We start from the raw sequence: 69,486 nt of genomic DNA on the forward strand, positions 1-69,486 counted from the left end.
TGTTGGCAGTCTTTTGAATTATCTTTAGGATGTTGGCAGTTTTTCGAATTGTCTTTAGAATGTTGGCAGTCTTTTGAACTGTCTATAGAATGTTGGCAGTCTTTTGAACTGTCTTTAGAATGTTGGCAGTCTTTAGAAAGTTGGCAGTCTTAAACTGTCTTTAGAATGTTGGCAGTCTTTTAAATTGTCTTTAGAATGTTGGCAGTCATTTGTATTGTCTTTAGAATGTTGGCAGCCTTTTGAATTGTCTTTAGAATGTTGGCAGTCTTTTGAATTGTCTTTAGAATGTTGGCAGTCTTTTTAACTGTCTTTAGAATGTTGGCAGTCTTTAGAATGTTGGCAGTCTTTTAAACTGTCTTTAGAATGTTGGCAGTCTTTTGAATTGTCTTTAGAATGTTGGCAGTCTTTTGAATTCTCTTTAGAATGTTGGTAGTCTTTTGAATTGTCTTTAGAATGTTGGCAGTCTTTTGAACTGTCTATAGAATGTTGGCAGTCTTTTAAACTGTCTAAAGAATGTTGGCAGTCTTTAGAATGTTGGCAGTCTTTTAAACTGTCTTTAGAATGTTGGCAGCCTTTTGAATTGTCTTTAGAATGTTGGCAGTCATTTGAATTGTCTTTATAATGTTGGCAGTCTTTTAAACTGTCTTTAGAATGTTGGCAGTCTTTTGAATTGTCTTTAGAATGTTGGCAGTCTTATGAACTGTCTTTAGAATGTTGGCAGTCTTTAGAATGTTGGCAGTCTTTTAAACTGTCTTTAGAATGTTGGCAGTCTTTTAAACTGTCTTTAGAATGTTGGCAGTCTTTAGAATGTTGGCAGTCTTTTGAACTGTCTTTAGAATGTTGGCAGCCTTTTGAATTGTCTTTAGAATGTTGGCAGTCTTTTGAATTGTCTTTAGAATGTTGGCAGACTTTTGAACTGTCTTTAGAATGTTGGCAGTCTTTAGAATGTTGGCAGTCTTTTAAACTGTCTTTAGAATGTTGGCAGTCTTTTGAATTGTCTATAGAATGTTGGCAGTCTTTAGAATGTTGGCAGTCTTTTAAACTGTCTATAGAATGTTGGCAGTCTTTTGAACTGTCTATAGAATGTTGGCAGTCTTTAGAATGTTGGCAGACTTTTAAACTGTCTTTAGAATGTTGGCAGCCTTTTGAAATGTCTTTAGAATGTTGGCAGTCTTTTAAACTGTCTTTAGAATGTTGGCAGTCTTTTGAACTGTCTTTAGAATGTTGGCAGTCTTTTAAACTGTCTTTAGAATTGTCTTTAGAATGTTGGCAGTCTTATGAATTGTCTTTAGAATGTTGGAAGTCTTTTGAATTGTCTTTAGAATGTTGGCAGTCTTTTGAACTGTCTATAGAATGTTGGCAGTCTTTAGAATGTTGGCAGACTTTTAAACTGTCTTTAGAATGTTGGCAGTCTTTTGAACTGTCTTTAGAATGTTGGCAGTCTTTTAAACTGTCTTTAGAATTGTCTTTAGAATGTTGGCAGCCTTTTGAATTGTCTTTAGAATGTTGGCAGTCATTTGAATTGTCTTTAGAATGTTGGCAGTCTTTTAAACTGTCTTTAGAATGTTGGCAGTCTTTTGAATTGTCTTTAGAATGTTGGCAGTCTTATGAACTGTCTTTAGAATGTTGGCAGTCTTTAGAATGTTGGCAGTCTTTTAAACTGTCTTTAGAATGTTGGCAGTCTTTTAAACTGTCTTTAGAATGTTGGCAGTCTTTAGAATGTTGGCAGTCTTTTGAACTGTCTTTAGAATGTTGGCAGCCTTTTGAATTGTCTTTAGAATGTTGGCAGTCTTTTGAATTGTCTTTAGAATGTTGGCAGTCTTTTGAACTGTCTTTAGAATGTTGGCAGTCTTTAGAATGTTGGCAGTCTTTTAAACTGTCTTTAGAATGTTGGCAGTCTTTTGAATTGTCTATAGAATGTTGGCAGTCTTTAGAATGTTGGCAGTCTTTTAAACTGTCTATAGAATGTTGGCAGTCTTTTGAACTGTCTATAGAATGTTGGCAGTCTTTTAAACTGTCTTTAGAATGTTGGCAGTCTTTTGAACTGTCTTTAGAATGTTGGCAGTCTTTTAAACTGTCTTTAGAATTGTCTTTAGAATGTTGGCAGTCTTATGAATTGTCTTTAGAATGTTGGAAGTCTTTTGAATTGTCTTTAGAATGTTGGCAGTCTTTTGAACTGTCTATAGAATGTTGGCAGTCTTTAGAATGTTGGCAGACTTTTAAACTGTCTTTAGAATGTTGGCAGCCTTTTGAAATGTCTTTAGAATGTTGGCAGTCTTTTAAACTGTCTTTAGAATGTTGGCAGTCTTTTGAACTGTCTTTAAAATGTTGGCAGTCTTTTAAACTGTCTTTAGAATTGTCTTTAGAATGTTGGCAGTCTTATGAATTGTCTTTAGAATGTTGGAAGTCTTTTGAATTGTCTTTAGAATGTTGGCAGTCTTTTGAACTGTCTATAGAATGTTGGCAGTCTTTTGAACTGTCTATAGAATGTTGGCAGTCTTTAGAATGTTGGCAGTCTTTTAAACTGTCTTTAGAATGTTAGCAGTCTTTTGAACTGACTTTAGAATGTTGGCAGTCTTTTAAACTGTCTTTAGAATGTTGTCAGTCTTTTGAATTGTCTTTAGAATGTCGGCAGTCTTTTAAATTGTCTTTAGAATGTTGGCAGTCTTTTGTATTGTCTTTAGAATGTTTGCAGTCTATTTAGAATGTTGGCAGTCTTTTAAACTATCTTTAGAATGTTGGCAGTCTTTTAAACTGTCTTTAGAATTGTCTTTAGAATGTTGGCAGTCTTATGAATTGTCTTTAGAATGTTGGAAGTCTTTTGAATTGTCTTTAGAATGTTGGCAGTCTTTTGAACTGTCTATAGAATGTTGGCAGTCTTTTGAACTGTCTATAGAATGTTGGCAGTCTTTAGAATGTTGGCAGTCTTTTAAACTGTCTTTAGAATGTTAGCAGTCTTTTGAACTGACTTTAGAATGTTGGCAGTCTTTTAAACTGTCTTTAGAATGTTGGCAGTCTTTTGAATTGTCTTTAGAATGTTGGCAGTCTTTTAAATTGTCTTTAGAATGTTGGCAGTCTTTTGTATTGTCTTTAGAATGTTGGCAGTCTATTTAGAATGTTGGCAGTCTTTTAAACTGTCTTTAGAATGTTGGCAGTCTTTTGAATTGTCTTTAGAATGTTGGCAGTCTTTTGAATTGTCTTTAGAATGTTGGCAATCTTTTGAATTGTCTTTAGAATGTTGGCAGTCTTTTGAACTGTCTATAGAATGTTGGCAGTCTTTTGAGCTGTCTATAGAATGTTGGCAGTCTTTAGAATGTTGGCAGTCTTTTAAACTGTCTTTAGAATGTTGGCAGTCTTTTGAACTGTCTTTAGAATGTTGGCAGTCTTTTAAACTGTCTTTAGAATGTTGGCAGTTTTTTGAATTGTCTTTAGAATGTTGGCAGTCATTTGAATTGTCTTTAGAATGTTGGCAGTCTTTTGAATTGTCTTTAGAATGTTGGCAGTCTTTTAAACTGTCTTTAGAATGTTGGCAGTTTTTTGAATTGTCTTTAGAATGTTGGCAGTCATTTGAATTGTCTTTAGAATGTTGGCAGCCTTTTGAATTGTCTTTAGAATGTTGGCAATCTTTTGAATTGTCTTTAGAATGTTGGCTGTCTTTTGAATTGTCTTTAGAATGTTGGCAGTCTTTTGAATTGTCTTTAGAATGTTGGCAGTCTTTTAAACTGTCTTTAGAATGTTGGCAGTTTTTTGAATTGTCTTTAGAATGTTGGCAGTCATTTGAATTGTCTTTAGAATGTTGGCAGCCTTTTGAATTGTCTTTAGAATGTTGGCAGTCTTTTGAATTGTCTTTAGAATGTTGGCAGTCTTTTGAATTGTCTTTAGAATGTTGGCAGTCTTTTGAATTGTCTTTAGAATGTTGGCAGTCTTTTAAACTGTCTTTAGAATGTTGGCAGTCTTTTGAATTGTCTTTAGAATGTTGGCAGTCTTTTGAATTGTCTTTAGAATGTTGGCAGTCTTTTGAACTGTCCATAGAATGTTGGCAGACTTTTGAACTGTCTATAGAATGTTGGCAGTCTTTTGAATTGTCTTTAGAATGTTGGCAGTCTTTTGAATTGTCTTTAGAATGTTGGCAGTCTTTTAAACTGTCTTTAGAATGTTGGCAGTCTTTAGAATGTTGGCAGTCTTTTGAACTGTCTTTAGAATGTTGGCAGCCTTTTGAATTGTCTTTAGAATGTTGGCAGTCTTTTGAATTGTCTTTAGAATGTTGGCAGTCTTTTGAACTGTATTTAGAATGTTGGCAGTCTTTAGAATGTTGGCAGTCTTTTAAACTGTCTTTAGAATGTTGGCAGTCTTTTGAATTGTCTATAGAATGTTGGCAGTCTTTAGAATATTGGCAGTCTTTTAAACTGTCTATAGAATGTTGGCAGTCTTTTGAACTGTCTATAGAATGTTGGCAGTCTTTAGAATGTTGGCAGACTTTTAAACTGTCTTTAGAATGTTGGCAGCCTTTTGAAATGTCTTTAGAATGTTGGCAGTCTTTTAAACTGTCTTTAGAATGTTGGCAGTCTTTTGAACTGTCTTTAGAATGTTGGCAGTCTTTTAAACTGTCTTTAGAATTGTCTTTAGAATGTTGGCAGTCTTATGAATTGTCTTTAGAATGTTGGAAGTCTTTTGAATTGTCTTTAGAATGTTGGCAGTCTTTTGAACTGTCTATAGAATGTTGGCAGTCTTTTGAACTGTCTATAGAATGTTGGCAGTCTTTAGAATGTTGGCAGTCTTTTAAACTGTCTTTAGAATGTTAGCAGTCTTTTGAACTGACTTTAGAATGTTGGCAGTCTTTTAAACTGTCTTTAGAATGTTGGCAGTCTTTTGAATTGTCTTTAGAATGTTGGCAGTCTTTTAAATTGTCTTTAGAATGTTGGCAGTCTTTTGTATTGTCTTTAGAATGTTGGCAGTCTATTTAGAATGTTGGCAGTCTTTTAAACTATCTTTAGAATGTTGGCAGTCTTTTAAACTGTCTTTAGAATTGTCTTTAGAATGTTGGCAGTCTTATGAATTGTCTTTAGAATGTTGGAAGTCTTTTGAATTGTCTTTAGAATGTTGGCAGTCTAGAATGTTAGCAGTCTTTTGAACTGACTTTAGAATGTTGGCAGTCTTTTAAACTGTCTTTAGAATGTTGGCAGTCTTTTGAATTGTCTTTAGAATGTTGGCAGTATATTTAGAATGTTGGCAGTCTTTTAAACTGTCTTTAGAATGTTGGCAGTCTTTTGAATTGTCTTTAGAATGTTGGCAGTCTTTTGAATTGTCTTTAGAATGTTGGCAATCTTTTGAATTGTCTTTAGAATGTTGGCAGTCTTTTGAACTGTCTATAGAATGTTGGCAGTCTTTAGAATGTTGGCAGTCTTTTAAACTGTCTTTAGAATGTTGGCAGTCTTTTGAATTGTCTTTAGAATGTTGGCAGTCTTTTGATTTGTCTTTAGAATGTTGGCAGTCTTTTGAATTGTCTTTAGAATGTTGGCAATCTTTTGAATTGTCTTTAGAATGTTGGCAGTCTTTTGAACTGTCTATAGAATGTTGGCAGTCTTTTGAGCTGTCTATAGAATGTTGGCAGTCTTTAGAATGTTGGCAGTCTTTTAAACTGTCTTTAGAATGTTGGCAGTCTTTTGAACTGTCTTTAGAATGTTGGCAGTCTTTTAAACTGTCTTTAGAATGTTGGCAGTTTTTTGAATTGTCTTTAGAATGTTGGCAGTCATTTGAATTGTCTTTAGAATGTTGGCAGTCTTTTGAATTGTCTTTAGAATGTTGGCAGTCTTTTAAACTGTCTTTAGAATGTTGGCAGTTTTTTGAATTGTCTTTAGAATGTTGGCAGTCATTTGAATTGTCTTTAGAATGTTGGCAGCCTTTTGAATTGTCTTTAGAATGTTGGCAATCTTTTGAATTGTCTTTAGAATGTTGGCTGTCTTTTGAATTGTCTTTAGAATGTTGGCAGTCTTTTGAATTGTCTTTAGAATGTTGGCAGTCTTTTAAACTGTCTTTAGAATGTTGGCAGTTTTTTGAATTGTCTTTAGAATGTTGGCAGTCATTTGAATTGTCTTTAGAATGTTGGCAGCCTTTTGAATTGTCTTTAGAATGTTGGCAGTCTTTTGAATTGTCTTTAGAATGTTGGCAGTCTTTTGAATTGTCTTTAGAATGTTGGCAGTCTTTTGAATTGTCTTTAGAATGTTGGCAGTCTTTTAAACTGTCTTTAGAATGTTGGCAGTCTTTTGAATTGTCTTTAGAATGTTGGCAGTCTTTTGAATTGTCTTTAGAATGTTGGCAGTCTTTTGAACTGTCCATAGAATGTTGGCAGACTTTTGAACTGTCTATAGAATGTTGGCAGTCTTTTGAATTGTCTTTAGAATGTTGGCAGTCTTTTGAATTGTCTTTAGAATGTTGGCAGTCTTTTAAACTGTCTTTAGAATGTTGGCAGTCTTTTGAACTGTCTTTAGAATGTTGGCAGCCTTTTGAATTGTCTTTAGAATGTTGGCAGTCTTTTGAACTGTATTTAGAATGTTGGCAGTCTTTAGAATGTTGGCAGTCTTTTAAACTGTCTTTAGAATGTTGGCAGTCTTTTGAATTGTCTATAGAATGTTGGCAGTCTTTAGAATATTGGCAGTCTTTTAAACTGTCTATAGAATGTTGGCAGTCTTTTGAACTGTCTATAGAATGTTGGCAGTCTTTAGAATGTTGGCAGACTTTTAAACTGTCTTTAGAATGTTGGCAGCCTTTTGAAATGTCTTTAGAATGTTGGCAGTCTTTTAAACTGTCTTTAGAATGTTGGCAGTCTTTTGAACTGTCTTTAGAATGTTGGCAGTCTTTTAAACTGTCTTTAGAATTGTCTTTAGAATGTTGGCAGTCTTATGAATTGTCTTTAGAATGTTGGAAGTCTTTTGAATTGTCTTTAGAATGTTGGCAGTCTTTTGAACTGTCCATAGAATGTTGGCAGTCTTTTGAACTGTCTATAGAATGTTGGCAGTCTTTAGAATGTTGGCAGTCTTTTAAACTGTCTTTAGAATGTTAGCAGTCTTTTGAACTGACTTTAGAATGTTGGCAGTCTTTTAAACTGTCTTTAGAATGTTGGCAGTCTTTTGAATTGTCTTTAGAATGTTGGCAGTCTTTTAAATTGTCTTTAGAATGTTGGCAGTCTTTTGTATTGTCTTTAGAATGTTGGCAGTCTATTTAGAATGTTGGCAGTCTTTTAAACTATCTTTAGAATGTTGGCAGTCTTTTAAACTGTCTTTAGAATTGTCTTTAGAATGTTGGCAGTCTTATGAATTGTCTTTAGAATGTTGGAAGTCTTTTGAATTGTCTTTAGAATGTTGGCAGTCTAGAATGTTAGCAGTCTTTTGAACTGACTTTAGAATGTTGGCAGTCTTTTAAACTGTCTTTAGAATGTTGGCAGTCTTTTGAATTGTCTTTAGAATGTTGGCAGTCTATTTAGAATGTTGGCAGTCTTTTAAACTGTCTTTAGAATGTTGGCAGTCTTTTGAATTGTCTTTAGAATGTTGGCAGTCTTTTGAACTGTCTATAGAATGTTGGCAGTCTTTAGAATGTTGGCAGTTTTTTAAACTGTCTTTAGAATGTTGGCAGTCTTTTGAACTGTCTTTAGAATGTTGGCAGTCTTTTGAATTGTCTTTAGAATGTTGGCAGTCTTTTGAATTGTCTTTAGAATATTGGCAGTCTTTTAAACTGTCTTTAGAATGTTGGCAGTCTTTTTGAATTGTCTTTAGAATGTTGGCAGTCTTTTGAATTGTCTTTAGAATGTTGGCAGTCTTTTGAATTGTCTTTAGAATGTTGGCAGTTTTTGAATTGTCTTTAGAATATTGGCAGTCTTTTAAACTGTATTTAGAATGTTGGCAGCCTTTTGAATTGTCTTTAGAATGTTGGCAGTCTTTTGAATTGTCTTTAGAATGTTGGCAGTCTTTTGAACTGTCTTTAGAAAGTTGGCAGTCTTTAGAATGTTGGCTGTCTTTTAAACTGTCTTTAGAATGTTGGCAGCCTTTTGAATTGTCTTCAGAATGTTGGCAGCCTTTTGAGTTGTCTTTAGAATGTTGGCAGTCTTTTGAATTGTCTTTAGAATGTTGGCAGTCTTTTGAATTGTCTTTAGAATGTTGGCAATCTTTTGAATTGTCTTTAGAATGTTGGCAGTCTTTTGAACTGTCTATAGAATGTTGGCAGTCTTTTGAACTGTCTTTAGAATGTTGGCAGTCTTTTGAATTGTCTTTAGAATGTTGGCAGTCTTTTGAATTGTCTTTAGAATGTTGGCAGTCTTTTAAACTGTCTTTAGAATGTTGGCAGTCTTTTTGAATTGTCTTTAGAATGTTGGCAGTCTTTTGAATTGTCTTTAGAATGTTGGCAGTCTTTTGAATTGTCTTTAGAATGTTGGCAGTTTTTGAATTGTCTTTAGAATATTGGCAGTCTTTTAAACTGTCTTTAGAATGTTGGCAGTCTTTTAAACTGTATTTAGAATGTTGGCAGCCTTTTGAATTGTCTTTAGAATGTTGGCAGTCTTTTGAATTGTCTTTAGAATGTTGGCAGTCTTTTGAACTGTCTTTAGAAAGTTGGCAGTCTTTAGAATGTTGGCTGTCTTTTAAACTGTCTTTAGAATGTTGGCAGCCTTTTGAATTGTCTTCAGAATGTTGGCAGCCTTTTGAGTTGTCTTTAGAATGTTGGCAGTCTTTTGAATTGTCTTTAGAATGTTGGCAGTCTTTTGAATTGTCTTTAGAATGTTGGCAATCTTTTGAATTGTCTTTAGAATGTTGGCAGTCTTTTGAACTGTCTATAGAATGTTGGCAGTCTTTAGAATGTTGGCAGTCTTTTAAACTGTCTTTAGAATGTTGGCAGTCTTTTGAATTGTCTTTAGAATGTTGGCAGTCTTTTGATTTGTCTTTAGAATGTTGGCAGTCTTTTGAATTGTCTTTAGAATGTTGGCAGTCTTTTGAATTGTCTTTAGAATGTTGGCAGTCTTTTAAACTGTCTTTAGAATGTTGGCAGTTTTTTGAATTGTCTTTAGAATGTTGGCAGTCTTTTGAATTGTCTTTAGAATGTTGGCAGTCTTTTAAACTGTCTTTAGAATGTTGGCAGTTTTTTGAATTGTCTTTAGAATGTTGGCAGTCATTTGAATTGTCTTTAGAATGTTGGCAGCCTTTTGAGTTGTCTTTAGAATGTTGGCAGTCTTTTGAATTGTCTTTAGAATGTTGGCAGTCTTTTGAACTGTCTTTAGAATGTTGGCAGTCTTTTGAATTGTCTTTAGAATGTTGGCAGTCTTTTGAATTGTCTTTAGAATGTTGGCAGTCTTTTAAACTGTCTTTAGAATGTTGGCAGTCTTTTTGAATTGTCTTTAGAATGTTGGCAGTCTTTTGAATTGTCTTTAGAATGTTGGCAGTCTTTTGAATTGTCTTTAGAATGTTGGCAGTTTTTGAATTGTCTTTAGAATATTGGCAGTCTTTTAAACTGTCTTTAGAATGTTGGCAGTCTTTTAAACTGTATTTAGAATGTTGGCAGCCTTTTGAATTGTCTTTAGAATGTTGGCAGTCTTTTGAATTGTCTTTAGAATGTTGGCAGTCTTTTGAACTGTCTTTAGAAAGTTGGCAGTCTTTAGAATGTTGGCTGTCTTTTAAACTGTCTTTAGAATGTTGGCAGCCTTTTGAATTGTCTTCAGAATGTTGGCAGCCTTTTGAGTTGTCTTTAGAATGTTGGCAGTCTTTTGAATTGTCTTTAGAATGTTGGCAGTCTTTTGAATTGTCTTTAGAATGTTGGCAATCTTTTGAATTGTCTTTAGAATGTTGGCAGTCTTTTGAACTGTCTATAGAATGTTGGCAGTCTTTAGAATGTTGGCAGTCTTTTAAACTGTCTTTAGAATGTTGGCAGTCTTTTGAATTGTCTTTAGAATGTTGGCAGTCTTTTGATTTGTCTTTAGAATGTTGGCAGTCTTTTGAATTGTCTTTAGAATGTTGGCAGTCTTTTGAATTGTCTTTAGAATGTTGGCAGTCTTTTAAACTGTCTTTAGAATGTTGGCAGTTTTTTGAATTGTCTTTAGAATGTTGGCAGTCTTTTGAATTGTCTTTAGAATGTTGGCAGTCTTTTAAACTGTCTTTAGAATGTTGGCAGTTTTTTGAATTGTCTTTAGAATGTTGGCAGTCATTTGAATTGTCTTTAGAATGTTGGCAGCCTTTTGAGTTGTCTTTAGAATGTTGGCAGTCTTTTGAATTGTCTTTAGAATGTTGGCAGTCTTTTGAACTGTCTTTAGAATGTTGGCAGTCTTTTAAACTGTCTTTAGAATGTTGGCAGTCTTTTGAATTGTCTTTAGAATGTTGGCAGTCTTTTGAACTGTCTATAGAATGTTGGCAGTCTTTAGAATGTTGGCAGTCTTTTAAACTGTCTTTAGAATGTTGGCAGTCTTTAGAATGTTGGCAGTCTTTTAAACTGTCTTTAGAATGTTGGCAGTCTTTTGAATTGTCTTTAGAATGTTGGCAGTCTTTTGAATTGTCTTTAGAATGTTGGCAGTCTTTTAAACTGTCTTTAGAATGTTGGCAGTCTTTTGAATTGTCTTTAGAATGTTGGCAGTCTTTTGAATTGTCTTTAGAATGTTGGCAGTCTTTTGAACTGTCCATAGAATGTTGGCAGACTTTTGAACTGTCTATAGAATGTTGGCAGTCTTTTGAATTGTCTTTAGAATGTTGGCAGTCTTTTGAATTGTCTTTAGAATGTTGGCAGTCTTTTAAACTGTCTTTAGAATGTTGGCAGTCTTTAGAATGTTGGCAGTCTTTTGAACTGTCTTTAGAATGTTGGCAGCCTTTTGAATTGTCTTTAGAATGTTGGCAGTCTTTTGAATTGTCTTTAGAATGTTGGCAGTCTTTTGAACTGTATTTAGAATGTTGGCAGTCTTTAGAATGTTGGCAGTCTTTTAAACTGTCTTTAGAATGTTGGCAGTCTTTTGAATTGTCTATAGAATGTTGGCAGTCTTTAGAATATTGGCAGTCTTTTAAACTGTCTATAGAATGTTGGCAGTCTTTTGAACTGTCTATAGAATGTTGGCAGTCTTTAGAATGTTGGCAGACTTTTAAACTGTCTTTAGAATGTTGGCAGCCTTTTGAAATGTCTTTAGAATGTTGGCAGTCTTTTAAACTGTCTTTAGAATGTTGGCAGTCTTTTGAACTGTCTTTAGAATGTTGGCAGTCTTTTAAACTGTCTTTAGAATTGTCTTTAGAATGTTGGCAGTCTTATGAATTGTCTTTAGAATGTTGGAAGTCTTTTGAATTGTCTTTAGAATGTTGGCAGTCTTTTGAACTGTCTATAGAATGTTGGCAGTCTTTTGAACTGTCTATAGAATGTTGGCAGTCTTTAGAATGTTGGCAGTCTTTTAAACTGTCTTTAGAATGTTAGCAGTCTTTTGAACTGACTTTAGAATGTTGGCAGTCTTTTAAACTGTCTTTAGAATGTTGGCAGTCTTTTGAATTGTCTTTAGAATGTTGGCAGTCTTTTAAATTGTCTTTAGAATGTTGGCAGTCTTTTGTATTGTCTTTAGAATGTTGGCAGTCTATTTAGAATGTTGGCAGTCTTTTAAACTATCTTTAGAATGTTGGCAGTCTTTTAAACTGTCTTTAGAATTGTCTTTAGAATGTTGGCAGTCTTATGAATTGTCTTTAGAATGTTGGAAGTCTTTTGAATTGTCTTTAGAATGTTGGCAGTCTAGAATGTTAGCAGTCTTTTGAACTGACTTTAGAATGTTGGCAGTCTTTTAAACTGTCTTTAGAATGTTGGCAGTCTTTTGAATTGTCTTTAGAATGTTGGCAGTATATTTAGAATGTTGGCAGTCTTTTAAACTGTCTTTAGAATGTTGGCAGTCTTTTGAATTGTCTTTAGAATGTTGGCAGTCTTTTGAATTGTCTTTAGAATGTTGGCAATCTTTTGAATTGTCTTTAGAATGTTGGCAGTCTTTTGAACTGTCTATAGAATGTTGGCAGTCTTTAGAATGTTGGCAGTCTTTTAAACTGTCTTTAGAATGTTGGCAGTCTTTTGAATTGTCTTTAGAATGTTGGCAGTCTTTTGATTTGTCTTTAGAATGTTGGCAGTCTTTTGAATTGTCTTTAGAATGTTGGCAATCTTTTGAATTGTCTTTAGAATGTTGGCAGTCTTTTGAACTGTCTATAGAATGTTGGCAGTCTTTTGAGCTGTCTATAGAATGTTGGCAGTCTTTAGAATGTTGGCAGTCTTTTAAACTGTCTTTAGAATGTTGGCAGTCTTTTGAACTGTCTTTAGAATGTTGGCAGTCTTTTAAACTGTCTTTAGAATGTTGGCAGTTTTTTGAATTGTCTTTAGAATGTTGGCAGTCATTTGAATTGTCTTTAGAATGTTGGCAGTCTTTTGAATTGTCTTTAGAATGTTGGCAGTCTTTTAAACTGTCTTTAGAATGTTGGCAGTTTTTTGAATTGTCTTTAGAATGTTGGCAGTCATTTGAATTGTCTTTAGAATGTTGGCAGCCTTTTGAATTGTCTTTAGAATGTTGGCAATCTTTTGAATTGTCTTTAGAATGTTGGCTGTCTTTTGAATTGTCTTTAGAATGTTGGCAGTCTTTTGAATTGTCTTTAGAATGTTGGCAGTCTTTTAAACTGTCTTTAGAATGTTGGCAGTTTTTTGAATTGTCTTTAGAATGTTGGCAGTCATTTGAATTGTCTTTAGAATGTTGGCAGCCTTTTGAATTGTCTTTAGAATGTTGGCAGTCTTTTGAATTGTCTTTAGAATGTTGGCAGTCTTTTGAATTGTCTTTAGAATGTTGGCAGTCTTTTGAATTGTCTTTAGAATGTTGGCAGTCTTTTAAACTGTCTTTAGAATGTTGGCAGTCTTTTGAATTGTCTTTAGAATGTTGGCAGTCTTTTGAATTGTCTTTAGAATGTTGGCAGTCTTTTGAACTGTCCATAGAATGTTGGCAGACTTTTGAACTGTCTATAGAATGTTGGCAGTCTTTTGAATTGTCTTTAGAATGTTGGCAGTCTTTTGAATTGTCTTTAGAATGTTGGCAGTCTTTTAAACTGTCTTTAGAATGTTGGCAGTCTTTTGAACTGTCTTTAGAATGTTGGCAGCCTTTTGAATTGTCTTTAGAATGTTGGCAGTCTTTTGAACTGTATTTAGAATGTTGGCAGTCTTTAGAATGTTGGCAGTCTTTTAAACTGTCTTTAGAATGTTGGCAGTCTTTTGAATTGTTTATAGAATGTTGGCAGTCTTTAGAATATTGGCAGTCTTTTAAACTGTCTATAGAATGTTGGCAGTCTTTTGAACTGTCTATAGAATGTTGGCAGTCTTTAGAATGTTGGCAGACTTTTAAACTGTCTTTAGAATGTTGGCAGCCTTTTGAAATGTCTTTAGAATGTTGGCAGTCTTTTAAACTGTCTTTAGAATGTTGGCAGTCTTTTGAACTGTCTTTAGAATGTTGGCAGTCTTTTAAACTGTCTTTAGAATTGTCTTTAGAATGTTGGCAGTCTTATGAATTGTCTTTAGAATGTTGGAAGTCTTTTGAATTGTCTTTAGAATGTTGGCAGTCTTTTGAACTGTCCATAGAATGTTGGCAGTCTTTTGAACTGTCTATAGAATGTTGGCAGTCTTTAGAATGTTGGCAGTCTTTTAAACTGTCTTTAGAATGTTAGCAGTCTTTTGAACTGACTTTAGAATGTTGGCAGTCTTTTAAACTGTCTTTAGAATGTTGGCAGTCTTTTGAATTGTCTTTAGAATGTTGGCAGTCTTTTAAATTGTCTTTAGAATGTTGGCAGTCTTTTGTATTGTCTTTAGAATGTTGGCAGTCTATTTAGAATGTTGGCAGTCTTTTAAACTATCTTTAGAATGTTGGCAGTCTTTTAAACTGTCTTTAGAATTGTCTTTAGAATGTTGGCAGTCTTATGAATTGTCTTTAGAATGTTGGAAGTCTTTTGAATTGTCTTTAGAATGTTGGCAGTCTAGAATGTTAGCAGTCTTTTGAACTGACTTTAGAATGTTGGCAGTCTTTTAAACTGTCTTTAGAATGTTGGCAGTCTTTTGAATTGTCTTTAGAATGTTGGCAGTCTATTTAGAATGTTGGCAGTCTTTTAAACTGTCTTTAGAATGTTGGCAGTCTTTTGAATTGTCTTTAGAATGTTGGCAGTCTTTTGAACTGTCTATAGAATGTTGGCAGTCTTTAGAATGTTGGCAGTTTTTTAAACTGTCTTTAGAATGTTGGCAGTCTTTTGAACTGTCTTTAGAATGTTGGCAGTCTTTTGAATTGTCTTTAGAATGTTGGCAGTCTTTTGAATTGTCTTTAGAATATTGGCAGTCTTTTAAACTGTCTTTAGAATGTTGGCAGTCTTTTTGAATTGTCTTTAGAATGTTGGCAGTCTTTTGAATTGTCTTTAGAATGTTGGCAGTCTTTTGAATTGTCTTTAGAATGTTGGCAGTTTTTGAATTGTCTTTAGAATATTGGCAGTCTTTTAAACTGTATTTAGAATGTTGGCAGCCTTTTGAATTGTCTTTAGAATGTTGGCAGTCTTTTGAATTGTCTTTAGAATGTTGGCAGTCTTTTGAACTGTCTTTAGAAAGTTGGCAGTCTTTAGAATGTTGGCTGTCTTTTAAACTGTCTTTAGAATGTTGGCAGCCTTTTGAATTGTCTTCAGAATGTTGGCAGCCTTTTGAGTTGTCTTTAGAATGTTGGCAGTCTTTTGAATTGTCTTTAGAATGTTGGCAGTCTTTTGAATTGTCTTTAGAATGTTGGCAATCTTTTGAATTGTCTTTAGAATGTTGGCAGTCTTTTGAACTGTCTATAGAATGTTGGCAGTCTTTTGAACTGTCTTTAGAATGTTGGCAGTCTTTTGAATTGTCTTTAGAATGTTGGCAGTCTTTTGAATTGTCTTTAGAATGTTGGCAGTCTTTTAAACTGTCTTTAGAATGTTGGCAGTCTTTTTGAATTGTCTTTAGAATGTTGGCAGTCTTTTGAATTGTCTTTAGAATGTTGGCAGTCTTTTTAATTGTTTTTAGAATGTTGGCAGTTTTTGAATTGTCTTTAGAATATTGGCAGTCTTTTAAACTGTCTTTAGAATGTTGGCAGTCTTTTAAACTGTATTTAGAATGTTGGCAGCCTTTTGAATTGTCTTTAGAATGTTGGCAGTCTTTTGAATTGTCTTTAGAATGTTGGCAGTCTTTTGAACTGTCTTTAGAAAGTTGGCAGTCTTTAGAATGTTGGCTGTCTTTTAAACTGTCTTTAGAATGTTGGCAGCCTTTTGAATTGTCTTCAGAATGTTGGCAGCCTTTTGAGTTGTCTTTAGAATGTTGGCAGTCTTTTGAATTGTCTTTAGAATGTTGGCAGTCTTTTGAATTGTCTTTAGAATGTTGGCAATCTTTTGAATTGTCTTTAGAATGTTGGCAGTCTTTTGAACTGTCTATAGAATGTTGGCAGTCTTTAGAATGTTGGCAGTCTTTTAAACTGTCTTTAGAATGTTGGCAGTCTTTTGAATTGTCTTTAGAATGTTGGCAGTCTTTTGATTTGTCTTTAGAATGTTGGCAGTCTTTTGAATTGTCTTTAGAATGTTGGCAGTCTTTTGAATTGTCTTTAGAATGTTGGCAGTCTTTTAAACTGTCTTTAGAATGTTGGCAGTTTTTTGAATTGTCTTTAGAATGTTGGCAGTCTTTTGAATTGTCTTTAGAATGTTGGCAGTCTTTTAAACTGTCTTTAGAATGTTGGCAGTTTTTTGAATTGTCTTTAGAATGTTGGCAGTCATTTGAATTGTCTTTAGAATGTTGGCAGCCTTTTGAGTTGTCTTTAGAATGTTGGCAGTCTTTTGAATTGTCTTTAGAATGTTGGCAGTCTTTTGAACTGTCTTTAGAATGTTGGCAGTCTTTTAAACTGTCTTTAGAATGTTGGCAGTCTTTTGAATTGTCTTTAGAATGTTGGCAGTCTTTTGAACTGTCTATAGAATGTTGGCAGTCTTTAGAATGTTGGCAGTCTTTTAAACTGTCTTTAGAATGTTGGCAGTCTTTAGAATGTTGGCAGTCTTTTAAACTGTCTTTAGAATGTTGGCAGTCTTTTGAACTGTCTTTAGAATGTTGGCAGTCTTTTAAACTGTCTTTAGAATGTTGGCAGTCTTTTGAATTGTCTTTAGAATGTTGGCAGTCTTTTGAATTGTCTTTAGAATGTTGGCAGTCTTTTAAACTGTCTTTAGAATGTTGGCAGTTTTTTGAATTGTCTTTAGAATGTTGGCAGTCATTTGAATTGTCTTTAGAATGCTGGCAGCCTTTTGAATTGTCTTTAGAATGTTGGCAGTCTTTTGAATTGTCTTTAGAAGGTTGGCAGTCTTTTGAACTGTCTTTAGAATGTTGGCAGTCTTTAGAATGTTGGCTGTCTTTTAAACTGTCTTTAGAATGTTGGCAGTCTTTTGAATTGTCTGTAGAATGTTGGCAGTATTTTGAACTGTCTATAGAATGTTGGCAGTCTTTAGAATGTTGGCAGTCTTTTAAACTGTCTTTAGAATGTTGGCAGTCTTTTGAATTGTCTTTAGAATGTTGGCAGTCTTTTGAATTGTCTTTAGAATGTTGGCAGTCTTTTGAATTGTCTTTAGAATGTTGGCAGTCTTTTGAACTGTCTATAGAATGTTGGCAGTCTTTTGAACTGTCTATAGATTGTTGGCAGTCTTTAGAATGTTGGCAGTCTTTTAAACTGTCTTTAGAATGTTGGCAGTCTTTTGAATTGTCTTTAGAATGTTGGCAGTCGTTTGAATTGTCTTTAGAATGTTGGCAGTCTTTTGAATTGTCTTTAGAATGTTGGCAGTCTTTTGAACTGTCTATAGAATGTTGGCAGTCTTTTGAACTGTCTATAGAATGTTGGCAGTCTTTTAAACTGTCTCTAGAATGTTGGCAGCCTTTTGAATTGTCTTTAGAATGTTGGCAGTCTTTTGAATTGTCTTTAGAATGTTGGAAGTCTTTAGAATGTTGGCAGTCTTTTAAACTGTCTTTAGAATGTTGGCAGCCTTTTGATTCGTCTTTAGAATGTTGGCAGTCTTTTAAACTGTCTTTAGAATGTTGGCAGTCTTTTAAACTGTCTTTAGAATGTTGGCAGTCTTTAGAATGTTGGCAGTCTTTTAAACTGTCTTTAGAATGTTGGCAGTCTTTTGAATTGTCTTTAGAATGTTGGCAGTCTTTTGAATTGTCTTTAGAATGTTGGCAGTCTTTTGAATTGTCTTTAGAATGTTGGCAGTCTTTTGAATTGTCTTTAGAATGTTGGCAGTCTTTTGAATTGTCTTTAGAATGTTGGCAGTCTTTTGAATTGTCTTTAGAATGTTGGCAGTCTTTTGAACTGTCTTTAGAATGTTGGCAGTTTTTGAATTGTCTTTAGAATTTTGGCAGTCTTTTAAACTGTCTTTAGAATGTTGGCAGTCTTTTAAACTGTATTTAGAATGTTGGCAGCCTTTTGAATTGTCTTCAGAATGTTGGCAGTCTTTTGAATTGTCTTTAGAATGTTGGCAGTCTTTTAAACTGTCTATAGAATGTTGGCAGTCTTTAGAATGTTGGCAGTCTTTTAAACTGTCTTTAGAATGTTGGCAGTCTTTTGAATTGTCTTTAGAATGTTGGCAGCCTTTTAAACTGTCTTTAGAATGTTGGCAGTCTTTTGAATTGTCTTTAGAATGTTGGCAGTCTTTTGAATTGTCTTTAGAATGTTGGCAGTCTTTTGAATTGTATTTAGAATGTTGGCAGTCTTTTGAACTGTCTTTAGAATGTTGGCAGTCTTTTGAACTGTCTATAGAATGTTGGCAGTCTTTAGAATGTTGGCAGTCTTTTAAACTGTCTTTAGAATGTTGGCAGTCTTTTGAATTGTCTTTAGAAAGTTGGCAGTCTTTTAAACTGTCTTTAGAATGTTGGCAGTCTTTAGAATGTTGGCAGTCTTTTAAACTGTCTTTAGAATGTTGGCAGTCTTTTGAATTGTCTTTAGAATGTTGGCAGTCTTTTGAATTGTCTTTAGAATGTTGGCAGTCTTTTAAACTGTCTTTAGAATGTTGGCAGTCTTTAGAATGTTGGCTGTCTTTTAAACTGTCTTTAGAATGTTGGCAGCCTTTTGAATTGTATTCAGAATGTTGGCAGTCTTTTGAATTGTCTTTAGAATGTTGGCAGTCTTTTAAACTGTCTTTAGAATGTTGGCAGTCTTTTGAATTGTCTTTAGAATGTTGGCAGTCTTTTGAACTGTCTATAGAATGTTGGCAGTCTTTAGAATGTTGGCAGTCTTTTAAACTGTCTTTAGAATGTTGGCAGTCTTTTGAATTGTCTTTAGAATGTTGGCAGTCTTTTGATTTGTCTTTAGAATGTTGGCAGTCTTTTGAATTGTCTTTAGAATGTTGGCAGTCTTTTGAATTGTCTTTAGAATGTTGGCAGTCTTTTAAACTGTCTTTAGAATGTTGGCAGTTTTTTGAATTGTCTTTAGAATGTTGGCAGTCTTTTGAATTGTCTTTAGAATGTTGGCAGTCTTTTAAACTGTCTTTAGAATGTTGGCAGTTTTTTGAATTGTCTTTAGAATGTTGGCAGTCATTTGAATTGTCTTTAGAATGTTGGCAGCCTTTTGAGTTGTCTTTAGAATGTTGGCAGTCTTTTGAATTGTCTTTAGAATGTTGGCAGTCTTTTGAACTGTCTTTAGAATGTTGGCAGTCTTTTAAACTGTCTTTAGAATGTTGGCAGTCTTTTGAATTGTCTTTAGAATGTTGGCAGTCTTTTGAACTGTCTATAGAATGTTGGCAGTCTTTAGAATGTTGGCAGTCTTTTAAACTGTCTTTAGAATGTTGGCAGTCTTTAGAATGTTGGCAGTCTTTTAAACTGTCTTTAGAATGTTGGCAGTCTTTTGAACTGTCTTTAGAATGTTGGCAGTCTTTTAAACTGTCTTTAGAATGTTGGCAGTCTTTTGAATTGTCTTTAGAATGTTGGCAGTCTTTTGAATTGTCTTTAGAATGTTGGCAGTCTTTTAAACTGTCTTTAGAATGTTGGCAGTTTTTTGAATTGTCTTTAGAATGTTGGCAGTCATTTGAATTGTCTTTAGAATGCTGGCAGCCTTTTGAATTGTCTTTAGAATGTTGGCAGTCTTTTGAATTGTCTTTAGAAGGTTGGCAGTCTTTTGAACTGTCTTTAGAATGTTGGCAGTCTTTAGAATGTTGGCTGTCTTTTAAACTGTCTTTAGAATGTTGGCAGTCTTTTGAATTGTCTGTAGAATGTTGGCAGTATTTTGAACTGTCTATAGAATGTTGGCAGTCTTTAGAATGTTGGCAGTCTTTTAAACTGTCTTTAGAATGTTGGCAGTCTTTTGAATTGTCTTTAGAATGTTGGCAGTCTTTTGAATTGTCTTTAGAATGTTGGCAGTCTTTTGAATTGTCTTTAGAATGTTGGCAGTCTTTTGAACTGTCTATAGAATGTTGGCAGTCTTTTGAACTGTCTATAGATTGTTGGCAGTCTTTAGAATGTTGGCAGTCTTTTAAACTGTCTTTAGAATGTTGGCAGTCTTTTGAATTGTCTTTAGAATGTTGGCAGTCGTTTGAATTGTCTTTAGAATGTTGGCAGTCTTTTGAATTGTCTTTAGAATGTTGGCAGTCTTTTGAACTGTCTATAGAATGTTGGCAGTCTTTTGAACTGTCTATAGAATGTTGGCAGTCTTTTAAACTGTCTCTAGAATGTTGGCAGCCTTTTGAATTGTCTTTAGAATGTTGGCAGTCTTTTGAATTGTCTTTAGAATGTTGGAAGTCTTTAGAATGTTGGCAGTCTTTTAAACTGTCTTTAGAATGTTGGCAGCCTTTTGATTCGTCTTTAGAATGTTGGCAGTCTTTTAAACTGTCTTTAGAATGTTGGCAGTCTTTTAAACTGTCTTTAGAATGTTGGCAGTCTTTAGAATGTTGGCAGTCTTTTAAACTGTCTTTAGAATGTTGGCAGTCTTTTGAATTGTCTTTAGAATGTTGGCAGTCTTTTGAATTGTCTTTAGAATGTTGGCAGTCTTTTGAATTGTCTTTAGAATGTTGGCAGTCTTTTGAATTGTCTTTAGAATGTTGGCAGTCTTTTGAATTGTCTTTAGAATGTTGGCAGTCTTTTGAATTGTCTTTAGAATGTTGGCAGTCTTTTGAACTGTCTTTAGAATGTTGGCAGTTTTTGAATTGTCTTTAGAATTTTGGCAGTCTTTTAAACTGTCTTTAGAATGTTGGCAGTCTTTTAAACTGTATTTAGAATGTTGGCAGCCTTTTGAATTGTCTTCAGAATGTTGGCAGTCTTTTGAATTGTCTTTAGAATGTTGGCAGTCTTTTAAACTGTCTATAGAATGTTGGCAGTCTTTAGAATGTTGGCAGTCTTTTAAACTGTCTTTAGAATGTTGGCAGTCTTTTGAATTGTCTTTAGAATGTTGGCAGCCTTTTAAACTGTCTTTAGAATGTTGGCAGTCTTTTGAATTGTCTTTAGAATGTTGGCAGTCTTTTGAATTGTCTTTAGAATGTTGGCAGTCTTTTGAATTGTATTTAGAATGTTGGCAGTCTTTTGAACTGTCTTTAGAATGTTGGCAGTCTTTTGAACTGTCTATAGAATGTTGGCAGTCTTTAGAATGTTGGCAGTCTTTTAAACTGTCTTTAGAATGTTGGCAGTCTTTTGAATTGTCTTTAGAAAGTTGGCAGTCTTTTAAACTGTCTTTAGAATGTTGGCAGTCTTTAGAATGTTGGCAGTCTTTTAAACTGTCTTTAGAATGTTGGCAGTCTTTTGAATTGTCTTTAGAATGTTGGCAGTCTTTTGAATTGTCTTTAGAATGTTGGCAGTCTTTTAAACTGTCTTTAGAATGTTGGCAGTCTTTAGAATGTTGGCTGTCTTTTAAACTGTCTTTAGAATGTTGGCAGCCTTTTGAATTGTATTCAGAATGTTGGCAGTCTTTTGAATTGTCTTTAGAATGTTGGCAGTCTTTTAAACTGTCTTTAGAATGTTGGCAGTCTTTTGAATTGTCTTTAGAATGTTGGCAGTCTTTTGAACTGTCTATAGAATGTTGGCAGTCTTTAGAATGTTGGCAGTCTTTTAAACTGTCTTTAGAATGTTGGCAGTCTTTTGAACTGTCTTTAGAATGTTGGCAGTCTTTTAAGCTGTCTTTAAAATGTTGGCAGTCTTTTGAATTGTCTTTAGAATTCTGGCAGTCTTTTGAATTGTCTTTAGAATGTTGGCTGTCTTTTGAACTGTCTATAGAATGTTGGCAGTCTTTTGAACTGTCTATAGAATGTTGGCAGTCTTTAGAATGTTGGCAGTCTTTTAAACTGTCTTTAGAATGTTGGCAGTCTTTTGAATTGTCTTTAGAATGTTGGCAGTCTTTTAAACTGTCTTTAGAATGTTGGCAGTCTTTAGAATGTTGGCTGTCTTTTAAACTGTCTTTAGAATGTTGGCAGTCTTTTAAACTGTCTTTAGAATGTTGGCAGTCTTTTGAATTGTCTTTAGAATGTTGGCAGTCTTTTAAACTGTCTATAGAATGTTGGCAGTCTTTAGAATGTTGGCAGTCTTTTAAACTGTCTTTAGAATGTTGGCAGTCTTTTGAACTGTCTTTAGAATGTTGGCAGTCTTTTGAATTGTCTTTAGAATGTTGGCAGTCTTTTGAATTGTCTTTAGAATGTTGGCAGTCTTTTGAATTGTCTTTAGAATGTTGGCAGTCTTTTGAACTGTCTATAGAATGTTGGCAGTCTTTTGAACTGTCTATAGAATGTTGGCAGTCTTTTGAACTGTCTATAGAATGTTGGCAGTCTTTAGAATGTTGGCAGTCTTTTAAACTGTCTTTAGAATGTTGGCAGTCTTTTGAATTGTCTTTAGAATGTTGGCAGTCTTTTAAACTGTCTTTAGAATGTTGGCAGTCTTTAGAATGTTGGCAGTCTTTTAAACTGTCTTTAGAATGTTGGCAGTCTTTTGAATTGTCTTTAGAATGTTGGCAGTCTTTTGAATTGTCTTTAGAATGTTGGCAGTCTTTTGAATTGTCTTTAGAATGTTGGCAGTCTTTTGAATTGTCTTTAGAATGTTGGCAGTCTTTTGAATTGTCTTTAGAATGTTGGCAGTCTTTTGAATTGTCTTTAGAATGTTGGCAGTCTTTTGAACTGTCTTTAGAATGTTGGTAGTTTTTGAATTGTCTTTAGAATTTTGGCAGTCTTTTAAACTGTCTTTAGAATGTTGGCAGTCTGTTAAACTGTATTTAGAATGTTGGCAGCCTTTTGAATTGTCTTTAGAATGTTGGCATTTTGTTTGAATTGTCTTTAGAATGTTGGCAGTCTTTTGAACTGTCTTTAGAATGTTGGCAGTCTTTAGAATGTTGGCTGTCTTTTAAACTGTCTTTAGAATGTTGGCAGTCTTTTGAATTGTCTTTAGAATGTTGGCAGTCTTTTAAACTGTCTTTAGAATGTTGGCAGTTTTTTGAATTGTCTTTAGAATGTTGGCAGTCTTTTGAATTGTCTTTAGAATGTTGGCAGTCTTTTAAACTGTCTTTAGAATGTTGGCAGTTTTTTGAATTGTCTTTAGAATGTTGGCAGTCATTTGAATTGTCTTTAGAATGTTGGCAGCCTTTTGAGTTGTCTTTAGAATGTTGGCAGTCTTTTGAATTGTCTTTAGAATGTTGGCAGTCTTTTGAACTGTCTTTAGAATGTTGGCAGTCTTTTAAACTGTCTTTAGAATGTTGGCAGTCTTTTGAATTGTCTTTAGAATGTTGGCAGTCTTTTGAACTGTCTATAGAATGTTGGCAGTCTTAAGAATGTTGGCAGTCTTTTAAACTGTCTTTAGAATGTTGGCAGTCTTTAGAATGTTGGCAGTCTTTTAAACTGTCTTTAGAATGTTGGCAGTCTTTTGAACTGTCTTTAGAATGTTGGCAGTCTTTTAAACTGTCTTTAGAATGTTGGCAGTCTTTTGAATTGTCTTTAGAATGTTGGCAGTCTTTTGAATTGTCTTTAGAATGTTGGCAGTCTTTTAAACTGTCTTTAGAATGTTGGCAGTTTTTTGAATTGTCTTTAGAATGTTGGCAGTCATTTGAATTGTCTTTAGAATGCTGGCAGCCTTTTGAATTGTCTTTAGAATGTTGGCAGTCTTTTGAATTGTCTTTAGAAGGTTGGCAGTCTTTTGAACTGTCTTTAGAATGTTGGCAGTCTTTAGAATGTTGGCTGTCTTTTAAACTGTCTTTAGAATGTTGGCAGTCTTTTGAATTGTCTGTAGAATGTTGGCAGTATTTTGAACTGTCTATAGAATGTTGGCAGTCTTTAGAATGTTGGCAGTCTTTTAAACTGTCTTTAGAATGTTGGCAGTCTTTTGAATTGTCTTTAGAATGTTGGCAGTCTTTTGAATTGTCTTTAGAATGTTGGCAGTCTTTTGAATTGTCTTTAGAATGTTGGCAGTCTTTTGAACTGTCTATAGAATGTTGGCAGTCTTTTGAACTGTCTATAGATTGTTGGCAGTCTTTAGAATGTTGGCAGTCTTTTAAACTGTCTTTAGAATGTTGGCAGTCTTTTGAATTGTCTTTAGAATGTTGGCAGTCGTTTGAATTGTCTTTAGAATGTTGGCAGTCTTTTGAATTGTCTTTAGAATGTTGGCAGTCTTTTGAACTGTCTATAGAATGTTGGCAGTCTTTTGAACTGTCTATAGAATGTTGGCAGTCTTTTAAACTGTCTCTAGAATGTTGGCAGCCTTTTGAATTGTCTTTAGAATGTTGGCAGTCTTTTGAATTGTCTTTAGAATGTTGGAAGTCTTTAGAATGTTGGCAGTCTTTTAAACTGTCTTTAGAATGTTGGCAGCCTTTTGATTCGTCTTTAGAATGTTGGCAGTCTTTTAAACTGTCTTTAGAATGTTGGCAGTCTTTTAAACTGTCTTTAGAATGTTGGCAGTCTTTAGAATGTTGGCAGTCTTTTAAACTGTCTTTAGAATGTTGGCAGTCTTTTGAATTGTCTTTAGAATGTTGGCAGTCTTTTGAATTGTCTTTAGAATGTTGGCAGTCTTTTGAATTGTCTTTAGAATGTTGGCAGTCTTTTGAATTGTCTTTAGAATGTTGGCAGTCTTTTGAATTGTCTTTAGAATGTTGGCAGTCTTTTGAATTGTCTTTAGAATGTTGGCAGTCTTTTGAACTGTCTTTAGAATGTTGGCAGTTTTTGAATTGTCTTTAGAATTTTGGCAGTCTTTTAAACTGTCTTTAGAATGTTGGCAGTCTTTTAAACTGTATTTAGAATGTTGGCAGCCTTTTGAATTGTCTTCAGAATGTTGGCAGTCTTTTGAATTGTCTTTAGAATGTTGGCAGTCTTTTAAACTGTCTATAGAATGTTGGCAGTCTTTAGAATGTTGGCAGTCTTTTAAACTGTCTTTAGAATGTTGGCAGTCTTTTGAATTGTCTTTAGAATGTTGGCAGCCTTTTAAACTGTCTTTAGAATGTTGGCAGTCTTTTGAATTGTCTTTAGAATGTTGGCAGTCTTTTGAATTGTCTTTAGAATGTTGGCAGTCTTTTGAATTGTATTTAGAATGTTGGCAGTCTTTTGAACTGTCTATAGAATGTTGGCAGTCTTTTGAACTGTCTATAGAATGTTGGCAGTCTTTAGAATGTTGGCAGTCTTTTAAACTGTCTTTAGAATGTTGGCAGTCTTTTGAATTGTCTTTAGAAAGTTGGCAGTCTTTTAAACTGTCTTTAGAATGTTGGCAGTCTTTAGAATGTTGGCAGTCTTTTAAACTGTCTTTAGAATGTTGGCAGTCTTTTGAATTGTCTTTAGAATGTTGGCAGTCTTTTGAATTGTCTTTAGAATGTTGGCAGTCTTTTAAACTGTCTTTAGAATGTTGGCAGTCTTTAGAATGTTGGCTGTCTTTTAAACTGTCTTTAGAATGTTGGCAGCCTTTTGAATTGTATTCAGAATGTTGGCAGTCTTTTGAATTGTCTTTAGAATGTTGGCAGTCTTTTAAACTGTCTTTAGAATGTTGGCAGTCTTTTGAATTGTCTTTAGAATGTTGGCAGTCTTTTGAACTGTCTATAGAATGTTGGCAGTCTTTAGAATGTTGGCAGTCTTTTAAACTGTCTTTAGAATGTTGGCAGTCTTTTGAACTGTCTTTAGAATGTTGGCAGTCTTTTAAGCTGTCTTTAAAATGTTGGCAGTCTTTTGAATTGTCTTTAGAATTCTGGCAGTCTTTTGAATTGTCTTTAGAATGTTGGCTGTCTTTTGAACTGTCTATAGAATGTTGGCAGTCTTTTGAACTGTCTATAGAATGTTGGCAGTCTTTAGAATGTTGGCAGTCTTTTAAACTGTCTTTAGAATGTTGGCAGTCTTTTGAATTGTCTTTAGAATGTTGGCAGTCTTTTAAACTGTCTTTAGAATGTTGGCAGTCTTTAGAATGTTGGCTGTCTTTTAAACTGTCTTTAGAATGTTGGCAGTCTTTTAAACTGTCTTTAGAATGTTGGCAGTCTTTTGAATTGTCTTTAGAATGTTGGCAGTCTTTTAAACTGTCTATAGAATGTTGGCAGTCTTTAGAATGTTGGCAGTCTTTTAAACTGTCTTTAGAATGTTGGCAGTCTTTTGAACTGTCTTTAGAATGTTGGCAGTCTTTTGAATTGTCTTTAGAATGTTGGCAGTCTTTTGAATTGTCTTTAGAATGTTGGCAGTCTTTTGAATTGTCTTTAGAATGTTGGCAGTCTTTTGAACTGTCTATAGAATGTTGGCAGTCTTTTGAACTGTCTATAGAATGTTGGCAGTCTTTTGAACTGTCTATAGAATGTTGGCAGTCTTTAGAATGTTGGCAGTCTTTTAAACTGTCTTTAGAATGTTGGCAGTCTTTTGAATTGTCTTTAGAATGTTGGCAGTCTTTTAAACTGTCTTTAGAATGTTGGCAGTCTTTAGAATGTTGGCAGTCTTTTAAACTGTCTTTAGAATGTTGGCAGTCTTTTGAATTGTCTTTAGAATGTTGGCAGTCTTTTGAATTGTCTTTAGAATGTTGGCAGTCTTTTGAATTGTCTTTAGAATGTTGGCAGTCTTTTGAATTGTCTTTAGAATGTTGGCAGTCTTTTGAATTGTCTTTAGAATGTTGGCAGTCTTTTGAATTGTCTTTAGAATGTTGGCAGTCTTTTGAACTGTCTTTAGAATGTTGGTAGTTTTTGAATTGTCTTTAGAATTTTGGCAGTCTTTTAAACTGTCTTTAGAATGTTGGCAGTCTGTTAAACTGTATTTAGAATGTTGGCAGCCTTTTGAATTGTCTTTAGAATGTTGGCATTTTGTTTGAATTGTCTTTAGAATGTTGGCAGTCTTTTGAACTGTCTTTAGAATGTTGGCAGTCTTTAGAATGTTGGCTGTCTTTTAAACTGTCTTTAGAATGTTGGCAGCCTTTTGAATTGTCTTCAGAATGTTGGCAGTCTTTTGAATTGTCTTTAGAATGTTGGCAGTCTTTTAAACTGTCTTTAGAATGTTGGCAGTCTTTTGAATTGTCTTTAGAATGTTGGCAGTCTTTTGAACTGTCTATAGAATGTTGGCAGTCTTTAGAATGTTGGCAGTCTTTTAAACTGTCTATAGAATGTTGGCAGTCTTTTGAACTGTCTTTAGAATGTTGGCAGTCTTTTAAACTGTCTTTAGAATGTTGGCAGTCTTTTGAATTGTCTTTAGAATGTTGGCAGTCTTTTGAATTGTCTTTAGAATGTTGGCAGTCTTTTGAATTGTCTTTAGAATGTTGGCAGTCTTTTGAACTGTCTATAGAATGTTGGCAGTCTTTTGAACTGTCTATAGAATGTTGGCAGTCTTTAGAATGTTGGCAGTCTTTTAAACTGTCTTTAGAATGTTGGCAGTCTTTTGAATTGTCTTTAGAATGTTGGCAGTCTTTTAAACTGTCTTTAGAATGTTGGCAGTCTTTAGAATGTTGGCAGTCTTTCAAACTGTCTTTAGAATGTTGGCAGTCTTTTGAATTGTCTTTAGAATGTTGGCAGTCTTTTGAATTGTCTTTAGAATGTTGGCAGTCTTTTAAACTGTCTTTAGAATGTTGGCAGTCTTTAGAATGTTGGCAGTCTTTTAAACTGTCTTTAGAATGTAGGCAGCCTTTTGAATTGTCTTTAGAATGTTGGCAGTCTTTTGAATTGTCTTTAGAATGTTGGCAGTCTTTTGAACTGTCTTTAGAATGTTGGCAGTCTTTAGAATGTTGGCAGTCTTTTAAACTGTCTTTAGAATGTTGGCAGTCTTTTGAATTGTCTATAGAATGTTGGCAGTCTTTAGAATGTTGGCAGTCTTTTAAACTGTCTTTAGAATGTTGGCAATCTTTTGAATTGTCTTTAGAATGTTGGCAGCCTTTTGAGTTGTCTTTAGAATGTTGGCAGTCTTATGAATTGTCTTTAGAATGTTGGCAGCCTTTTGAACTGTCTTTAGAATGTTGGCAGTCTTTTAAACTGTCTTTAGAATGTTGGCAGTCTTTTGAACTGTCTTTAGAATGTTGGCAGTCTTTAGAATGTTGGCAGTCTTTTAAACTGTCTTTAGAATTGTCTTTAGAATGTTGGCAGTCTTATGAATTGTCTTTAGAATGTTGGAAGTCTTTTGAATTGTCTTTAGAATGTTGGCAGTCTTTTGAACTGTCTATAGAATGTTGGCAGTCTTTTGAACTGTCTATAGAATGTTGGCAGTCTTTAGAATGTTGGCAGTCTTTTAAACTGTCTTTAGAATGTTAGCAGTCTTTTGAACTGACTTTAGAATGTTGGCAGTCTTTTAAACTGTCTTTAGAATGTTGGCAGTCTTTTGAATTGTCTTTAGAATGTTGGCAGTCTTTTAAATTGTCTTTAGAATGTTGGCAGTCTTTTGTATTGTCTTTAGAATGTTGGCAGTCTATTTAGAATGTTGGCAGTCTTTTAAACTGTCTTTAGAATGTTGGCAGTCTTTAGAATGTTGGCAGTCTTTTAAACTGTCTTTAGAATGTTGGCAGTCTTTTGAACTGTCTTTAGAATGTTGGCAGTCTTTTAAACTGTCTTTAGAATGTTGGCAGTCTTTTGAATTGTCTTTAGAATGTTGGCAGTCTTTTAAACTGTCTTTAGAATGTTGGCAGTTTTTTGAATTGTCTTTAGAATGTTGGCAGTCATTTGAATTGTCTTTAGAATGTTGGCAGCCTTTTGAATTGTCTTTAGAATGTTGGCAGTCTTTTGAATTGTCTTTAGAAGGTTGGCAGTCTTTTGAACTGTCTTTAGAATGTTGGCAGTCTTTAGAATGTTGGCTGTCTTTTAAACTGTCTTTAGAATGTTGGCAGTCTTTTGAATTGTCTGTAGAATGTTGGCAGTCTTTTGAACTGTCTATAGAATGTTGGCAGTCTTTAGAATGTTGGCAGTCTTTTAAACTGTCTTTAGAATGTTGGCAGTCTTTTGAATTGTCTTTAGAATGTTGGCAGTCTTTTGAATTGTCTTTAGAATGTTGGCAGTCTTTTGAATTGTCTTTAGAATGTTGGCAGTCTTTTGAACTGTCTATAGAATGTTGGCAGTCTTTTGAACTGTCTATAGAATGTTGGCAGTCTTTAGAATGTTGGCAGTCTTTTAAACTGTCTTTAGAATGTTGGCAGTCTTTTGAATTGTCTTTAGAATGTTGGCAGTCGTTTGAATTGTCTTTAGAATGTTGGCAGTCTTTTGAATTGTCTTTAGAATGTTGGCAGTCTTTTGAACTGTCTATAGAATGTTGGCAGTCTTTTGAACTGTCTATAGAATGTTGGCAGTCTTTTAAACTGTCTCTAGAATGTTGGCAGCCTTTTGAATTGTCTTTAGAATGTTGGCAGTCTTTTGAATTGTCTTTAGAATGTTGGAAGTCTTTAGAATGTTGGCAGTCTTTTAAACTGTCTTTAGAATGTTCGCAGCCTTTTGATTCGTCTTTAGAATGTTGGCAGTCTTTTGAATTGTCTTTAGAATGTTGGCAGTCTTTTAAACTGTCTTTAGAATGTTGGCAGTCTTTTAAACTGTCTTTAGAATGTTGGCAGTCTTTAGAATGTTGGCAGTCTTTTAAACTGTCTTTAGAATGTTGGCAGTCTTTTGAATTGTCTTTAGAATGTTGGCAGTCTTTTGAATTGTCTTTAGAATGTTGGCAGTCTTTTGAATTGTCTTTAGAATGTTGGCAGTCTTTTAAACTGTCTTTAGAATGTTGGCAGTCTTTTGAATTGTCTTTAGAATGTTGGCAGTCTTTTGAACTGTCTATAGAATGTTGGCAGTCTTTAGAATGTTGGCAGTCTTTTAAACTGTCTATAGAATGTTGGCAGTCTTTTGAACTGTCTTTAGAATGTTGGCAGTCTTTTAAACTGTCTTTAGAATGTTGGCAGTCTTTTGAATTGTCTTTAGAATGTTGGCAGTCTTTTGAATTGTCTTTAGAATGTTGGCAGTCTTTTGAATTGTCTTTAGAATGTTGGCAGTCTTTTGAACTGTCTATAGAATGTTGGCAGTCTTTTGAACTGTCTATAGAATGTTGGCAGTCTTTAGAATGTTGGCAGTCTTTTAAACTGTCTTTAGAATGTTGGCAGTCTTTTGAATTGTCTTTAGAATGTTGGCAGTCTTTTAAACTGTCTTTAGAATGTTGGCAGTCTTTAGAATGTTGGCAGTCTTTCAAACTGTCTTTAGAATGTTGGCAGTCTTTTGAATTGTCTTTAGAATGTTGGCAGTCTTTTGAATTGTCTTTAGAATGTTGGCAGTCTTTTAAACTGTCTTTAGAATGTTGGCAGTCTTTAGAATGTTGGCAGTCTTTTAAACTGTCTTTAGAATGTAGGCAGCCTTTTGAATTGTCTTTAGAATGTTGGCAGTCTTTTGAATTGTCTTTAGAATGTTGGCAGTCTTTTGAACTGTCTTTAGAATGTTGGCAGTCTTTAGAATGTTGGCAGTCTTTTAAACTGTCTTTAGAATGTTGGCAGTCTTTTGAATTGTCTATAGAATGTTGGCAGTCTTTAGAATGTTGGCAGTCTTTTAAACTGTCTTTAGAATGTTGGCAATCTTTTGAATTGTCTTTAGAATGTTGGCAGCCTTTTGAGTTGTCTTTAGAATGTTGGCAGTCTTATGAATTGTCTTTAGAATGTTGGCAGCCTTTTGAACTGTCTTTAGAATGTTGGCAGTCTTTTAAACTGTCTTTAGAATGTTGGCAGTCTTTTGAACTGTCTTTAGAATGTTGGCAGTCTTTAGAATGTTGGCAGTCTTTTAAACTGTCTTTAGAATTGTCTTTAGAATGTTGGCAGTCTTATGAATTGTCTTTAGAATGTTGGAAGTCTTTTGAATTGTCTTTAGAATGTTGGCAGTCTTTTGAACTGTCTATAGAATGTTGGCAGTCTTTTGAACTGTCTATAGAATGTTGGCAGTCTTTAGAATGTTGGCAGTCTTTTAAACTGTCTTTAGAATGTTAGCAGTCTTTTGAACTGACTTTAGAATGTTGGCAGTCTTTTAAACTGTCTTTAGAATGTTGGCAGTCTTTTGAATTGTCTTTAGAATGTTGGCAGTCTTTTAAATTGTCTTTAGAATGTTGGCAGTCTTTTGTATTGTCTTTAGAATGTTGGCAGTCTATTTAGAATGTTGGCAGTCTTTTAAACTGTATTTAGAATGTTGGCAGTCTTTAGAATGTTGGCAGTCTTTTAAACTGTCTTTAGAATGTTGGCAGTCTTTTGAACTGTCTTTAGAATGTTGGCAGTCTTTTAAACTGTCTTTAGAATGTTGGCAGTCTTTTGAATTGTCTTTAGAATGTTGGCAGTCTTTTAAACTGTCTTTAGAATGTTGGCAGTTTTTTGAATTGTCTTTAGAATGTTGGCAGTCATTTGAATTGTCTTTAGAATGTTGGCAGCCTTTTGAATTGTCTTTAGAATGTTGGCAGTCTTTTGAATTGTCTTTAGAAGGTTGGCAGTCTTTTGAACTGTCTTTAGAATGTTGGCAGTCTTTAGAATGTTGGCTGTCTTTTAAACTGTCTTTAGAATGTTGGCAGTCTTTTGAATTGTCTGTAGAATGTTGGCAGTCTTTTGAACTGTCTATAGAATGTTGGCAGTCTTTAGAATGTTGGCAGTCTTTTAAACTGTCTTTAGAATGTTGGCAGTCTTTTGAATTGTCTTTAGAATGTTGGCAGTCTTTTGAATTGTCTTTAGAATGTTGGCAGTCTTTTGAATTGTCTTTAGAATGTTGGCAGTCTTTTGAACTGTCTATAGAATGTTGGCAGTCTTTTGAACTGTCTATAGAATGTTGGCAGTCTTTAGAATGTTGGCAGTCTTTTGAATTGTCTGTAGAATGTTGGCAGTCTTTTGAACTGTCTATAGAATGTTGGCAGTCTTTAGAATGTTGGCAGTCTTTTAAACTGTCTTTAGAATGTTGGCAGTCTTTTAAACTGTCTTTAGAATGTTGGCAGTCTTTTGAATTGTCTTTAGAATGTTGGCAGTCTTTTAAACTGTCTTTAGAATGTTGGCAGTTTTTTGAATTGTCTTTAGAATGTTGGCAGTCATTTGAATTGTCTTTAGAATGTTGGCAGCCTTTTGAATTGTCTTTAGAATGTTGGCAGTCTTTTGAATTGTCTTTAGAAGGTTGGCAGTCTTTTGAACTGTCTTTAGAATGTTGGCAGTCTTTAGAATGTTGGCTGTCTTTTAAACTGTCTTTAGAATGTTGGCAGTCTTTTGAATTGTCTGTAGAATGTTGGCAGTCTTTTGAACTGTCTATAGAATGTTGGCAGTCTTTAGAATGTTGGCAGTCTTTTAAACTGTCTTTAGAATGTTGGCAGTCTTTTGAATTGTCTTTAGAATGTTGGCAGTCTTTTGAATTGTCTTTAGAATGTTGGCAGTCTTTTGAATTGTCTTTAGAATGTTGGCAGTCTTTTGAACTGTCTATAGAATGTTGGCAGTCTTTTGAACTGTCTATAGAATGTTGGCAGTCTTTAGAATGTTGGCAGTCTTTTAAACTGTCTTTAGAATGTTGGCAGTCTTTTGAATTGTCTTTAGAATGTTGGCAGTCGTTTGAATTGTCTTTAGAATGTTGGCAGTCTTTTGAATTGTCTTTAGAATGTTGGCAGTCTTTTGAACTGTCTATAGAATGTTGGCAGTCTTTTGAACTGTCTATAGAATGTTGGCAGTCTTTTAAACTGTCTCTAGAATGTTGGCAGCCTTTTGAATTGTCTTTAGAATGTTGGCAGTCTTTTGAATTGTCTTTAGAATGTTGGAAGTCTTTAGAATGTTGGCAGTCTTTTAAACTGTCTTTAGAATGTTCGCAGCCTTTTGATTCGTCTTTAGAATGTTGGCAGTCTTTTGAATTGTCTTTAGAATGTTGGCAGTCTTTTAAACTGTCTTTAGAATGTTGGCAGTCTTTAGAATGTTGGCAGTCTTTTAAACTGTCTTTAGAATGTTGGCAGTCTTTTGAATTGTCTTTAGAATGTTGGCAGTCTTTTGAATTGTCTTTAGAATGTTGGCAGTCTTTTGAATTGTCTTTAGAATGTTGGCAGTCTTTTAAACTGTCTTTAGAATGTTGGCAGTCTTTTGAATTGTCTTTAGAATGTTGGCAGTCTTTTGAACTGTCTATAGAATGTTGGCAGTCTTTAGAATGTTGGCAGTCTTTTAAACTGTCTATAGAATGTTGGCAGTCTTTTGAACTGTCTTTAGAATGTTGGCAGTCTTTTAAACTGTCTTTAGAATGTTGGCAGTCTTTTGAATTGTCTTTAGAATGTTGGCAGTCTTTTGAATTGTCTTTAGAATGTTGGCAGTCTTTTGAATTGTCTTTAGAATGTTGGCAGTCTTTTGAACTGTCTATAGAATGTTGGCAGTCTTTTGAACTGTCTATAGAATGTTGGCAGTCTTTAGAATGTTGGCAGTCTTTCAAACTGTCTTTAGAATGTTGGCAGTCTTTTGAATTGTCTTTAGAATGTTGGCAGTCTTTTGAATTGTCTTTAGAATGTTGGCAGTCTTTTAAACTGTCTTTAGAATGTTGGCAGTCTTTAGAATGTTGGCAGTCTTTTAAACTGTCTTTAGAATGTAGGCAGCCTTTTGAATTGTCTTTAGAATGTTGGCAGTCTTTTGAATTGTCTTTAGAATGTTGGCAGTCTTTTGAACTGTCTTTAGAATGTTGGCAGTCTTTAGAATGTTGGCAGTCTTTTAAACTGTCTTTAGAATGTTGGCAGTCTTTTGAATTGTCTATAGAATGTTGGCAATCTTTAGAATGTTGGCAGTCTTTTAAACTGTCTTTAGAATGTTGGCAATCTTTTGAATTGTCTTTAGAATGTTGGCAGCCTTTTGAGTTGTCTTTAGAATGTTGGCAGTCTTATGAATTGTCTTTAGAATGTTGGCAGCCTTTTGAACTGTCTTTAGAATGTTGGCAGTCTTTTAAACTGTCTTTAGAATGTTGGCAGTCTTTTGAACTGTCTTTAGAATGTTGGCAGTCTTTAGAATGTTGGCAGTCTTTTAAACTGTCTTTAGAATTGTCTTTAGAATGTTGGCAGTCTTATGAATTGTCTTTAGAATGTTGGAAGTCTTTTGAATTGTCTTTAGAATGTTGGCAGTCTTTTGAACTGTCTATAGAATGTTGGCAGTCTTTTGAACTGTCTATAGAATGTTGGCAGTCTTTAGAATGTTGGCAGTCTTTTAAACTGTCTTTAGAATGTTAGCAGTCTTTTGAACTGACTTTAGAATGTTGGCAGTCTTTTAAACTGTCTTTAGAATGTTGGCAGTCTTTTGAATTGTCTTTAGAATGTTGGCAGTCTTTTAAATTGTCTTTAGAATGTTGGCAGTCTTTTGTATTGTCTTTAGAATGTTGGCAGTCTATTTAGAATGTTGGCAGTCTTTTAAACTGTCTTTAGAATGTTGGCAGTCTTTAGAATGTTGGCAGTCTTTTAAACTGTCTTTAGAATGTTGGCAGTCTTTTGAACTGTCTTTAGAATGTTGGCAGTCTTTTAAACTGTCTTTAGAATGTTGGCAGTCTTTTGAATTGTCTTTAGAATGTTGGCAGTCTTTTAAACTGTCTTTAGAATGTTGGCAGTCATTTGAATTGTCTTTAGAATGTTGGCAGCCTTTTGAATTGTCTTTAGAATGTTGGCAGTCTTTTGAATTGTCTTTAGAAGGTTGGCAGTCTTTTGAACTGTCTTTAGAATGTTGGCAGTCTTTAGAATGTTGGCTGTCTTTTAAACTGTCTTTAGAATGTTGGCAGTCTTTTGAATTGTCTGTAGAATGTTGGCAGTCTTTTGAACTGTCTATAGAATGTTGGCAGTCTTTAGAATGTTGGCAGTCTTTTAAACTGTCTTTAGAATGTTGGCAGTCTTTTGAATTGTCTTTAGAATGTTGGCAGTCTTTTGAATTGTCTTTAGAATGTTGGCAGTCTTTTGAATTGTCTTTAGAATGTTGGCAGTCTTTTGAACTGTCTATAGAATGTTGGCAGTCTTTTGAACTGTCTATAGAATGTTGGCAGTCTTTAGAATGTTGGCAGTCTTTTAAACTGTCTTTAGAATGTTGGCAGTCTTTTGAATTGTCTTTAGAATGTTGGCAGTCGTTTGAATTGTCTTTAGAATGTTGGCAGTCTTTTGAATTGTCTTTAGAATGTTGGCAGTCTTTTGAACTGTCTATAGAATGTTGGCAGTCTTTTGAACTGTCTATAGAATGTTGGCAGTCTTTTAAACTGTCTCTAGAATGTTGGCAGCCTTTTGAATTGTCTTTAGAATGTTGGCAGTCTTTTGAATTGTCTTTAGAATGTTGGAAGTCTTTAGAATGTTGGCAGTCTTTTAAACTGTCTTTAGAATGTTCGCAGCCTTTTGATTCGTCTTTAGAATGTTGGCAGTCTTTTGAATTGTCTTTAGAATGTTGGCAGTCTTTTAAACTGTCTTTAGAATGTTGGCAGTCTTTTAAACTGTCTTTAGAATGTTGGCAGTCTTTAGAATGTTGGCAGTCTTTTAAACTGTCTTTAGAATGTTGGCAGTCTTTTGAATTGTCTTTAGAATGTTGGCAGTCTTTTGAATTGTCTTTAGAATGTTGGCAGTCTTTTGAATTGTCTTTAGAATGTTGGCAGTCTTTTGATTTGTCTTTAGAATGTTGGCAGTCTTTTGAATTGTCTTTAGAATGTTGGCAGTCTTTTGAACTGTCTTTAGAATGTTGGCAGTTTTTGAATTGTCTTTAGAATTTTGGCAGTCTTTTAAACTGTCTTTAGAATGTTGGCAGTCTTTTAAACTGTATTTAGAATGTTGGCAGCCTTTTGAATTGTCTTCAGAATGTTGGCAGTCTTTTGAATTGTCTTTAGAATGTTGGCAGTCTTTTAAACTGTCTTTAGAATGTTGGCAGTCTTTTGAATTGTCTTTAGAATGTTGGCAGTCTTTTGAACTGTCTATAGAATGTTGGCAGTCTTTAGAATGTTGGCAGTCTTTTAAACTGTCTTTAGAATGTTGGCAGTCTTTTGAACTGTCTTTAGAATGTTGGCAGCCTTTTAAACTGTCTTTAGAATGTTGGCAGTCTTTTGAATTGTCTTTAGAATGTTGGCAGTCTTTTGAATTGTCTTTAGAATGTTGGCAGTCTTTTGAATTGTCTTTTGAATGTTGGCAGTCTTTTGAACTGTCTATAGAATGTTGGCAGTCTTTTGAACTGTCTATAGAATGTTGGCAGTCTTTAGAATGTTGGCAGTCTTTTAAACTGTCTTTAGAATGTTGGCAGTCTTTTGAATTGTCTTTAGAATGTTGGCAGTCTTTTAAACTGTCTTTAGAATGTTGGCAGTCTTTAGAATGTTGGCAGTCTTTTAAACTGTCTTTAGAATGTTGGCAGTCTTTTGAATTGTCTTTAGAATGTTGGCAGTCTTTTGAATTGTCTTTAGAATGTTGGCAGTCTTTTAAACTGTCTTTAGAATGTTGGCAGTCTTTAGAATGTTGGCAGTCTTTTAAACTGTCTTTAGAATGTAGGCAGCCTTTTGAATTGTCTTTAGAATGTTGGCAGTCTTTTGAATTGTCTTTAGAATGTTGGCAGTCTTTTGAACTGTCTTTAGAATGTTGGCAGTCTTTAGAATGTTGGCAGTCTTTTAAACTGTCTTTAGAATGTTGGCAATCTTTTGAATTGTCTTTAGAATGTTGGCAGCCTTTTGAATTGTCTTTAGAATGTTGGCAGTCTTTTGAATTGTCTATAGAATGTTGGCAGTCTTTAGAATGTTGGCAGTCTTTTAAACTGTCTTTAGAATGTTGGCAATCTTTTGAATTGTCTTTAGAATGTTGGCAGCCTTTTGAATTGTCTTTAGAATGTTGGCAGTCTTATGAATTGTCTTTAGAATGTCGGAAGTCTTTTGAATTGTCTTTAGAATGTTGGCAGTCTTTTGAACTGTCTATAGAATGTTGGCAGTCTTTTGAACTGTCTATAGAATGTTGGCAGTCTTTAGAATGTTGGCAGTCTTTTAAACTGTCTTTAGAATGTTGGCAGCCTTTTGAACTGTCTTTAGAATGTTGGCAGTCTTTTAAACTGTCTTTAGAATGTTGGCAGTCTTTTGAACTGTCTTTAGAATGTTGGCAGTCTTTAGAATGTTGGCAGTCTTTTAAACTGTCTTTAGAATTGTCTTTAGAATGTTGGCAGTCTTATGAATTGTCTTTAGAATGTTGGAAGTCTTTTGAATTGTCTTTAGAATGTTGGCAGTCTTTTGAACTGTCTATAGAATGTTGGCAGTCTTTTGAACTGTCTATAGAATGTTGGCAGTCTTTAGAATGTTGGCAGTCTTTTAAACTGTCTTTAGAATGTTAGCAGTCTTTTGAACTGACTTTAGAATGTTGGCAGTCTTTTAAACTGTCTTTAGAATGTTGGCAGTCTTTTGAATTGTCTTTAGAATGTTGGCAGTCTTTTAAATTGTCTTTAGAATGTTGGCAGTCTTTTGTATTGTCTTTAGAATGTTGGCAGTCTATTTAGAATGTTGGCAGTCTTTTAAACTGTCTTTAGAATGTTGGCAGTCTTTAGAATGTTGGCAGTCTTTTAAACTGTCTTTAGAATGTTGGCAGTCTTTTGAACTGTCTTTAGAATGTTGGCAGTCTTTTAAACTGTCTTTAGAATGTTGGCAGTCTTTTGCATTGTCTTTAGAATGTTGGCAGTCTTTTGAATTGTCTTTAGAATGTTGGCAGTCTTTTAAACTGTCTTTAGAATGTTGGCAGTTTTTTGAATTGTCTTTAGAATGTTGGCAGTCATTTCAATTGTCTTTAGAATGTTGGCAGCCTTTTGAATTGTCTTTAGAATGTTGGCAGTCTTTTGAATTGTCTTTAGAAGGTTGGCAGTCTTTTGAACTGTCTTTAGAATGTTGGCAGTCTTTAGAATGTTGGCTGTCTTTTAAACTGTCTTTAGAATGTTGGCAGTCTTTTGAATTGTCTGTAGAATGTTGGCAGTCTTTTGAACTGTCTATAGAATGTTGGCAGTCTTTAGAATGTTGGCAGTCTTTTAAACTGTCTTTAGAATGTTGGCAGTCTTTTGAATTGTCTTTAGAATGTTGGCAGTCGTTTGAATTGTCTTTAGAATGTTGGCAGTCTTTTGAATTGTCTTTAGAATGTTGGCAGTCTTTTGAACTGTCTATAGAATGTTGGCAGTCTTTTGAACTGTCTATAGAATGTTGTCAGTCTTTTAAACTGTCTCTAGAATGTTGGCAGCCTTTTGAATTGTCTTTAGAATGTTGGCAGCCTTTTGATTCGTCTTTAGAATGTTGGCAGTCTTTTAAACTGTCTTTAGAATGTTGGCAGCCTTTTGATTCGTCTTTAGAATGTTGGCAGTCTTTTGAATTGTCTTTAGAATGTTGGCAGTCTTTTAAACTGTCTTTAGAATGTTGGCAGTCTTTTGAACTGTCTATAGAATGTTGGCAGTCTTTTGAACTGTCTATAGAATGTTGGCAGTCTTTAGAATGTTGGCAGTCTTTTAAACTGTCCCTAGAATGTTGGCAGCCTTTTGAATTGTCTTTAGAATGTTGGCAGTCTTTTGAATTGTCTTTAGAATGTTGGCAGTCTTTTAAACTGTCTTTAGAATGTTGGCAGTCTTTTGAATTGTCTTTAGAATGTTGGCAGTCTTTTGAATTGTCTTTAGAATGTTGGCAGTCTTTTGAATTGTCTTTAGAATGTTGGCAGTCTTTTAAACTGTCTTTAGAATGTTGGCAGTCTTTTGAATTGTCTTTAGAATGTTGGCAGTCTTTTAAACTGTCTTTAGAATGTTGGCAGTCTTTTGAATTGTCTTTAGAATGTTGGCAGTCATTTGAATTGTCTTTAGAATGTTGGCAGCCTTTTGAATTGTCTTTAGAATGTTGGCAGTCTTTTGAATTGTCTTTAGAATGTTGGCAGTCTTTTGAACTGTCTTTAGAATGTTGGCAGTCTTTAGAATGTTGGCAGTCTTTTAAACTGTCTTTAGAATGTTGGCAGTCTTTTGAATTGTCTTTAGAATGTTGGCAGTCTTTTGAATTGTCTTTAGAATGTTGGCAGCCTTTTGAATTGTCGTTAGAATGTTGGCAGTCTTTTGAATTGTCTTTAGAATGTTGGCAGTCTTTTAAACTGTCTTTAGAATGTTGGCAGTCCTTTGAATTGTCTTTAGAATGTTGGCAGTCTTATGAACTGTCTTTAGAATGTTGACAGTCTTTAGAATGTTGGCAGTCTTTTAAACTGTCTTTAGAATGTTAGCAGTCTTTTGAACTGTCTTTAGAATGTTGGCAGTCTTTTAAACTGTCTTTAGAATGTTGGCAGTCTTTTGTATTGTCTTTAGAATGTTGGCAGTCTATTTAGAATGTTGGCAGTCTTTTAAACTGTCTTTAGAATGTTGGCAGTCTTTTGAATTGTCTTTAGAATGTTGGCATTTTTTTGAGCTGTCTATAGAATGTTGGCAGTCTTTAGAATGTTGGCAGTCTTTTAAACTGTCTTTAGAATGTTGGCAGTCTTTGGAACAGTCTTTAGAATGTTGGCAGTCTTTTGAATTGTCTTTAGAATGTTGGCAGTCTTTTGAATTGTCTTTAGAATGTTGGCAGTCTTTTAAACTGTCTTTAGAATGTTGGCAGTCTTTTGAATTGTCTTTAGAATGTTGGCAGTCTTTTGAATTGTCTTTAGAATGTTGGCAGTTTTTGAATTGTCTTTAGAATTTTGGCAGTCTTTTAAACTGTCTTTAGAATGTTGGCAGTCTTTTAAACTGTATTTAGAATGTTGGCAGCCTTTTGAATTGTCTTTAGAATGTTGGCAGTCTTTTGAATTGTCTTTAGAATGTTGGCAGTCTTTTGAACTGTCTTTAGAATGTTGGCAGTCTTTAGAATGTTGGCTGTCTTTTAAACTGTCTTTAGAATGTTGGCAACCTTTGGAATTGTCTTCAGAATGTTGGCAGTCTTTTGAATTGTCTTTAGAATGTTGGCAGTCTTTTAAACTGTCTTTAGAATGTTGGCAGTCTTTTGAATTGTCTTTAGAATGTTGGCAGTCTTTTAAACTGTCTTTAGAATGTTGGCAGTCTTTTGAACTGTCTTTAGAATGTTGGCAGTCTTTTGAATTGTCTTTAGAATGTTGGCAGTCTTTTGAATTGTCTTTAGAATGTTGGCAGTCTTTTGAATTGTCTTTAGAATGTTGGCAGTCTTTTGAACTGTCTATAGAATGTTGGCAGTCTTTTGAACTGTCTATAGAATGTTGGCAGTCTTAAGAATGTTGGCAGTCTTTTTAATTGTCTTTAGAATGTTGGCAGTCTTTTGAATTGTCTTTAGAATGTTGGCAGTCTTTTAAACTGTCTTTAGAATGTTGGCAGTCTTTAGAATGTTGGCAGTCTTTTAAACTGTCTTTAGAATGTTGGCAGTCTTTTGTATTGTCTTTAGAATGTTGGCAGTCTATTTAGAATGTTGGCAGTCTTTTAAACTGTATTTAGAATGTTGGCAGTCTTTAGAATGTTGGCAGTCTTTTAAACTGTCTTTAGAATGTTGGCAGTCTTTTGAACTGTCTTTAGAATGTTGGCAGTCTTTTAAACTGTCTTTAGAATGTTGGCAGTCTTTTGAATTGTCTTTAGAATGTTGGCAGTCTTTTAAACTGTCTTTAGAATGTTGGCAGTTTTTTGAATTGTCTTTAGAATGTTGGCAGTCATTTGAATTGTCTTTAGAATGTTGGCAGCCTTTTGAATTGTCTTTAGAATGTTGGCAGTCTTTTGAATTGTCTTTAGAAGGTTGGCAGTCTTTTGAACTGTCTTTAGAATGTTGGCAGTCTTTAGAATGTTGGCTGTCTTTTAAACTGTCTTTAGAATGTTGGCAGTCTTTTGAATTGTCTGTAGAATGTTGGCAGTCTTTTGAACTGTCTATAGAATGTTGGCAGTCTTTAGAATGTTGGCAGTCTTTTAAACTGTCTTTAGAATGTTGGCAGTCTTTTGAATTGTCTTTAGAATGTTGGCAGTCTTTTGAATTGTCTTTAGAATGTTGGCAGTCTTTTGAATTGTCTTTAGAATGTTGGCAGTCTTTTGAACTGTCTATAGAATGTTGGCAGTCTTTTGAACTGTCTATAGAATGTTGGCAGTCTTTAGAATGTTGGCAGTCTTTTGAATTGTCTGTAGAATGTTGGCAGTCTTTTGAACTGTCTATAGAATGTTGGCAGTCTTTAGAATGTTGGCAGTCTTTTAAACTGTCTTTAGAATGTTGGCAGTCTTTTAAACTGTCTTTAGAATGTTGGCAGTCTTTTGAATTGTCTTTAGAATGTTGGCAGTCTTTTAAACTGTCTTTAGAATGTTGGCAGTTTTTTGAATTGTCTTTAGAATGTTGGCAGTCATTTGAATTGTCTTTAGAATGTTGGCAGCCTTTTGAATTGTCTTTAGAATGTTGGCAGTCTTTTGAATTGTCTTTAGAAGGTTGGCAGTCTTTTGAACTGTCTTTAGAATGTTGGCAGTCTTTAGAATGTTGGCTGTCTTTTAAACTGTCTTTAGAATGTTGGCAGTCTTTTGAATTGTCTGTAGAATGTTGGCAGTCTTTTGAACTGTCTATAGAATGTTGGCAGTCTTTAGAATGTTGGCAGTCTTTTAAACTGTCTTTAGAATGTTGGCAGTCTTTTGAATTGTCTTTAGAATGTTGGCAGTCTTTTGAATTGTCTTTAGAATGTTGGCAGTCTTTTGAATTGTCTTTAGAATGTTGGCAGTCTTTTGAACTGTCTATAGAATGTTGGCAGTCTTTTGAACTGTCTATAGAATGTTGGCAGTCTTTAGAATGTTGGCAGTCTTTTAAACTGTCTTTAGAATGTTGGCAGTCTTTTGAATTGTCTTTAGAATGTTGGCAGTCGTTTGAATTGTCTTTAGAATGTTGGCAGTCTTTTGAATTGTCTTTAGAATGTTGGCAGTCTTTTGAACTGTCTATAGAATGTTGGCAGTCTTTTGAACTGTCTATAGAATGTTGGCAGTCTTTTAAACTGTCTCTAGAATGTTGGCAGCCTTTTGAATTGTCTTTAGAATGTTGGCAGTCTTTTGAATTGTCTTTAGAATGTTGGAAGTCTTTAGAATGTTGGCAGTCTTTTAAACTGTCTTTAGAATGTTCGCAGCCTTTTGATTCGTCTTTAGAATGTTGGCAGTCTTTTGAATTGTCTTTAGAATGTTGGCAGTCTTTTAAACTGTCTTTAGAATGTTGGCAGTCTTTTAAACTGTCTTTAGAATGTTGGCAGTCTTTAGAATGTTGGCAGTCTTTTAAACTGTCTTTAGAATGTTGGCAGTCTTTTGAATTGTCTTTAGAATGTTGGCAGTCTTTTGAATTGTCTTTAGAATGTTGGCAGTCTTTTGAATTGTCTTTAGAATGTTGGCAGTCTTTTAAACTGTCTTTAGAATGTTGGCAGTCTTTTGAATTGTCTTTAGAATGTTGGCAGTCTTTTGAACTGTCTATAGAATGTTGGCAGTCTTTAGAATGTTGGCAGTCTTTTAAACTGTCTATAGAATGTTGGCAGTCTTTTGAACTGTCTTTAGAATGTTGGCAGTCTTTTAAACTGTCTTTAGAATGTTGGCAGTCTTTTGAATTGTCTTTAGAATGTTGGCAGTCTTTTGAATTGTCTTTAGAATGTTGGCAGTCTTTTGAATTGTCTTTAGAATGTTGGCAGTCTTTTGAACTGTCTATAGAATGTTGGCAGTCTTTTGAACTGTCTATAGAATGTTGGCAGTCTTTAGAATGTTGGCAGTCTTTCAAACTGTCTTTAGAATGTTGGCAGTCTTTTGAATTGTCTTTAGAATGTTGGCAGTCTTTTGAATTGTCTTTAGAATGTTGGCAGTCTTTTAAACTGTCTTTAGAATGTTGGCAGTCTTTAGAATGTTGGCAGTCTTTTAAACTGTCTTTAGAATGTAGGCAGCCTTTTGAATTGTCTTTAGAATGTTGGCAGTCTTTTGAATTGTCTTTAGAATGTTGGCAGTCTTTTGAACTGTCTTTAGAATGTTGGCAGTCTTTAGAATGTTGGCAGTCTTTTAAACTGTCTTTAGAATGTTGGCAGTCTTTTGAATTGTCTATAGAATGTTGGCAATCTTTAGAATGTTGGCAGTCTTTTAAACTGTCTTTAGAATGTTGGCAATCTTTTGAATTGTCTTTAGAATGTTGGCAGCCTTTTGAGTTGTCTTTAGAATGTTGGCAGTCTTATGAATTGTCTTTAGAATGTTGGCAGCCTTTTGAACTGTCTTTAGAATGTTGGCAGTCTTTTAAACTGTCTTTAGAATGTTGGCAGTCTTTTGAACTGTCTTTAGAATGTTGGCAGTCTTTAGAATGTTGGCAGTCTTTTAAACTGTCTTTAGAATTGTCTTTAGAATGTTGGCAGTCTTATGAATTGTCTTTAGAATGTTGGAAGTCTTTTGAATTGTCTTTAGAATGTTGGCAGTCTTTTGAACTGTCTATAGAATGTTGGCAGTCTTTTGAACTGTCTATAGAATGTTGGCAGTCTTTAGAATGTTGGCAGTCTTTTAAACTGTCTTTAGAATGTTAGCAGTCTTTTGAACTGACTTTAGAATGTTGGCAGTCTTTTAAACTGTCTTTAGAATGTTGGCAGTCTTTTGAATTGTCTTTAGAATGTTGGCAGTCTTTTAAATTGTCTTTAGAATGTTGGCAGTCTTTTGTATTGTCTTTAGAATGTTGGCAGTCTATTTAGAATGTTGGCAGTCTTTTAAACTGTCTTTAGAATGTTGGCAGTCTTTAGAATGTTGGCAGTCTTTTAAACTGTCTTTAGAATGTTGGCAGTCTTTTGAACTGTCTTTAGAATGTTGGCAGTCTTTTAAACTGTCTTTAGAATGTTGGCAGTCTTTTGAATTGTCTTTAGAATGTTGGCAGTCTTTTAAACTGTCTTTAGAATGTTGGCAGTCATTTGAATTGTCTTTAGAATGTTGGCAGCCTTTTGAATTGTCTTTAGAATGTTGGCAGTCTTTTGAATTGTCTTTAGAAGGTTGGCAGTCTTTTGAACTGTCTTTAGAATGTTGGCAGTCTTTAGAATGTTGGCTGTCTTTTAAACTGTCTTTAGAATGTTGGCAGTCTTTTGAATTGTCTGTAGAATGTTGGCAGTCTTTTGAACTGTCTATAGAATGTTGGCAGTCTTTAGAATGTTGGCAGTCTTTTAAACTGTCTTTAGAATGTTGGCAGTCTTTTGAATTGTCTTTAGAATGTTGGCAGTCTTTTGAATTGTCTTTAGAATGTTGGCAGTCTTTTGAATTGTCTTTAGAATGTTGGCAGTCTTTTGAACTGTCTATAGAATGTTGGCAGTCTTTTGAACTGTCTATAGAATGTTGGCAGTCTTTAGAATGTTGGCAGTCTTTTAAACTGTCTTTAGAATGTTGGCAGTCTTTTGAATTGTCTTTAGAATGTTGGCAGTCGTTTGAATTGTCTTTAGAATGTTGGCAGTCTTTTGAATTGTCTTTAGAATGTTGGAAGTCTTTAGAATGTTGGCAGTCTTTTAAACTGTCTTTAGAATGTTCGCAGCCTTTTGATTCGTCTTTAGAATGTTGGCAGTCTTTTGAATTGTCTTTAGAATGTTGGCAGTCTTTTAAACTGTCTTTAGAATGTTGGCAGTCTTTTAAACTGTCTTTAGAATGTTGGCAGTCTTTTAAACTGTCTTTAGAATGTTGGCAGTCTTTTGAATTGTCTTTAGAATGTTGGCAGTCTTTTGAATTGTCTTTAGAATGTTGGCAGTCTTTTGAATTGTCTTTAGAATGTTGGCAGTCTTTTGATTTGTCTTTAGAATGTTGGCAGTCTTTTGAATTGTCTTTAGAATGTTGGCAGTCTTTTGAACTGTCTTTAGAATGTTGGCAGTTTTTGAATTGTCTTTAGAATTTTGGCAGTCTTTTAAACTGTCTTTAGAATGTTGGCAGTCTTTTAAACTGTATTTAGAATGTTGGCAGCCTTTTGAATTGTCTTCAGAATGTTGGCAGTCTTTTGAATTGTCTTTAGAATGTTGGCAGTCTTTTAAACTGTCTTTAGAATGTTGGCAGTCTTTTGAATTGTCTTTAGAATGTTGGCAGTCTTTTGAACTGTCTATAGAATGTTGGCAGTCTTTAGAATGTTGGCAGTCTTTTAAACTGTCTTTAGAATGTTGGCAGTCTTTTGAACTGTCTTTAGAATGTTGGCAGCCTTTTAAACTGTCTTTAGAATGTTGGCAGTCTTTTGAATTGTCTTTAGAATGTTGGCAGTCTTTTGAATTGTCTTTAGAATGTTGGCAGTCTTTTGAATTGTCTTTTGAATGTTGGCAGTCTTTTGAACTGTCTATAGAATGTTGGCAGTCTTTTGAACTGTCTATAGAATGTTGGCAGTCTTTAGAATGTTGGCAGTCTTTTAAACTGTCTTTAGAATGTTGGCAGTCTTTTGAATTGTCTTTAGAATGTTGGCAGTCTTTTAAACTGTCTTTAGAATGTTGGCAGTCTTTAGAATGTTGGCAGTCTTTTAAACTGTCTTTAGAATGTTGGCAGTCTTTTGAATTGTCTTTAGAATGTTGGCAGTCTTTTGAATTGTCTTTAGAATGTTGGCAGTCTTTTAAACTGTCTTTAGAATGTTGGCAGTCTTTAGAATGTTGGCAGTCTTTTAAACTGTCTTTAGAATGTAGGCAGCCTTTTGAATTGTCTTTAGAATGTTGGCAGTCTTTTGAATTGTCTTTAGAATGTTGGCAGTCTTTTGAAATGTCTTTAGAATGTTGGCAGTCTTTAGAATGTTGGCAGTCTTTTAAACTGTCTTTAGAATGTTGGCAATCTTTTGAATTGTCTTTAGAATGTTGGCAGCCTTTTGAATTGTCTTTAGAATGTTGGCAGTCTTTTGAATTGTCTATAGAATGTTGGCAGTCTTTAGAATGTTGGCAGTCTTTTAAACTGTCTTTAGAATGTTGGCAGTCTTTTGAATTGTCTTTAGAATGTTGGCAGTCTTTTAAACTGTCTTTAGAATGTTGGCAGTTTTTTGAATTGTCTTTAGAATGTTGGCAGTCATTTGAATTGTCTTTAGAATGTTGGCAGCCTTTTGAATTGTCTTTAGAATGTTGGCAGTCTTTTGAATTGTCTTTAGAAGGTTGGCAGTCTTTTGAACTGTCTTTAGAATGTTGGCAGTCTTTAGAATGTTGGCTGTCTTTTAAACTGTCTTTAGAATGTTGGCAGTCTTTTGAATTGTCTGTAGAATGTTGGCAGTCTTTTGAACTGTCTATAGAATGTTGGCAGTCTTTAGAATGTTGGCAGTCTTTTAAACTGTCTTTAGAATGTTGGCAGTCTTTTGAATTGTCTTTAGAATGTTGGCAGTCTTTTGAATTGTCTTTAGAATGTTGGCAGTCTTTTGAATTGTCTTTAGAATGTTGGCAGTCTTTTGAACTGTCTATAGAATGTTGGCAGTCTTTTGAACTGTCTATAGAATGTTGGCAGTCTTTAGAATGTTGGCAGTCTTTTGAATTGTCTGTAGAATGTTGGCAGTCTTTTGAACTGTCTATAGAATGTTGGCAGTCTTTAGAATGTTGGCAGTCTTTTAAACTGTCTTTAGAATGTTGGCAGTCTTTTAAACTGTCTTTAGAATGTTGGCAGTCTTTTGAATTGTCTTTAGAATGTTGGCAGTCTTTTAAACTGTCTTTAGAATGTTGGCAGTTTTTTGAATTGTCTTTAGAATGTTGGCAGTCATTTGAATTGTCTTTAGAATGTTGGCAGCCTTTTGAATTGTCTTTAGAATGTTGGCAGTCTTTTGAATTGTCTTTAGAAGGTTGGCAGTCTTTTGAACTGTCTTTAGAATGTTGGCAGTCTTTAGAATGTTGGCTGTCTTTTAAACTGTCTTTAGAATGTTGGCAGTCTTTTGAATTGTCTGTAGAATGTTGGCAGTCTTTTGAACTGTCTATAGAATGTTGGCAGTCTTTAGAATGTTGGCAGTCTTTTAAACTGTCTTTAGAATGTTGGCAGTCTTTTGAATTGTCTTTAGAATGTTGGCAGTCTTTTGAATTGTCTTTAGAATGTTGGCAGTCTTTTGAATTGTCTTTAGAATGTTGGCAGTCTTTTGAACTGTCTATAGAATGTTGGCAGTCTTTTGAACTGTCTATAGAATGTTGGCAGTCTTTAGAATGTTGGCAGTCTTTTAAACTGTCTTTAGAATGTTGGCAGTCTTTTGAATTGTCTTTAGAATGTTGGCAGTCGTTTGAATTGTCTTTAGAATGTTGGCAGTCTTTTGAATTGTCTTTAGAATGTTGGCAGTCTTTTGAACTGTCTATAGAATGTTGGCAGTCTTTTGAACTGTCTATAGAATGTTGGCAGTCTTTTAAACTGTCTCTAGAATGTTGGCAGTCTTTTAAACTGTCTTTAGAATGTTGGCAGTCTTTAGAATGTTGGCAGTCTTTTAAACTGTCTTTAGAATGTTGGCAGTCTTTTGAATTGTCTTTAGAATGTTGGCAGTCTTTTGAATTGTCTTTAGAATGTTGGCAGTCTTTTGAATTGTCTTTAGAATGTTGGCAGTCTTTTAAACTGTCTTTAGAATGTTGGCAGTCTTTTGAATTGTCTTTAGAATGTTGGCAGTCTTTTGAACTGTCTATAGAATGTTGGCAGTCTTTAGAATGTTGGCAGTCTTTTAAACTGTCTATAGAATGTTGGCAGTCTTTTGAACTGTCTTTAGAATGTTGGCAGTCTTTTAAACTGTCTTTAGAATGTTGGCAGTCTTTTGAATTGTCTTTAGAATGTTGGCAGTCTTTTGAATTGTCTTTAGAAGGTTGGAAGTCTTTAGAATGTTGGCAGTCTTTTAAACTGTCTTTAGAATGTTCGCAGCCTTTTGATTCGTCTTTAGAATGTTGGCAGTCTTTTGAATTGTCTTTAGAATGTTGGCAGTCTTTTAAACTGTCTTTAGAATGTTGGCAGTCTTTTAAACTGTCTTTAGAATGTTGGCAGTCTTTAGAATGTTGGCAGTCTTTTAAACTGTCTTTAGAATGTTGGCAGTCTTTTGAATTGTCTTTAGAATGTTGGCAGTCTTTTGAATTGTCTTTAGAATGTTGGCAGTCTTTTGAATTGTCTTTAGAATGTTGGCAGTCTTTTAAACTGTCTTTAGAATGTTGGCAGTCTTTTGAATTGTCTTTAGAATGTTGGCAGTCTTTTGAACTGTCTATAGAATGTTGGCAGTCTTTAGAATGTTGGCAGTCTTTTAAACTGTCTATAGAATGTTGGCAGTCTTTTGAACTGTCTTTAGAATGTTGGCAGTCTTTTAAACTGTCTTTAGAATGTTGGCAGTCTTTTGAATTGTCTTTAGAATGTTGGCAGTCTTTTGAATTGTCTTTAGAATGTTGGCAGTCTTTTGAATTGTCTTTAGAATGTTGGCAGTCTTTTGAACTGTCTATAGAATGTTGGCAGTCTTTTGAACTGTCTATAGAATGTTGGCAGTCTTTAGAATGTTGGCAGTCTTTCAAACTGTCTTTAGAATGTTGGCAGTCTTTTGAATTGTCTTTAGAATGTTGGCAGTCTTTTGAATTGTCTTTAGAATGTTGGCAGTCTTTTAAACTGTCTTTAGAATGTTGGCAGTCTTTAGAATGTTGGCAGTCTTTTAAACTGTCTTTAGAATGTAGGCAGCCTTTTGAATTGTCTTTAGAATGTTGGCAGTCTTTTGAATTGTCTTTAGAATGTTGGCAGTCTTTTGAACTGTCTTTAGAATGTTGGCAGTCTTTAGAATGTTGGCAGTCTTTTAAACTGTCTTTAGAATGTTGGCAGTCTTTTGAATTGTCTATAGAATGTTGGCAATCTTTAGAATGTTGGCAGTCTTTTAAACTGTCTTTAGAATGTTGGCAATCTTTTGAATTGTCTTTAGAATGTTGGCAGCCTTTTGAGTTGTCTTTAGAATGTTGGCAGTCTTATGAATTGTCTTTAGAATGTTGGCAGCCTTTTGAACTGTCTTTAGAATGTTGGCAGTCTTTTAAACTGTCTTTAGAATGTTGGCAGTCTTTTGAACTGTCTTTAGAATGTTGGCAGTCTTTAGAATGTTGGCAGTCTTTTAAACTGTCTTTAGAATTGTCTTTAGAATGTTGGCAGTCTTATGAATTGTCTTTAGAATGTTGGAAGTCTTTTGAATTGTCTTTAGAATGTTGGCAGTCTTTTGAACTGTCTATAGAATGTTGGCAGTCTTTTGAACTGTCTATAGAATGTTGGCAGTCTTTAGAATGTTGGCAGTCTTTTAAACTGTCTTTAGAATGTTAGCAGTCTTTTGAACTGACTTTAGAATGTTGGCAGTCTTTTAAACTGTCTTTAGAATGTTGGCAGTCTTTTGAATTGTCTTTAGAATGTTGGCAGTCTTTTAAATTGTCTTTAGAATGTTGGCAGTCTTTTGTATTGTCTTTAGAATGTTGGCAGTCTATTTAGAATGTTGGCAGTCTTTTAAACTGTCTTTAGAATGTTGGCAGTCTTTAGAATGTTGGCAGTCTTTTAAACTGTCTTTAGAATGTTGGCAGTCTTTTGAACTGTCTTTAGAATGTTGGCAGTCTTTTAAACTGTCTTTAGAATGTTGGCAGTCTTTTGAATTGTCTTTAGAATGTTGGCAGTCTTTTAAACTGTCTTTAGAATGTTGGCAGTCATTTGAATTGTCTTTAGAATGTTGGCAGCCTTTTGAATTGTCTTTAGAATGTTGGCAGTCTTTTGAATTGTCTTTAGAAGGTTGGCAGTCTTTTGAACTGTCTTTAGAATGTTGGCAGTCTTTAGAATGTTGGCTGTCTTTTAAACTGTCTTTAGAATGTTGGCAGTCTTTTGAATTGTCTGTAGAATGTTGGCAGTCTTTTGAACTGTCTATAGAATGTTGGCAGTCTTTAGAATGTTGGCAGTCTTTTAAACTGTCTTTAGAATGTTGGCAGTCTTTTGAATTGTCTTTAGAATGTTGGCAGTCTTTTGAATTGTCTTTAGAATGTTGGCAGTCTTTTGAATTGTCTTTAGAATGTTGGCAGTCTTTTGAACTGTCTATAGAATGTTGGCAGTCTTTTGAACTGTCTATAGAATGTTGGCAGTCTTTAGAATGTTGGCAGTCTTTTAAACTGTCTTTAGAATGTTGGCAGTCTTTTGAATTGTCTTTAGAATGTTGGCAGTCGTTTGAATTGTCTTTAGAATGTTGGCAGTCTTTTGAATTGTCTTTAGAATGTTGGAAGTCTTTAGAATGTTGGCAGTCTTTTAAACTGTCTTTAGAATGTTCGCAGCCTTTTGATTCGTCTTTAGAATGTTGGCAGTCTTTTGAATTGTCTTTAGAATGTTGGCAGTCTTTTAAACTGTCTTTAGAATGTTGGCAGTCTTTTAAACTGTCTTTAGAATGTTGGCAGTCTTTTAAACTGTCTTTAGAATGTTGGCAGTCTTTTGAATTGTCTTTAGAATGTTGGCAGTCTTTTGAATTGTCTTTAGAATGTTGGCAGTCTTTTGAATTGTCTTTAGAATGTTGGCAGTCTTTTGATTTGTCTTTAGAATGTTGGCAGTCTTTTGAATTGTCTTTAGAATGTTGGCAGTCTTTTGAACTGTCTTTAGAATGTTGGCAGTTTTTGAATTGTCTTTAGAATTTTGGCAGTCTTTTAAACTGTCTTTAGAATGTTGGCAGTCTTTTAAACTGTATTTAGAATGTTGGCAGCCTTTTGAATTGTCTTCAGAATGTTGGCAGTCTTTTGAATTGTCTTTAGAATGTTGGCAGTCTTTTAAACTGTCTTTAGAATGTTGGCAGTCTTTTGAATTGTCTTTAGAATGTTGGCAGTCTTTTGAACTGTCTATAGAATGTTGGCAGTCTTTAGAATGTTGGCAGTCTTTTAAACTGTCTTTAGAATGTTGGCAGTCTTTTGAACTGTCTTTAGAATGTTGGCAGCCTTTTAAACTGTCTTTAGAATGTTGGCAGTCTTTTGAATTGTCTTTAGAATGTTGGCAGTCTTTTGAATTGTCTTTAGAATGTTGGCAGTCTTTTGAATTGTCTTTTGAATGTTGGCAGTCTTTTGAACTGTCTATAGAATGTTGGCAGTCTTTTGAACTGTCTATAGAATGTTGGCAGTCTTTAGAATGTTGGCAGTCTTTTAAACTGTCTTTAGAATGTTGGCAGTCTTTTGAATTGTCTTTAGAATGTTGGCAGTCTTTTAAACTGTCTTTAGAATGTTGGCAGTCTTTAGAATGTTGGCAGTCTTTTAAACTGTCTTTAGAATGTTGGCAGTCTTTTGAATTGTCTTTAGAATGTTGGCAGTCTTTTGAATTGTCTTTAGAATGTTGGCAGTCTTTTAAACTGTCTTTAGAATGTTGGCAGTCTTTAGAATGTTGGCAGTCTTTTAAACTGTCTTTAGAATGTAGGCAGCCTTTTGAATTGTCTTTAGAATGTTGGCAGTCTTTTGAATTGTCTTTAGAATGTTGGCAGTCTTTTGAACTGTCTTTAGAATGTTGGCAGTCTTTAGAATGTTGGCAGTCTTTTAAACTGTCTTTAGAATGTTGGCAATCTTTTGAATTGTCTTTAGAATGTTGGCAGCCTTTTGAATTGTCTTTAGAATGTTGGCAGTCTTTTGAATTGTCTATAGAATGTTGGCAGTCTTTAGAATGTTGGCAGTCTTTTAAACTGTCTTTAGAATGTTGGCAATCTTTTGAATTGTCTTTAGAATGTTGGCAGCCTTTTGAATTGTCTTTAGAATGTTGGCAGTCTTATGAATTGTCTTTAGAATGTCGGAAGTCTTTTGAATTGTCTTTAGAATGTTGGCAGTCTTTTGAACTGTCTATAGAATGTTGGCAGTCTTTTGAACTGTCTATAGAATGTTGGCAGTCTTTAGAATGTTGGCAGTCTTTTAAACTGTCTTTAGAATGTTGGCAGCCTTTTGAACTGTCTTTAGAATGTTGGCAGTCTTTTAAACTGTCTTTAGAATGTTGGCAGTCTTTTGAACTGTCTTTAGAATGTTGGCAGTCTTTAGAATGTTGGCAGTCTTTTAAACTGTCTTTAGAATTGTCTTTAGAATGTTGGCAGTCTTATGAATTGTCTTTAGAATGTTGGAAGTCTTTTGAATTGTCTTTAGAATGTTGGCAGTCTTTTGAACTGTCTATAGAATGTTGGCAGTCTTTTGAACTGTCTATAGAATGTTGGCAGTCTTTAGAATGTTGGCAGTCTTTTAAACTGTCTTTAGAATGTTAGCAGTCTTTTGAACTGACTTTAGAATGTTGGCAGTCTTTTAAACTGTCTTTAGAATGTTGGCAGTCTTTTGAATTGTCTTTAGAATGTTGGCAGTCTTTTAAATTGTCTTTAGAATGTTGGCAGTCTTTTGTATTGTCTTTAGAATGTTGGCAGTCTATTTAGAATGTTGGCAGTCTTTTAAACTGTCTTTAGAATGTTGGCAGTCTTTAGAATGTTGGCAGTCTTTTAAACTGTCTTTAGAATGTTGGCAGTCTTTTGAACTGTCTTTAGAATGTTGGCAGTCTTTTAAACTGTCTTTAGAATGTTGGCAGTCTTTTGCATTGTCTTTAGAATGTTGGCAGTCTTTTGAATTGTCTTTAGAATGTTGGCAGTCTTTTAAACTGTCTTTAGAATGTTGGCAGTTTTTTGAATTGTCTTTAGAATGTTGGCAGTCATTTCAATTGTCTTTAGAATGTTGGCAGCCTTTTGAATTGTCTTTAGAATGTTGGCAGTCTTTTGAATTGTCTTTAGAAGGTTGGCAGTCTTTTGAACTGTCTTTAGAATGTTGGCAGTCTTTAGAATGTTGGCTGTCTTTTAAACTGTCTTTAGAATGTTGGCAGTCTTTTGAATTGTCTGTAGAATGTTGGCAGTCTTTTGAACTGTCTATAGAATGTTGGCAGTCTTTAGAATGTTGGCAGTCTTTTAAACTGTCTTTAGAATGTTGGCAGTCTTTTGAATTGTCTTTAGAATGTTGGCAGTCTTTTGAATTGTCTTTAGAATGTTGGCAGTCTTTTGAATTGTCTTTAGAATGTTGGCAGTATTTTGAACTGTCTATAGAATGTTGGCAGTCTTTTGAACTGTCTATAGAATGTTGGCAGTCTTTAGAATGTTGGCAGTCTTTTAAACTGTCTTTAGAATGTTGGCAGTCTTTTGAATTGTCTTTAGAATGTTGGCAGTCGTTTGAATTGTCTTTAGAATGTTGGCAGTCTTTTGAATTGTCTTTAGAATGTTGGCAGTCTTTTGAACTGTCTATAGAATGTTGGCAGTCTTTTGAACTGTCTATAGAATGTTGTCAGTCTTTTAAACTGTCTCTAGAATGTTGGCAGCCTTTTGAATTGTCTTTAGAATGTTGGCAGCCTTTTGATTCGTCTTTAGAATGTTGGCAGTCTTTTAAACTGTCTTTAGAATGTTGGCAGCCTTTTGATTCGTCTTTAGAATGTTGGCAGTCTTTTGAATTGTCTTTAGAATGTTGGCAGTCTTTTAAACTGTCTTTAGAATGTTGGCAGTCTTTTAAACTGTCTTTAGAATGTTGGCAGTCTTTTGAATTGTCTTTAGAATGTTGGCAGTCTTTTAAACTGTCTTTAGAATGTTGGCAGTCTTTTGAATTGTCTTTAGAATGTTGGCAGTCATTTGAATTGTCTTTAGAATGTTGGCAGCCTTTTGAATTGTCTTTAGAATGTTGGCAGTCTTTTGAATTGTCTTTAGAATGTTGGCAGTCTTTTGAACTGTCTTTAGAATGTTGGCAGTCTTTAGAATGTTGGCAGTCTTTTAAACTGTCTTTAGAATGTTGGCAGTCTTTTGAATTGTCTTTAGAATGTTGGCAGTCTTTTGAATTGTCTTTAGAATGTTGGCAGCCTTTTGAATTGTCGTTAGAATGTTGGCAGTCTTTTGAATTGTCTTTAGAATGTTGGCAGTCTTTTAAACTGTCTTTAGAATGTTGGCAGTCCTTTGAATTGTCTTTAGAATGTTGGCAGTCTTATGAACTGTCTTTAGAATGTTGACAGTCTTTAGAATGTTGGCAGTCTTTTAAACTGTCTTTAGAATGTTAGCAGTCTTTTGAACTGTCTTTAGAATGTTGGCAGTCTTTTAAACTGTCTTTAGAATGTTGGCAGTCTTTTGTATTGTCTTTAGAATGTTGGCAGTCTATTTAGAATGTTGGCAGTCTTTTAAACTGTCTTTAGAATGTTGGCAGTCTTTTGAATTGTCTTTAGAATGTTGGCATTTTTTTGAGCTGTCTATAGAATGTTGGCAGTCTTTAGAATGTTGGCAGTCTTTTAAACTGTCTTTAGAATGTTGGCAGTCTTTGGAACAGTCTTTAGAATGTTGGCAGTCTTTTGAATTGTCTTTAGAATGTTGGCAGTCTTTTGAATTGTCTTTAGAATGTTGGCAGTCTTTTAAACTGTCTTTAGAATGTTGGCAGTCTTTTGAATTGTCTTTAGAATGTTGGCAGTCTTTTGAATTGTCTTTAGAATGTTGGCAGTTTTTGAATTGTCTTTAGAATTTTGGCAGTCTTTTAAACTGTCTTTAGAATGTTGGCAGTCTTTTAAACTGTATTTAGAATGTTGGCAGCCTTTTGAATTGTCTTTAGAATGTTGGCAGTCTTTTGAATTGTCTTTAGAATGTTGGCAGTCTTTTGAACTGTCTTTAGAATGTTGGCAGTCTTTAGAATGTTGGCTGTCTTTTAAACTGTCTTTAGAATGTTGGCAACCTTTGGAATTGTCTTCAGAATGTTGGCAGTCTTTTGAATTGTCTTTAGAATGTTGGCAGTCTTTTAAACTGTCTTTAGAATGTTGGCAGTCTTTTGAATTGTCTTTAGAATGTTGGCAGTCTTTTAAACTGTCTTTAGAATGTTGGCAGTCTTTTGAACTGTCTTTAGAATGTTGGCAGTCTTTTGAATTGTCTTTAGAATGTTGGCAGTCTTTTGAATTGTCTTTAGAATGTTGGCAGTCTTTTGAATTGTCTTTAGAATGTTGGCAGTCTTTTGAACTGTCTATAGAATGTTGGCAGTCTTTTGAACTGTCTATAGAATGTTGGCAGTCTTAAGAATGTTGGCAGTCTTTTTAATTGTCTTTAGAATGTTGGCAGTCTTTTGAATTGTCTTTAGAATGTTGGCAGTCTTTTAAACTGTCTTTAGAATGTTGGCAGTCTTTAGAATGTTGGCAGTCTTTTAAACTGTCTTTAGAATGTTGGCAGTCTTTTGAATTGTCTTATGAATGTTGGCAGTCTTTTGAATTGTCTTTAGAATGTTGGCAGTCTATTTAGAATGTTGGCAGTCTTTTAAACTGTCTTTAGAATGTTGGCAGTCTTTTGAATTGTCTTTAGAATGTTGGCAGTCTTTTAAACTGTCTTTAGAATGTTGGCAGCCTTTTGAATTGTCGTTAGAATGTTGGCAGTCTTTAGAATGTTGGCTGTCTTTTAAACTGTCTTTAGAATGTTGGCAACCTTTGGAATTGTCTTCAGAATGTTGGCAGTCTTTTGAATTGTCTTTAGAATGTTGGCAGTCTTTTAAACTGTCTTTAGAATGTTGGCAGTCTTTTGAATTGTCTTTAGAATGTTGGCAGTCTTTTAAACTGTCTTTAGAATGTTGGCAGTCTTTTGAACTGTCTTTAGAATGTTGGCAGTCTTTTGAATTGTCTTTAGAATGTTGGCAGTCTTTTGAATTGTCTTTAGAATGTTGGCAGTCTTTTGAATTGTCTTTAGAATGTTGGCAGTCTTTTGAACTGTCTATAGAATGTTGGCAGTCTTTTGAACTGTCTATAGAATGTTGGCAGTCTTAAGAATGTTGGCAGTCTTTTTAATTGTCTTTAGAATGTTGGCAGTCTTTTGAATTGTCTTTAGAATGTTGGCAGTCTTTTAAACTGTCTTTAGAATGTTGGCAGTCTTTAGAATGTTGGCAGTCTTTTAAACTGTCTTTAGAATGTTGGCAGTCTTTTGAATTGTCTTATGAATGTTGGCAGTCTTTTGAATTGTCTTTAGAATGTTGGCAGTCTATTTAGAATGTTGGCAGTCTTTTAAACTGTCTTTAGAATGTTGGCAGTCTTTTGAATTGTCTTTAGAATGTTGGCAGTCTTTTAAACTGTCTTTAGAATGTTGGCAGCCTTTTGAATTGTCGTTAGAATGTTGGCAGTCTTTTGAATTGTCTTTAGAATGTTGGCAGTCTTTTAAACTGTCTTTAGAATGTTGGCAGTCCTTTGAATTGTCTTTAGAATGTTGGCAGTCTTATGAACTGTCTTTAGAATGTTGGCAGTCTTATGAATTGTCTTTAGAATGTTGGAAGTCTTTTGAATTGTCTTTAGAATGTTGGCAGTCTTTTGAACTGTCTTTAGAATGTTGGCAGTCTTTTGAACTGTCTTTAGAATGTTGGCAGTCTTTTAAACTGTCTTTAGAATGTTGGCAGTCTTTTGAATTGTCTTTAGAATGTTGGCAGTCTTTTGAATTGTCTTTAGAATGTTGGCAGTCTTTTAAACTGTCTTTAGAATGTTGGCAGTTTTTTGAATTGTCTTTAGAATGTTGGCAGTCATTTGAATTGTCTTTAGAATGTTGGCAGTCTTTTAAACTGTCTTTAGAATGTTGGCAGTCTTTTGAATTGTCTTTAGAATGTTGGCAGTCTTTTGAATTGTCTTTAGAATGTTGGCAGTCTTTTAAACTGTCTTTAGAATGTTGGCAGTTTTTTGAATTGTCTTTAGAATGTTGGCAGTCATTTGAATTGTCTTTAGAATGTTGGCAGCCTTTTGAATTGTCTTTAGAATGTTGGCAGTCTTTTAAATTGTCTTTAGAAGGTTCGCAGTCTTTTGAACTGTCTTTAGAATGTTGGCAGTCTTTAGAATGTTGGCTGTCTTTTAAACTGTCTTTAGAATGTTGGCAGTCTTTTGAATTGTCTGTAGAATGTTGGCAGTCTTTTGAACTGTCTATAGAATGTTGGCAGTCTTTAGAATGTTGGCAGTCTTTTAAACTGTCTTTAGAATGTTGGCAGTCTTTTGAATTGTCTTTAGAATGTTGGCAGTCTTTTGAACTGTCTATAGAATGTTGGCAGTCTTTTGAACTGTCTATAGAATGTTGGCAGTCTTTAGAATGTTGGCAGTCTTTTAAACTGTCTTTAGAATGTTGGCAGTCTTTTGAATTGTCTTTAGAATGTTGGCAGTCGTTTGAATTGTCTTTAGAATGTTGGCAGTCTTTTGAATTGTCTTTAGAATGTTGGCAGTCTTTTGAATTGTCTTTAGAATGTTGGCAGTCTTTTGAACTGTCTATAGAATGTTGGCAGTCTTTTGAACTGTCTATAGAATGTTGGCAGTCTTTTAAACTGTCTCTAGAATGTTGGCAGCCTTTTGAATTGTCTTTAGAATGTTGGCAGTCTTTTGAATTGTCTTTAGAATGTTGGAAGTCTTTAGAATGTTGGCAGTCTTTTAAACTGTCTTTAGAATGTTGGCAGCCTTTTGATTCGTCTTTAGAATGTTGGCAGTCTTTTGAATTGTCTTTAGAATGTTGGCAGTCTTTTAAACTGTCTTTAGAATGTTGGCAGTCTTTTAAACTGTCTTTAGAATGTTGGCAGTCTTTTGAATTGTCTTTAGAATGTTGGCAGTCTTTTAAACTGTCTTTAGAATGTTGGCAGTCTTTTGAATTGTCTTTAGAATGTTGGCAGTCATTTGAATTGTCTTTAGAATGTTGGCAGTCTTCTGAATTTTCTTTAGAATGTTGGCAGTCTTTTGAACTGTATTTAGAATGTTGGCAGTCTTTTAAACTGTCTTTAGAATGTTGGCAGTCTTTTAAACTGTCTTTGGAATGTTGGCAGTTTTTTGAATTGTGTTTAGAATGTTGGCAGTCTTTTGTATTGTCTTTAGAATGTTGGCAGTCTATTTAGAATGTTGGCAGTCTTTTAAACTGTCTTTAGAATGTTGGCAGTCTTTTGAATTGTCTTTAGAATGTTGGCAGTCTTTTGAGCTGTCTATAGAATGTTGGCAGTCTTTAGAATGTTGGCAGTCTTTTAAACTGTCTTTAGAATGTTGGCAGTCTTTTGAACTGTCTTTAGAATGTTGGCAGTCTTTTGAATTGTCTTTAGAATGTTGGCAGTCTTTTGAATTGTCTTTAGAATGTTGGCAGTCTTTTAAACTGTCTTTAGAATGTTGGCAGTCTTTTGAATTGTCTTTAGAATGTTGGCAGTCTTTTGAATTGTCTTTAGAATGTTGGCAGTTTTTGAATTGTCTTTAGAATTTTGGCAGTCTTTTAAATTGTCTTTAGAATGTTGGCAGTCTTTTAAACTGTCTTTAGAATGTTGGCAGTCTTTTGAATTGTCTTTAGAATGTTGGCAGTCTTTTTAACTGTCTATAGAATGTTGGCAGTCTTCTGAATTTTCTTTAGAATGTTGGCAGTCTTTTGAACTGTATTTAGAATGTTGGCAGTCTTTTAAACTGTCTTTAGAATGTTGGCAGTCTTTTAAACTGTCTTTGGAATGTTGGCAGTTTTTTGTATTGTCTTTAGAATGTTGGCAGTCTATTTAGAATGTTGGCAGTCTTTTAAACTGTCTTTAGAATGTTGGCAGTCTTTTGAATTGTCTTTAGAATGTTGGCAGTCTTTTGAGCTGTCTATAGAATGTTGGCAGTCTTTAGAATGTTGGCAGTCTTTTAAACTGTCTTTAGAATGTTGGCAGTCTTTTGAACTGTCTTTAGAATGTTGGCAGTCTTTTGAATTGTCTTTAGAATGTTGGCAGTCTTTTGAATTGTCTTTAGAATGTTGGCAGTCTTTTAAACTGTCTTTAGAATGTTGGCAGTCTTTTGAATTGTCTTTAGAATGTTGGCAGTCTTTTGAATTGTCTTTAGAATGTTGTCAGTTTTTGAATTGTCTTTAGAATTTTGGCAGTCTTTTAAACTGTCTTTAGAATGTTGGCAGTCTTTTAAACTGTCTTTAGAATGTTGGCAGTCTTTTGAATTGTCTTTAGAATGTTGGCAGTCTTTTGAACTGTCTATAGAATGTTGGCAGTCTTTTGAACTGTCTATAGAATGTTGGCAGTCTTTAGAATGTTGGCAGTCTTTTAAACTGTCTTTAGAATGTTGGCAGTCTTTTGAATTGTCTTTAGAATGTTGGCAGTCTTTTAAACTGTCTTTAGAATGTTGGCAGTCTTTAGAATGTTGGCAGTCTTTTAAACTGTCTTTAGAATGTTGGCAGTCTTTTGAATTGTCTTATGAATGTTGGCAGTCTTTTGAATTGTCTTTAGAATGTTGTCAGTCTATTTAGAATGTTGGCAGTCTTTTAAACTGTCTTTAGAATGTTGGCAGTCTTTTGAATTGTCTTTAGAATGTTGGCAGTCTTTTAAACTGTCTTTAGAATGTTGGCAGCCTTTTGAATTGTCGTTAGAATGTTGGCAGTCTTTTGAATTGTCTTTAGAATGTTGGCAGTCTTTTAAACTGTCTTTAGAATGTTGGCAGTTTTTTAAACTGTCTTTGGAATGTTGGCAGTTTTTTGAATTGTGTTTAGAATGTTGGCAGTCTTTTGTATTGTCTTTAGAATGTTGGCAGTCTTTTAAACTGTCTTTAGAATGTTGGCAGTCTTTTAAACTGTCTTTAGAATGTTGGCAGTCTTTTGAACTGTCTTTAGAATGTTGGCAGTCTTTTGAATTGTCTTTAGAATGTTGGCAGTCTTTTGAATTGTCTTTAGAATGTTGGCAGTCTTTTAAACTGTCTTTAGAATGTTGGCAGTCTTTTGAATTGTCTTTAGAATGTTGGCAGTCTTTTGAATTGTCTTTAGAATGTTGGCAGTTTTTGAATTGTCTTTAGAATTTTGGCAGTCTTTTAAATTGTCTTTAGAATGTTGGCAGTCTTTTAAACTGTCTTTAGAATGTTGGCAGTCTTTTGAATTGTCTTTAGAATGTTGGCAGTCTTTTTAACTGTCTATAGAATGTTGGCAGTCTTCTGAATTTTCTTTAGAATGTTGGCAGTCTTTTGAACTGTATTTAGAATGTTGGCAGTCTTTTAAACTGTCTTTAGAATGTTGGCAGTCTTTTAAACTGTCTTTGGAATGTTGGCAGTTTTTTGTATTGTCTTTAGAATGTTGGCAGTCTATTTAGAATGTTGGCAGTCTTTTAAACTGTCTTTAGAATGTTGGCAGTCTTTTGAATTGTCTTTAGAATGTTGGCAGTCTTTTGAGCTGTCTATAGAATGTTGGCAGTCTTTAGAATGTTGGCAGTCTTTTAAACTGTCTTTAGAATGTTGGCAGTCTTTTGAACTGTCTTTAGAATGTTGGCAGTCTTTTGAATTGTCTTTAGAATGTTGGCAGTCTTTTGAATTGTCTTTAGAATGTTGGCAGTCTTTTAAACTGTCTTTAGAATGTTGGCAGTCTTTTGAATTGTCTTTAGAATGTTGGCAGTCTTTTGACTTGTCTTTAGAATGTTGTCAGTTTTTGAATTGTCTTTAGAATTTTGGCAGTCTTTTAAACTGTCTTTAGAATGTTGGCAGTCTTTTGAATTGTCTTTAGAATGTTGGCAGTCTTTTGAACTGTCTATAGAATGTTGGCAGTCTTTTGAACTGTCTATAGAATGTTGGCAGTCTTAAGAATGTTGGCAGTCTTTTTAATTGTCTTTAGAATGTTGGCAGTCTTTTGAATTGTCTTTAGAATGTTGGCAGTCTTTTAAACTGTCTTTAGAATGTTGGCAGTCTTTAGAATGTTGGCAGTCTTTTAAACTGTCTTTAGAATGTTGGCAGTCTTTTGAATTGTCTTATGAATGTTGGCAGTCTTTTGAATTGTCTTTAGAATGTTGGCAGTCTATTTAGAATGTTGGCAGTCTTTTAAACTGTCTTTAGAATGTTGGCAGTCTTTTGAATTGTCTTTAGAATGTTGGCAGTCTTTTAAACTGTCTTTAGAATGTTGGCAGCCTTTTGAATTGTCGTTAGAATGTTGGCAGTCTTTAGAATGTTGGCTGTCTTTTAAACTGTCTTTAGAATGTTGGCAACCTTTGGAATTGTCTTCAGAATGTTGGCAGTCTTTTGAATTGTCTTTAGAATGTTGGCAGTCTTTTAAACTGTCTTTAGAATGTTGGCAGTCTTTTGAATTGTCTTTAGAATGTTGGCAGTCTTTTAAACTGTCTTTAGAATGTTGGCAGTCTTTTGAACTGTCTTTAGAATGTTGGCAGTCTTTTGAATTGTCTTTAGAATGTTGGCAGTCTTTTGAATTGTCTTTAGAATGTTGGCAGTCTTTTGAATTGTCTTTAGAATGTTGGCAGTCTTTTGAACTGTCTATAGAATGTTGGCAGTCTTTTGAACTGTCTATAGAATGTTGGCAGTCTTAAGAATGTTGGCAGTCTTTTTAATTGTCTTTAGAATGTTGGCAGTCTTTTGAATTGTCTTTAGAATGTTGGCAGTCTTTTAAACTGTCTTTAGAATGTTGGCAGTCTTTAGAATGTTGGCAGTCTTTTAAACTGTCTTTAGAATGTTGGCAGTCTTTTGAATTGTCTTATGAATGTTGGCAGTCTTTTGAATTGTCTTTAGAATGTTGGCAGTCTATTTAGAATGTTGGCAGTCTTTTAAACTGTCTTTAGAATGTTGGCAGTCTTTTGAATTGTCTTTAGAATGTTGGCAGTCTTTTAAACTGTCTTTAGAATGTTGGCAGCCTTTTGAATTGTCGTTAGAATGTTGGCAGTCTTTTGAATTGTCTTTAGAATGTTGGCAGTCTTTTAAACTGTCTTTAGAATGTTGGCAGTCCTTTGAATTGTCTTTAGAATGTTGGCAGTCTTATGAACTGTCTTTAGAATGTTGGCAGTCTTATGAATTGTCTTTAGAATGTTGGAAGTCTTTTGAATTGTCTTTAGAATGTTGGCAGTCTTTTGAACTGTCTTTAGAATGTTGGCAGTCTTTTGAACTGTCTTTAGAATGTTGGCAGTCTTTTAAACTGTCTTTAGAATGTTGGCAGTCTTTTGAATTGTCTTTAGAATGTTGGCAGTCTTTTGAATTGTCTTTAGAATGTTGGCAGTCTTTTAAACTGTCTTTAGAATGTTGGCAGTTTTTTGAATTGTCTTTAGAATGTTGGCAGTCATTTGAATTGTCTTTAGAATGTTGGCAGTCTTTTAAACTGTCTTTAGAATGTTGGCAGTCTTTTGAATTGTCTTTAGAATGTTGGCAGTCTTTTGAATTGTCTTTAGAATGTTGGCAGTCTTTTAAACTGTCTTTAGAATGTTGGCAGTTTTTTGAATTGTCTTTAGAATGTTGGCAGTCATTTGAATTGTCTTTAGAATGTTGGCAGCCTTTTGAATTGTCTTTAGAATGTTGGCAGTCTTTTAAATTGTCTTTAGAAGGTTCGCAGTCTTTTGAACTGTCTTTAGAATGTTGGCAGTCTTTAGAATGTTGGCTGTCTTTTAAACTGTCTTTAGAATGTTGGCAGTCTTTTGAATTGTCTGTAGAATGTTGGCAGTCTTTTGAACTGTCTATAGAATGTTGGCAGTCTTTAGAATGTTGGCAGTCTTTTAAACTGTCTTTAGAATGTTGGCAGTCTTTTGAATTGTCTTTAGAATGTTGGCAGTCTTTTGAACTGTCTATAGAATGTTGGCAGTCTTTTGAACTGTCTATAGAATGTTGGCAGTCTTTTGAATTGTCTTTAGAATGTTGGCAGTCTTTTGAGCTGTCTATAGAATGTTGGCAGTCTTTAGAATGTTGGCAGTCTTTTAAACTGTCTTTAGAATGTTGGCAGTCTTTTGAACTGTCTTTAGAATGTTGGCAGTCTTTTGAATTGTCTTTAGAATGTTGGCAGTCTTTTGAATTGTCTTTAGAATGTTGGCAGTCTTTTAAACTGTCTTTAGAATGTTGGCAGTCTTTTGAATTGTCTTTAGAATGTTGGCAGTCTTTTGAATTGTCTTTAGAATGTTGTCAGTTTTTGAATTGTCTTTAGAATTTTGGCAGTCTTTTAAACTGTCTTTAGAATGTTGGCAGTCTTTTAAACTGTCTTTAGAATGTTGGCAGTCTTTTGAATTGTCTTTAGAATGTTGGCAGTCTTTTGAACTGTCTATAGAATGTTGGCAGTCTTTTGAACTGTCTATAGAATGTTGGCAGTCTTTAGAATGTTGGCAGTCTTTTAAACTGTCTTTAGAATGTTGGCAGTCTTTTGAATTGTCTTTAGAATGTTGGCAGTCTTTTAAACTGTCTTTAGAATGTTGGCAGTCTTTAGAATGTTGGCAGTCTTTTAAACTGTCTTTAGAATGTTGGCAGTCTTTTGAATTGTCTTATGAATGTTGGCAGTCTTTTGAATTGTCTTTAGAATGTTGTCAGTCTATTTAGAATGTTGGCAGTCTTTTAAACTGTCTTTAGAATGTTGGCAGTCTTTTGAATTGTCTTTAGAATGTTGGCAGTCTTTTAAACTGTCTTTAGAATGTTGGCAGCCTTTTGAATTGTCGTTAGAATGTTGGCAGTCTTTTGAATTGTCTTTAGAATGTTGGCAGTCTTTTAAACTGTCTTTAGAATGTTGGCAGTTTTTTAAACTGTCTTTGGAATGTTGGCAGTTTTTTGAATTGTGTTTAGAATGTTGGCAGTCTTTTGTATTGTCTTTAGAATGTTGGCAGTCTATTTAGAATGTTGGCAGTCTTTTAAACTGTCTTTAGAATGTTGGCAGTCTTTTGAATTGTCTTTAGAATGTTGGCAGTCTTTTGAGCTGTCTATAGAATGTTGGCAGTCTTTAGAATGTTGGCAGTCTTTTAAACTGTCTTTAGAATGTTGGCAGTCTTTTGAACTGTCTTTAGAATGTTGGCAGTCTTTTGAATTGTCTTTAGAATGTTGGCAGTCTTTTGAATTGTCTTTAGAATGTTGGCAGTCTTTTAAACTGTCTTTAGAATGTTGGCAGTCTTTTGAATTGTCTTTAGAATGTTGGCAGTCTTTTGAATTGTCTTTAGAATGTTGGCAGTTTTTGAATTGTCTTTAGAATTTTGGCAGTCTTTTAAATTGTCTTTAGAATGTTGGCAGTCTTTTAAACTGTCTTTAGAATGTTGGCAGTCTTTTGAATTGTCTTTAGAATGTTGGCAGTCTTTTTAACTGTCTATAGAATGTTGGCAGTCTTCTGAATTTTCTTTAGAATGTTGGCAGTCTTTTGAACTGTATTTAGAATGTTGGCAGTCTTTTAAACTGTCTTTAGAATGTTGGCAGTCTTTTAAACTGTCTTTGGAATGTTGGCAGTTTTTTGTATTGTCTTTAGAATGTTGGCAGTCTATTTAGAATGTTGGCAGTCTTTTAAACTGTCTTTAGAATGTTGGCAGTCTTTTGAATTGTCTTTAGAATGTTGGCAGTCTTTTGAGCTGTCTATAGAATGTTGGCAGTCTTTAGAATGTTGGCAGTCTTTTAAACTGTCTTTAGAATGTTGGCAGTCTTTTGAACTGTCTTTAGAATGTTGGCAGTCTTTTGAATTGTCTTTAGAATCTTGGCAGTCTTTTGAATTGTCTTTAGAATGTTGGCAGTCTTTTAAACTGTCTTTAGAATGTTGGCAGTCTTTTGAATTGTCTTTAGAATGTTGGCAGTCTTTTGAATTGTCTTTAGAATGTTGTCAGTTTTTGAATTGTCTTTAGAATTTTGGCAGTCTTTTAAACTGTCTTTAGAATGTTGGCAGTCTTTTGAATTGTCTTTAGAATGTTGGCAGTCTTTTGAACTGTCTATAGAATGTTGGCAGTCTTTTGAACTGTCTATAGAATGTTGGCAGTCTTAAGAATGTTGGCAGTCTTTTTAATTGTCTTTAGAATGTTGGCAGTCTTTTGAATTGTCTTTAGAATGTTGGCAGTCTTTTAAACTGTCTTTAGAATGTTGGCAGTCTTTAGAATGTTGGCAGTCTTTTAAACTGTCTTTAGAATGTTGGCAGTCTTTTGAATTGTCTTATGAATGTTGGCAGTCTTTTGAATTGTCTTTAGAATGTTGGCAGTCTATTTAGAATGTTGGCAGTCTTTTAAACTGTCTTTAGAATGTTGGCAGTCTTTTGAATTGTCTTTAGAATGTTGGCAGTCTTTTAAACTGTCTTTAGAATGTTGGCAGCCTTTTGAATTGTCGTTAGAATGTTGGCAGTCTTTAGAATGTTGGCTGTCTTTTAAACTGTCTTTAGAATGTTGGCAACCTTTGGAATTGTCTTCAGAATGTTGGCAGTCTTTTGAATTGTCTTTAGAATGTTGGCAGTCTTTTAAACTGTCTTTAGAATGTTGGCAGTCTTTTGAATTGTCTTTAGAATGTTGGCAGTCTTTTAAACTGTCTTTAGAATGTTGGCAGTCTTTTGAACTGTCTTTAGAATGTTGGCAGTCTTTTGAATTGTCTTTAGAATGTTGGCAGTCTTTTGAATTGTCTTTAGAATGTTGGCAGTCTTTTGAATTGTCTTTAGAATGTTGGCAGTCTTTTGAACTGTCTATAGAATGTTGGCAGTCTTTTGAACTGTCTATAGAATGTTGGCAGTCTTAAGAATGTTGGCAGTCTTTTTAATTGTCTTTAGAATGTTGGCAGTCTTTTGAATTGTCTTTAGAATGTTGGCAGTCTTTTAAACTGTCTTTAGAATGTTGGCAGTCTTTAGAATGTTGGCAGTCTTTTAAACTGTCTTTAGAATGTTGGCAGTCTTTTGAATTGTCTTATGAATGTTGGCAGTCTTTTGAATTGTCTTTAGAATGTTGGCAGTCTATTTAGAATGTTGGCAGTCTTTTAAACTGTCTTTAGAATGTTGGCAGTCTTTTGAATTGTCTTTAGAATGTTGGCAGTCTTTTAAACTGTCTTTAGAATGTTGGCAGCCTTTTGAATTGTCGTTAGAATGTTGGCAGTCTTTTGAATTGTCTTTAGAATGTTGGCAGTCTTTTAAACTGTCTTTAGAATGTTGGCAGTCCTTTGAATTGTCTTTAGAATGTTGGCAGTCTTATGAACTGTCTTTAGAATGTTGGCAGTCTTATGAATTGTCTTTAGAATGTTGGAAGTCTTTTGAATTGTCTTTAGAATGTTGGCAGTCTTTTGAACTGTCTTTAGAATGTTGGCAGTCTTTTGAACTGTCTTTAGAATGTTGGCAGTCTTTTAAACTGTCTTTAGAATGTTGGCAGTCTTTTGAATTGTCTTTAGAATGTTGGCAGTCTTTTGAATTGTCTTTAGAATGTTGGCAGTCTTTTAAACTGTCTTTAGAATGTTGGCAGTTTTTTGAATTGTCTTTAGAATGTTGGCAGTCATTTGAATTGTCTTTAGAATGTTGGCAGTCTTTTAAACTGTCTTTAGAATGTTGGCAGTCTTTTGAATTGTCTTTAGAATGTTGGCAGTCTTTTGAATTGTCTTTAGAATGTTGGCAGTCTTTTAAACTGTCTTTAGAATGTTGGCAGTTTTTTGAATTGTCTTTAGAATGTTGGCAGTCATTTGAATTGTCTTTAGAATGTTGGCAGCCTTTTGAATTGTCTTTAGAATGTTGGCAGTCTTTTAAATTGTCTTTAGAAGGTTCGCAGTCTTTTGAACTGTCTTTAGAATGTTGGCAGTCTTTAGAATGTTGGCTGTCTTTTAAACTGTCTTTAGAATGTTGGCAGTCTTTTGAATTGTCTGTAGAATGTTGGCAGTCTTTTGAACTGTCTATAGAATGTTGGCAGTCTTTAGAATGTTGGCAGTCTTTTAAACTGTCTTTAGAATGTTGGCAGTCTTTTGAATTGTCTTTAGAATGTTGGCAGTCTTTTGAACTGTCTATAGAATGTTGGCAGTCTTTTGAACTGTCTATAGAATGTTGGCAGTCTTTAGAATGTTGGCAGTCTTTTAAACTGTCTTTAGAATGTTGGCAGTCTTTTGAATTGTCTTTAGAATGTTGGCAGTCGTTTGAATTGTCTTTAGAATGTTGGCAGTCTTTTGAATTGTCTTTAGAATGTTGGCAGTCTTTTGAATTGTCTTTAGAATGTTGGCAGTCTTTTGAACTGTCTATAGAATGTTGGCAGTCTTTTGAACTGTCTATAGAATGTTGGCAGTCTTTTAAACTGTCTCTAGAATGTTGGCAGCCTTTTGAATTGTCTTTAGAATGTTGGCAGTCTTTTGAATTGTCTTTAGAATGTTGGAAGTCTTTAGAATGTTGGCAGTCTTTTAAACTGTCTTTAGAATGTTGGCAGCCTTTTGATTCGTCTTTAGAATGTTGGCAGTCTTTTGAATTGTCTTTAGAATGTTGGCAGTCTTTTAAACTGTCTTTAGAATGTTGGCAGTCTTTTAAACTGTCTTTAGAATGTTGGCAGTCTTTTGAATTGTCTTTAGAATGTTGGCAGTCTTTTAAACTGTCTTTAGAATGTTGGCAGTCTTTTGAATTGTCTTTAGAATGTTGGCAGTCATTTGAATTGTCTTTAGAATGTTGGCAGTCTTCTGAATTTTCTTTAGAATGTTGGCAGTCTTTTGAACTGTATTTAGAATGTTGGCAGTCTTTTAAACTGTCTTTAGAATGTTGGCAGTCTTTTAAACTGTCTTTGGAATGTTGGCAGTTTTTTGAATTGTGTTTAGAATGTTGGCAGTCTTTTGTATTGTCTTTAGAATGTTGGCAGTCTATTTAGAATGTTGGCAGTCTTTTAAACTGTCTTTAGAATGTTGGCAGTCTTTTGAATTGTCTTTAGAATGTTGGCAGTCTTTTGAGCTGTCTATAGAATGTTGGCAGTCTTTAGAATGTTGGCAGTCTTTTAAACTGTCTTTAGAATGTTGGCAGTCTTTTGAACTGTCTTTAGAATGTTGGCAGTCTTTTGAATTGTCTTTAGAATGTTGGCAGTCTTTTGAATTGTCTTTAGAATGTTGGCAGTCTTTTAAACTGTCTTTAGAATGTTGGCAGTCTTTTGAATTGTCTTTAGAATGTTGGCAGTCTTTTGAATTGTCTTTAGAATGTTGGCAGTTTTTGAATTGTCTTTAGAATTTTGGCAGTCTTTTAAATTGTCTTTAGAATGTTGGCAGTCTTTTAAACTGTCTTTAGAATGTTGGCAGTCTTTTGAATTGTCTTTAGAATGTTGGCAGTCTTTTTAACTGTCTATAGAATGTTGGCAGTCTTCTGAATTTTCTTTAGAATGTTGGCAGTCTTTTGAACTGTATTTAGAATGTTGGCAGTCTTTTAAACTGTCTTTAGAATGTTGGCAGTCTTTTAAACTGTCTTTGGAATGTTGGCAGTTTTTTGTATTGTCTTTAGAATGTTGGCAGTCTATTTAGAATGTTGGCAGTCTTTTAAACTGTCTTTAGAATGTTGGCAGTCTTTTGAATTGTCTTTAGAATGTTGGCAGTCTTTTGAGCTGTCTATAGAATGTTGGCAGTCTTTAGAATGTTGGCAGTCTTTTAAACTGTCTTTAGAATGTTGGCAGTCTTTTGAACTGTCTTTAGAATGTTGGCAGTCTTTTGAATTGTCTTTAGAATGTTGGCAGTCTTTTGAATTGTCTTTAGAATGTTGGCAGTCTTTTAAACTGTCTTTAGAATGTTGGCAGTCTTTTGAATTGTCTTTAGAATGTTGGCAGTCTTTTGAATTGTCTTTAGAATGTTGTCAGTTTTTGAATTGTCTTTAGAATTTTGGCAGTCTTTTAAACTGTCTTTAGAATGTTGGCAGTCTTTTAAACTGTCTTTAGAATGTTGGCAGTCTTTTGAATTGTCTTTAGAATGTTGGCAGTCTTTTGAACTGTCTATAGAATGTTGGCAGTCTTTTGAACTGTCTATAGAATGTTGGCAGTCTTTAGAATGTTGGCAGTCTTTTAAACTGTCTTTAGAATGTTGGCAGTCTTTTGAATTGTCTTTAGAATGTTGGCAGTCTTTTAAACTGTCTTTAGAATGTTGGCAGTCTTTAGAATGTTGGCAGTCTTTTAAACTGTCTTTAGAATGTTGGCAGTCTTTTGAATTGTCTTATGAATGTTGGCAGTCTTTTGAATTGTCTTTAGAATGTTGTCAGTCTATTTAGAATGTTGGCAGTCTTTTAAACTGTCTTTAGAATGTTGGCAGTCTTTTGAATTGTCTTTAGAATGTTGGCAGTCTTTTAAACTGTCTTTAGAATGTTGGCAGCCTTTTGAATTGTCGTTAGAATGTTGGCAGTCTTTTGAATTGTCTTTAGAATGTTGGCAGTCTTTTAAACTGTCTTTAGAATGTTGGCAGTTTTTTAAACTGTCTTTGGAATGTTGGCAGTTTTTTGAATTGTGTTTAGAATGTTGGCAGTCTTTTGTATTGTCTTTAGAATGTTGGCAGTCTATTTAGAATGTTGGCAGTCTTTTAAACTGTCTTTAGAATGTTGGCAGTCTTTTGAATTGTCTTTAGAATGTTGGCAGTCTTTTGAGCTGTCTATAGAATGTTGGCAGTCTTTAGAATGTTGGCAGTCTTTTAAACTGTCTTTAGAATGTTGGCAGTCTTTTGAACTGTCTTTAGAATGTTGGCAGTCTTTTGAATTGTCTTTAGAATGTTGGCAGTCTTTTGAATTGTCTTTAGAATGTTGGCAGTCTTTTAAACTGTCTTTAGAATGTTGGCAGTCTTTTGAATTGTCTTTAGAATGTTGGCAGTCTTTTGAATTGTCTTTAGAATGTTGGCAGTTTTTGAATTGTCTTTAGAATTTTGGCAGTCTTTTAAATTGTCTTTAGAATGTTGGCAGTCTTTTAAACTGTCTTTAGAATGTTGGCAGTCTTTTGAATTGTCTTTAGAATGTTGGCAGTCTTTTTAACTGTCTATAGAATGTTGGCAGTCTTCTGAATTTTCTTTAGAATGTTGGCAGTCTTTTGAACTGTATTTAGAATGTTGGCAGTCTTTTAAACTGTCTTTAGAATGTTGGCAGTCTTTTAAACTGTCTTTGGAATGTTGGCAGTTTTTTGTATTGTCTTTAGAATGTTGGCAGTCTATTTAGAATGTTGGCAGTCTTTTAAACTGTCTTTAGAATGTTGGCAGTCTTTTGAATTGTCTTTAGAATGTTGGCAGTCTTTTGAGCTGTCTATAGAATGTTGGCAGTCTTTAGAATGTTGGCAGTCTTTTAAACTGTCTTTAGAATGTTGGCAGTCTTTTGAACTGTCTTTAGAATGTTGGCAGTCTTTTGAATTGTCTTTAGAATGTTGGCAGTCTTTTGAATTGTCTTTAGAATGTTGGCAGTCTTTTAAACTGTCTTTAGAATGTTGGCAGTCTTTTGAATTGTCTTTAGAATGTTGGCAGTCTTTTGAATTGTCTTTAGAATGTTGTCAGTTTTTGAATTGTCTTTAGAATTTTGGCAGTCTTTTAAACTGTCTTTAGAATGTTGGCAGTCTTTTAAACTGTCTTTAGAATGTTGGCAGTCTTTTGAATTGTCTTTAGAATGTTGGCAGTCTTTTGAACTGTCTATAGAATGTTGGCAGTCTTTTGAACTGTCTATAGAATGTTGGC

Source organism: Eleutherodactylus coqui, chromosome 3 (assembly GCF_035609145.1).
Source record: "Eleutherodactylus coqui strain aEleCoq1 chromosome 3, aEleCoq1.hap1, whole genome shotgun sequence".
Lineage (NCBI taxonomy): Eukaryota > Metazoa > Chordata > Amphibia > Anura > Eleutherodactylidae > Eleutherodactylus > Eleutherodactylus coqui.